Source organism: Galeopterus variegatus, unplaced genomic scaffold (assembly GCF_000696425.1).
Source record: "Galeopterus variegatus unplaced genomic scaffold, G_variegatus-3.0.2 Scaffold3819, whole genome shotgun sequence".
Lineage (NCBI taxonomy): Eukaryota > Metazoa > Chordata > Mammalia > Dermoptera > Cynocephalidae > Galeopterus > Galeopterus variegatus.
The window spans coordinates 40,432-112,520 of NW_007729930.1; the positions used below are offsets into that span (position 1 = coordinate 40,432).

Below are 72,089 nucleotides of genomic sequence, written 5' to 3' on the forward strand. Positions count from 1 at the left end.
TCTACTTTTCACCAAGGCCCCAATTCAGTAAAGCCGAAGTTATTTGTTAACCTGTAGAAGATTGATACGTTGCAAACCTTTTTTTGTCCGGTAGAGATGAAAGTACAGTTGACCCTTGAAATGCAAGTCTCAACTTACGGGTTCTGCATCCACAGATTTAACCAATCATGGAACGAAAATTCAGTATTCATGGGATGTGAAACATGAGTATGTGGATGGCAGACTATCTGTATGTGGGCAGCTATGGGACTTCTGCATCTGTAGATTTGGTATAGGCAGGTGTCCTGGAACCAATCCCCTGCCTATACAGAGGACTGACTGTAACTTATTTTCAGAAGAAAAGATACCCCAAAGTTTGAGATTCATTGCTCCATAGAACATTTATTAACAACACAACATTTTTGCTCTCACACAAATATTAATTTTGATATTCTTAGTGGCAAAACATTAACTAGTTTTATATTTAACTTAGCAATTGATTTTAGCAGTCTTTTTAAAACCTTTCAGTCTCTTGTATCCTCTTTGAACCAGCTTTATTCTCCTGATGGTTCCATCATCAATGACTTAAATACATCTTTCACATGTGCTCATCATATATTTGTATGAGTTATAATTTCAATTTTTTGAAAATTATGTTTTGTCATATTCCCTTTTCCCATCCTAGTGCAAAATAAATTAAGAAACAGCCAAAAGTTTAGGAAAGATGATATACTTAAAGATGATTCCCAACACAAGGAAAAACATTCATATATTTGTATGAGTTATAATTTCAATTTTTTGAAAATTATGTTTTGTCATATTCCCTTTTCCCATCCTAGTGCAAAATAAAGAAACAGCCAAAAGTTTAGGAAAGATGATATACTTAAAGATGATTCCCAACACAAGGAAATGATAAATATTTGAGGTAATGAGGGGAACAAAAAGATGTTGCCTAGGTTTTAGGGGAGGGTGAGGGAGGGGTGAATAGTTGGAGCAGGGAGTACTTTTGGGCCAGTGAAACTATTCTGTGTGATGCTGTAATGGTGGATACATGACATTGCATTTGGCAAAACCCATAGAACTGTATAACCCAAAGGGCAAACCCTAATGTAAACTATAGGGTTCACAATAATGTATCAATATTGGTTCACAATTATAGCAAATTACCACACTAATATAGGATGCTGATAGTGGGAGAGAAGCTTTTCAAGGGGTGTGGGGGCAGGGGGGGTATGTGAACTGTCTCTACTTTCTAAATCTTTCTGTAAACCTAAAACTAGTATGAAAGTAGAGTCTATTACTTTAAAAAAATTAAAGTTAAACTTTTAAAAAGAATATACTCAAAATAGCTACTTTCTTTACTGGAAAATTTGACTAGAGAATGTGGCATTAGAGCTGGAGCCAAATGGTCTTGCCAGTATTTCTCTCTTGAATTAAACTCACTTGCTCACTCGTGTCTGCATAATTGGACATATTTAGCCCTCTCACTGTCCCCACTCCCCATGGGCAGACCCCTTTTTATCATGTGGAAGACTGTAGACAACACTTTCTAAAGGGAGGAAGACCCCAACAGAGGAATGGAAAAAGGAGCTGAGCTGAGCTTACACAATTCCTTCTTCCAAATTCATCCGTCAGTTAAATCACTCCTCCTTCCCTGGGGAAGAGTTCATGAGTAGGAGGAGAGAGGCCAGAAATGAAAATTACATGTCAGGACATTGCTGCCACTGTTGAGCAGATATGATTATCCTACCCCCATGTGGAAATGGAATGACCCTCCAGTCTGAAGAAAAGCATAGGCCAGGTTTTTGCCATAATGTTCTTGTTGTTACCAACATGCTTAGCACCTCAAGTGTACACCAAGAGATAACATGGAGTACTTTTATATCAAGCTGTTAAGAGAGGCCTCAATCTATTCACATAATGCCAAAAGAAGTGTTTTATTCAACTTTAACCTTTAGCAAAGTTCAGAGTAGGTATTCAAGCATATGTTGAATGAATGATTGAATGAACTCACGAATGAGGCATAGGATGAGATTAAAGGAAGTTGAAGCTTTTCTTATGAGTGAAGAGTCTGGTCAGACAACATAGCACCTTTCTGCACTATGGCAGCTAATAAAGTGGTTTCTTGAAAAACCACTCATCCCCAAATCAATCAGAATGAATACATTAAGGTCCTTCAATAAAGGAGATGCTATAAGTTCCCTAGGAAAAGAATTACATGTCCCTCAAACCTTATAGTTAATACTTTTTAAAAGTAAATTTGAAACCCCCTGCTCCAAAATAAACTCAATCCTGTTTTCTCTTCAGAAAGGGAAATAACCCTTGTTAGAAAAACCATCCCTTTCTTTACATATATGTTCTCCTTCCACAATTTCATGTGAAGTCTACTCTAGTTAAACAATCTGAATCCTTTTAAAAAGGAAATTTAAACAATCCCAAGCTAGAAACAACCAAAATATCTATAAATGGAAAAATAAATGTGTATAAATTGTAGTAGATTTATACAGAGGAATATAACTTGAAAATAAAAAAAAAAACTACTGATACATGCAACAACATGGATAAATTTCACAACATTATGTTGAATGGAAGAAGCTAGACACAAAAAACTACATGCTGTGTGATTCTGTATATTTGAAATCCAAGAACAAGCAACACTAATCTATAGTAATAGAAATCAAAGCAGTGGTTGTTTCTAAGGTGAATGTGGGAATTGACGGGAAAGAGGCAAGGAAGAATGCTCTGGGATGATGAAAATGTTCTATATCTTGTTTTGTTTGATAGTTTTATGAATATTTATAATTGCCAAAATGTATTGACCTGAACAGTTAATATCTCTGTGTTCAAATATATGCAAATTAATCCCCCAAAAGAAAACATAGAAAAGGAAATAGAGGTTATCATAAATATTTCCAACAGCCTTGCCAGCGTTTTCCATAAGTCAAGGATCCTGAACTTTCAATTGTGTTCTTGAAAGCTGAGAAGATTGTAGCCAAACAATTGGTTTCTGGTTGGCACATGTTTTTCTCCACTGGAAGTAGTAAGTCATGAAGTCAGTTTCTAAGCAATTCCATTCTCCTAGATGTGGTATGCAGTGTTGGGCAGCAAAGGGGATCAAAGCCAGTAATTAATGAGTCCTGCCCTCCATTAGTCAGGTTGTTTTTCTGATGCACTTCCCAAACACACAGGTCTAGAAGGCAATTGGATATGAACTTTCAGTTATTTCAGTCAAGGCACCATATTAGCAAAAGTGCTCTCCAGTTGATGAGCAAATTAATAGGTCATTTGGTTTGTCTGCACAAGTACAGACCTTCCCCCAAGGAGAAGAAGAGCTTGCCAGGACTAATTAATTTCAGACAGGACACCCAGGCATTTATGGGATGTTCACAAATACTCATTTAGTATTAATGGACAGCACCAGTTTCCTTAAGTGGAATGGGCTTTGGAGACAGAAAGACTGTCTATTACTAACTAGGCAGCAATCTTGCAAAACTACTTCAAACTACTTCACTTCTCTGAAGCAATGGGAGGATTAAATGAGATGATTTATTTGGAGTGAACAAGTGAGGCTGATAAATGTAAATCCTGGGATTTTTTTTCTCAACTTCTTCTTAGAGATCTGTGCGCCCATGGTATACGTGGAAGGACAACTTAGATTTCTTTTTGAGGAAAACACTTCCTCAGAAACATTAATTGAGTCTTCAGGATGTTATTCCACCATTCTGTCAGGCTACTTGCTTCTGTGATATCATAATTTGATAGAAAATATCAAAATCTTTGTAAACATTAGGGAAGAAAAAGAAAGCCAATCATTTGGATGATTCTTTTTTTTTTTTTTTTTAAAGATGACCGGTAAGGGGATCTCAACCCTTGGCTTGGTGTTGTCAGCACCACGCTCAGCCAGTGAGCCAACCGGCCATCCCTATATAGGATCTGAACCCGTGGCCTTGGTGCCATCAGCACCACACTCTACCGAGTGAGCCTGGATGATTCTTAATTACTACTTAATTATTAGTCCCCTTTAACTTTACACATTTATGACCTTTGACTGAATGGCAGTGTTGGGATATAGTTTTTCTGAAGCATGGGATGGGAGAAGGGTAGGGTCAGGGTGAGGAGTGGCTGCTTACCTAGTGGTACAGCAAGAAGGGAGAAATATATTATTTCACTAGGTGGTCGTCAGAGGAGAAAGTTGGATTTCTTAGCAGAATTGAGATAGCTTTTGAATTATAGATTCCCAGACTGCATTATCTTGTAGCTCCTGTCAGAGCTCTAAAACGTGAGAGCTTGAGGTCTCTGATAGAATATGATTGTCCTAGTTTCTTCCACTCTGATATCAATCAATAAAACTGAACATTATTTATTCATTGCCCTGAATGAATTAAATATCTAAAGTAATGCTCAGAGGCTACTGCATCTACACCCAGAAAAGAACTCCCCTGGGCTTAAATTATTTGGCTAATTTGTATGCTGGACTTTTTAAACAGAAAACATATGTGAACTTTGATCAGCTGCACAACTTGAGAGCAATGACTGTCAGAATTGATAAGGGTGAAAGTATTTGTGTCCCATTGTAAGTATCACCAAAGGGCATTCACTGCAGATGAAGCTTTCAATAATCAGTGGACAAGATAACACATTTTGTAGATGTCAGTTGACCTCATTCCCCAGCCACCCTGGTGCTTGCATAAAGTGCCCTTGCACAAAAAGGCTATGGTGGCAAGGATGGAGGTAATGCATATGCTATTAAAAAATACATAGGCTGATCTGGCTATTGCTACTGCTGAACACTTTTCCTGTGCACAGCAGAGACTAATGCTAAACCCCTGATATACCAGTCCTTCCTGGGAGAACCACGCTGTCAGCCAGTGGCAGGTTGATTACACTGGACCTCTTCTGTCATGAAGGGGACAGTAATTTGTCCTCATTAGAATAGACTCATACATATTCTGAATATGTATTTGTGTTCCTTACCTTTAATGCTTCTGCCAGCAGCATCATGTATGAACTCAGTCATCATCATGGTATTCCCACAATATTGTTTCAGATCAGATCAAAAAACTCATGTCATGGCAAAAGGAGTGCGTCAATGGGTTCATGCCCATGTAATGCCTAGGTCTTACCAGGAACCCAATACCACAGAAGCAAGTGGCCTGACAGAATGATGGAATAGCTTACTGAAGACTCAATTATAATGCTAGTTGAGGGACAATACCCTGAAAGGCTGGCCAAGGAAAGCTTCCTGTAAAAGACAAAATAAAAGTCTTGATGATGAGTAGACTTCAGCCTAGTGCAGAAGTAGGAAAAATGCAATCTGGGGAGTGGGAACATCTATTTAGGTGCCTCAAAAGCACTTCGAACTCAGCTACCCTCCACTTCATACTCAACTACCTTTTTCATGGGCATGTGTTCTCTCTCTCAGAATTCCTTGTTAGGGTTAATGACATAATCATCTACTCAGTGCTACAAATAGAAACCCAGGAGTTGACTTTAACAACTTCCTCTCAACCATCACCAAGTCTGCTGCTTCTACCTCCTAAATATCTTCTTAGCTGCATTCCACACCATATTTTTATTATTATTTAGTACAAAATGTTTTTTGATTTTCTATGTTGTATCTGCTGTTAAACCCACCCAGTGAATTCCTAACTTCACATTTTTATTATTCAGCTCTAGAATATCATTTTAGTCATTATCAGGAATTTCAATTTTTCTGTTAAAATTGTCCATCTTTTCACCCAGTTTGTTCATATTTTCTTCAACATCTTCCTAATAGTTTCGGTTCATTTCTGGTTTCAAATGTCTTCAGGGCAAGATCAGTCCTGTGTGGATCACAGGACCCTCCCTCTGGCAAGACTTTGGGATTTATCACCCAGCCTCCAGGTTTCTGGGCCACCATGTGCTCAGCACAAGTATTTTGATGGAGAATTGGTGGGCAGGGAGAAGGAACTTTGCCTTGAAACTTCTCTAGATTCCAGCTGGTCTCACCAGCCCACGCAAAGACATTGAAAACTCCTCTGATTGCACCTTATCTCTCCCTGAGTCAGGGCGATTCTCACCTCCCACGTCTGACTCAGCAGCTGCCCCAGAGGAAGGTAATGGCCACTAATCTTCACTCATCTAGGAAGCACTGTCTCTTTCTGGAATAGAGCTCCTTTAGACTTCTTTCTATCCATAAAGTTTTGGTAGCTTAAAAATATACATGATATATTTTTTCTTATTGTTTTAGTTGTCATAACTGCAAATGCAGGGTGCTCTTGTTGTAACAGGAGCTATGGTCTGTTGTGAACTTCTATAATCTAACCCCTAAATATCCCTTGAATGTATCCAGTTGTCTCCACCTCTGTTCTACCACCCGATCTAAGCCACCTTCGTCTCACCTCACTGGTTTCCCTGTTTCCACTGTCACTCCACGACCCTCTAACCTGTTCTCCATTCTGCAGTCATTGAACTCTCCAAAGTGCAGTTCAGAAGATAACATCCTCTTGCTGAACACTTTTCAATGATGTCCCCTTACTCTGAGGATAGAGATCAAAAACCTTAACATGTGGTATTTGGGTAATAATGATGTGATAATGATGGGTCAATGTAGATTAATCAATTGTAACAAATGTACCACCCTGGTATCCCTGGGAAATATTGATAATGGGAAAGTCTGTGATCTGTGGAGGCAGGTGCTGCAAACCTAAAACTGCTCTAAAAATAAAGTCTATTAAAATATATATACTTGTACATGAGGGATCGTCAAAAAGTTCATGGAAAGATGTGTATTATCTTTTAATTCAATTTTTCCAAGAATTTAAGTACCTGCCTATATCCATACATATATATATTTGTGTGCATGTATGTATTCTTAATATGTTGACAAGGTCTAATCTCGCTTTCCAGCCTCATCTGTACAAAGACCAGAGGGCAGTTGAGTTGCAAGCAATAGTGAGAATAGTTCACATGATTAACCTTGGGGTTGGGCTGTGCAGTGAAATAAGCAGCCAGAAAGGGGTAATAAACTGGGAGGGGGGCTGGCAAGTTAGGGTTAGCTCAGTTGGTTAGCGCTTAGTGTTATAACACCAAGATCAAGGGTTCAGATCCCCATACTGGCCAGCTGCCAAAAATGACTAGGAGGAAATGAAGGGGTCATGAGACTGGAGATAGCTGTGAAATCCAAGAGAAGATGTGATGGGAATGAGTGTGTACAAACATTAAGAGCATAGAACATTTAAGGCTAAAAGTGGACTATTGGAATTCAAAATTTGAGAAGGAATTCTAGATGAATGATCAAGACCTAGGAGAAAATAGAAAATAAGGTCATTGGTGTTGAAGACATCAACGAATTGAAATTTGTTCTCCTTTCCTCTTGCATATATCTAGGTATCTAGGTAATGGCACTGTTTTATACACACGCACACAGTCATACACACACACATACACATCTCCCTCCTTTCCCATTCCAGAACGACAAAGAACAAAAAATCCTCATTTGGTGTAACTCCAGGATGGCGATAGAGTTTGGTTCTCAGGGTTAAGTTTCAATATGTTAGAGAATCCTAAATTTGGGCAAAAAGGAAAATTCATTTTCTACAGATTAAAAAATAAAATATTTCTGATGGTTTTAATGGTTTGTAACTATTGCTTACTTGTATGTGCACTATTTTCCTTGTTCCCCTACCTGTCTTACGTGTCCTCTGGGTCACCAATGGGCCCGAGCACACACCAATTGATTGAAAAGCTTTGCATTATTTTACATGAAAACAAACACATACTTTATGAAGGGTAAAAAATACAGTCTCCAAAAGAGGTCAGCCAGATAATGTCAGACTACGGCACGTGGATGTGGTATTTACTAGGATGTGGATTTACTCTCTCAGCCACGGAGGTACTTCAGCAGAATACCACCTAGGAATGAGGGTCAAACCAACCCACGACAACGTACGGCACAGGAGGGGCCTGGGAGGCGCAGGATGATATGAGGACGGTCGAGAAGAGGCTTTGCCGTGGGGGCGGCATTTTCCATGAGCTCTGATGAGCAGGACTTTTGTCCTTGGAGAACGGCAGGGAGGGCATCCTAGGTGGGGCATAGAGCAGCAGCAGAAGCGTGGAAGAGGGAAAGCTGGGCGCGTGGGGGAAGCGCAAGTAATCCACATAAGTACCTGAAGATTAGTGTGGCTCAAGAAAGGAGTGGCCGGAGGGGAGCTGTATTGCTGAGGGCTTGCATGGCAGAGCGAGGCGTTTGTACTCAGTCCTCTGGCGACTCAGCAACTGGAACGGGACTGGATGGAAGGAAGGAGTTACAGATACACCGTAGCCCAGGGTGGTGCAGCCAGAGCAGGGGGCGGGGGAGGGAAGCCTCCTAAAATGCTGTCTTTTCACCATAGTCTGCTTCTCCTCCTGCTTTGCTTATATCCCTTCACTTAGTCACTTTCGATACACTGGTTTAAGAGGTTTCCTGGGTAGATGCAAGTCCGTGGCCGGAGAGAAGAAGCTTAGACTTGGGAAAACTGTGGCACACAAGCTACTTTTTATGGGATGTTAACTACATTTGGCAATTCAGTTTTCCACAGCCAACAACTTTCTGGTCAGTGGCCGGAGAGAAGAAGCTTAGACTTGGGAAAACTGTGGCACACAAGCTACATTTTATGGGATGTTAACTACATTTGGCAATTCAGTTTTCCACAGCCAACAACTTTCTGGTCACTGGATAGTGCCAAATGATATACAGGTTTTTAGAAAGGCAGTTTGGTGGTTACTGTATTTGAGGAAGGGAGAGAGATATTTTAAATTGCTGTGTTAAATTTAACGTAAAAAACATGGAATACTCTATAGTCCATGTAATCTACATTTGTTTTCTTCAGAATTCATTTAAAAACGCAGCATTAGTTGTCCTTGGAAATTGATGTGACATGCTTTCTCTCCTTAAAATATGTTATTTCTCCTTTTGTTGCTTCTTCTTTAATGGAAAGTGGCATTTATAGATCTCTCTTTTTTTTCTTNTTTTATGGGATGTTAACTACATTTGGCAATTCAGTTTTCCACAGCCAACAACTTTCTGGTCACTGGATAGTGCCAAATGATATACAGGTTTTTAGAAAGGCAGTTTGGTGGTTACTGTATTTGAGGAAGGGAGAGAGATATTTTAAATTGCTGTGTTAAATTTAACGTAAAAAACATGGAATACTCTATAGTCCATGTAATCTACATTTGTTTTCTTCAGAATTCATTTAAAAACGCAGCATTAGTTGTCCTTGGAAATTGATGTGACATGCTTTCTCTCCTTAAAATATGTTATTTCTCCTTTTGTTGCTTCTTCTTTAATGGAAAGTGGCATTTATAGATCTCTCTTTTTTTTCTTTAAGTAAGCATTTTTTCCTCCTAAATTTAGCATGTTTTCATAAAGATAATATCGGAGCAACTTTTAATTTAAAATAAACCTCTGAAAAACGTTCTAACATCTTCTTTCTAATATGAGGTTATTTAATATTTTTAGATGAGAGAAAGAAAGAGATGGAACCAGCTCTGTTTGCCAGCACTTGATTAAAACCTACTCTCACCCTTAATTTTCACAGGCTGTTGCTACTGACAGATGAAGTGTTGAAAAGGTTGACTCATCAGTCCTTTGCCCAGACATCCTGACTGGGCCTGAGATTGACTTTAATTCTTCTTGCTGAATAAAATGGGATCGATAGAGGGCACTCTGTCCCCAAAATCATCATCACATCAAAGCAATCCAAGACTCACTTCTCTTCACATTCTTTTAACAGTGGATTAAGTAGCGATTACGCGGATAAGTCTCCCGCAGGTAGAGTTGGGACCTGTGGGTGGAGGGAGACAGGTGAGAGCAGTGACAACACCTGGTGTCAGTCTTTAAGTCAGAGGAAGCCTGGAATTTGGAAAAAAAAAAAAAAACTCATAGGGCAGAGTCAGGTCCTATCACAAATGTCACCTCCTGGATTCTTTTCTAAGAACCATATTGCTGCAAATTCTAGAAGTACTGTTCATCGCGCACAGCTACTCAGAGATGTGAACCAGCTTTATATGCCAGAGTAAGTCAGACTATTTGGACCATTTTCATCCCTTAATATCCATGCAGTTTCATTTCATACTAAAATGTTTTACCATTAATAATGTATACACCAAATTTCTTTAATTTGAATTATATTCAATGCATAACTCACATAAAAATAATCTTTAGTAGATAATAAATGGTGTAGGAGTTTTGGGCATACGAATGAAAGACAATATCCGTTGCCAGTGTAACAGCAAGCTCTGCCATTTCTTTCCTTCTAACAGAAATCAGACTTTATGTTTAGATAGTGACCAGAGATCTCTTCCTCAGTCCCCCTTGGTTTCCTGCTTGGGAGGGTTTTATGAGGTCTGATGTCCAAAGCTGTGGCAGACATCTTGATACCACCAAATGACATGAGGAAAAAAAGGCTTGTTACTAAAATGAAGCAGAGAAAGTAGGAAAAAAAGAAAAAAGCCTGTATTTTGCAGCATCATTGAATAATTGAGCCAATGTGAACAGTACCTTCCTCCAGACTTCTTGATGTATGAGAAAAATAAACTCCTACTTGTGAACATCAAGGTAAGCTGTTACTCAGGCTCGAATGTATTCTTCCGCCAAAAAGAAAAAAAAAATTAAATAAACTTTGGATCTCTATACCTGTCAGCTGCTAGAAAGAAAGAAACAAACACCTGAATGTATTCTTAACTGATACAGCTGTTACTCAGGCTCGAATGTATTCTTCCGCCAAAAAGAAAAAAAAAATTAAATAAACTTTGGATCCCTATACCTGTCAGCTGCTAGAAAGAAAGAAACAAACACCTGAATGTATTCTTAACTGATACAGAATTGTTTCTTCTTTTAGGGAAAGGGTGAGGTTTTTTTATTTGTACGAAGGATACTATTTTATTACTGCTGCTGTTATTGTTGCCCGTAAGTTTAAGCATGAAAGAAGGGTGTCTGTTGGGTGGCCAAGGGGAGGATAGTCCTACTTTGGATCCCCAATACCATAGAGATATCTATGCTTGGGACTTCCCCACTTAAAATCTCTGCATCCCCAGTATAGAACCTGAAACCTCCCTCTCTCAACCTTGTGTACAGGCACAAGACTTAGACTGTTCCAACTAGGTGTATCAACATGACAATAGGTGTTGTGAGTGTTGTGGAGAAGCAATGCTCTGTGAAATCTATTCCAGTAAGGGTGGGGGCCGAGACCTCCAGCCTTCAGAGGCATCAGGGACAGAGGTTCCAGCACCCAGGGGCAGCACCAGCCAGGAGAGTGAGTTGAGATGATCCAGACCTTGTTTTCAGCCTCATAGGCCACAAAGCATTTGAAAAGATCCTGAATGCTCTTAGTAAGTTTATTTTCTGCTGAAAATAGCTGAAACCGATTCTAAGCACCCAGACTGATATGTTTTATTATATTAACAATTTCAACATTCTTGATTTATCACTTAATTGCTTTATCCAGTTTGCCATTTAGTCCTAACTGTAGACTGCTGATCCCAGCTAAACCTGAGGTTGAATGGGCTCTTAAAACCCGAAATCTGCCCTGGCCCCACTGGCCTTCTCAGAGGATCTAAGACTAGTACTGATCCATATCTTCGGACATCAGATTTAAGGCATTTTCAGAGATGAGCATTGGGTGTTGCACAGTAAATGCTAGCACCTCTTGGTGAGGCCATGCGTTTCCTTAACCAGCCAATTAGGGCAGCGATTCTCAACGTTTTTGGCCTCTGGACCCCTTCACACTCTTAAAAATTAAATAAATACACAAATGGGGCAGGGGAGGGAAGAAGACAACAATTACAATTCCTTGAAGTTGATACGACAAGCAACAAGCGAACAGATATGAGGTTGTTGGGAGGGAGGGGGGAGAGAGAGGAGGGAGGGAGGGAGGTTGCGGTGATGGGCCACAATAATCGACCACATTGTATATTGACAAAATAAAATTAAATTAAAAAAAAATTATTGAGGACCCCACCAAGCTTTGGTTCCATGAATTATATCTATTGATATTTCCTGTACTTGAAATACAAGTACTGAAAATAAAGAGTGTCAAATAACTAAGTCTTATTATAAAATTTTTCATATTTTGCTGACCATATGAAAGGGTTTCAGGGACTCCCAGAAAACACTGAACCACTCTTTGAAAACCACTCAATTACGTATTTATTGAACACCTGTTCGGTGCACAACATTGCAATGGACTCAAGCAAATCTGGAAGTTCAGCTGAGGGAGAGAGCACAAGCAGAGGCAGAGCAGTGGGAATGAGGGTGCCAGGGTGGCACAGAGGAGGAGACCAGCCAGGCGGGGCACATGGGATGTGGGAAAACAAGGAGAGACACCTATGATCTAAGTTTACCCTAAGTGCCTCCGGGCAACGCTGTTTGTCCAGTTTTGCCCCATAAAATATTGTAAGAAAAAAGGCCTTTTGTTTCAAAACAGAGTAATTTTTTTAGGATTAGTAATCTTTAAAGATAAAAGTGGTTTCAAATGATACAAGAGGGTGTATTTGTTGAGTGATTGTCATTTCCCAGTAGTAAGGGGGGCGGTAATTTCCTTCTTCAGGCCCTGGTAAAGGGCAAAGAGATAAGCTAATGTGAGATTTTGTCTCTGCCATTCAGATCATGTGGAAGCAAGTGGATTATTTCTGTTTATTGATGAAGAGTGAAACTCTCCACCCCAGTGTTCCTTCTGCTTTCTGGGAAATCTCAGGCACCTACCACATCACTTTGGTGAGGATCTCTTCTGCCAAGAGCTGTCCTTCCCACCACTTCCTGGAGGAGTTCCACTCAGCCAGTGCCAGATGACTCATGCCACTTCCGCGGGGCTCCTACCTCCAAGGTGCAGAGAGACGGAGACAGGGCTCAGTGCTGACCTGCTCCTCTCAAAGAGCCAATGCCAGGGACTTGCATCCAAGTCAGTGTGGTCAGGTCAATTGGTAGCCTGGGGTTTGGAGGAAGGTCCAATGACTCAGGCAGCAAACACAGCTGTTGCTTCTGGGGGTGACCTTCTAGGAGGAAATAAAAACTGGCCATCCACATAGGAATATATGTAATAGGATGTATGGATGGACGGACAAATGGTTAGATACATATAAATAAATTTTATTTGTAAAACTAAAAAGAGCAGGAAAAAAAAAAAAAGGCAGAAATACTAGAGGCCTAAAATGTATAGATAGCAACACCCAGAATCAACGGTTGTTAACATTTTATCCTATTTTGTTTAATTTAAAATAAAAATACACAGAGCAATGCAGATAACTCTGAAGTGTCCTTTGTACCCAGTTCCAGGCCCATTTGCCTACACACATCCCGGGGTAACAGCGAGTATGCATTCATCACACCAACCTTCCACTGCCTTTCCCATTTGCCTCTGGTCTCTGAATTGTTCTGTCCTGTCTCTCTGCACTACCACACCCCTCCCACCTGCTTTGTTCAGGATCCGTGGAGGTAGAGGTGTGCTGTCTCTCCTCCCGCTTTTCTAAGTTATCAAACCCTTTGCTTTCTGCTGTGGGGTCACTGCCCACCCTATCACAGTGGCCCCACAGCAGGCCTGTTGGCGCTCTACTCCTGGATGCCTCCCTTGTTTCCTCAGGGAGCAGGTGGAAACTTCCAGAGCCCGTCAAATGTCACCCACTGTAGTGGGAAACTGTGTGAGCTGTCACAGGTCTCTCTTTCTGACTAAATGTGTCATCTTCCAATTACCCTTCAACTATGGCCACCTTGTGTCAGGACAGAGCCCCCCCATAAGATAGTCTCCTCCAGAAAAAACAGGACCAAGCCCCACACCTCTGGGATTCCACTTAATGTATCCAGTGATTTCTCAAATTAACCTTCCATCTCCTTCCCCCATTTAGTTCGGGGGGGGGGGATGCGGGGACCAGCCCTTGTCCTTGCTTTCCCTCCTTCAGTTTTCTTCCTAGAACCAGGAGGAATCAAAGGGGACGATCTGATGCCTCACAGCCTTCTTTTAAAGTTCAGATACATTCAAATCACTAACAAAGCTTGTTAAAACACATTGCTGCGCCCCATTCACAGAGTTTTTACTTCAGTAGTTCTGGAGTGGGGCCTGAGAATGTGCATTTGTGACAAGTTCCCAGGTGGTGCTGATGCTGATTGGGGGACCACACGTTGACAGCCACTGACCAATTCTGTGACCTCTGATATCACTGCTTCCTTTCCTTTGCATAAGCATCATGGTTCAGCCATAATGAGGGAAAGGCAGCAAGGTATGTATGCCTTATGTTGTATCAAATCTATATCTCAGACTATGGGATCACTTTTTTGAAAATGATCTTGGCTTGAGACTTTCATTTTCTCAAACTATTCACAGTAGCAAGAGAGTCTGCTGAATTAAGACTAATGATGAAATATGTGTAAGAAAAGTACTTTAAAGACTGATGTGTTCTTTCTTTGCCCTTCCAAGCATACCAGTCACCTTTTCTTGAATTACCTGAGGCAACCGAACCCTTGGAAAGAGATCAGCATTTTTGGCAGGATTGTAAGGTGAAATACTATGCCAATACTCATGTTCTGACATTCAAAGATAGGATTTTTCAGTGAGATGATAGCTTTCTATTGAACAGGGTTATAAGAGAGGTGAAGCCAGGAAGTAGGAGGGGGAAAGCCTTCCCTCTTTTGTCCCTGTAGGATGGTGAGATGACAGAAAGGAAGAAAACAAAGGGATTCCCCTTCTCTGGGCTCTAGAGGGAGAAAAGGAAGTGAGATAAGTGATGGGGAAGCTGAAGACCTGAGAGAGAATTTTGAGTCCTCATTACCCAATCTTGGACTCTAGGAAGAGGTTTCACATCAAGTGGGTTATTGACTGCCTTCAGCAGGCACTGATTGCAGAAGATGTCTGTCCACAGTGAAAGGAATGAAGCAGCATGCAAAGAAAAGCAGAATTCAAAGGTTACTTCTTGAGTTTCCCAGTGTTTCAGTCCCTGGTTACAAAAAATTCCTGACAGCAAACTGACCTATCTTTATGAGATAACCCAGTATTCCTGAATTCTTTAAATAAACCCCCTTCCTGCTTAAACACCAAAGGTTTCTGTAACTTGCAATTGAGAGTCCTAATATATGATAGAAACATCCCCCAAACAATCCAGTTTTTCCTGAAAACAGGAGATTCCAGTCTACCTGAGTCAGCGTAATACGGAAGTCCCCTCTGCTTTAACCCTTACAGAAAAGTAACTTGATGTTAACCAATCAGTTTTTCTCCTATTGCTCCTTTTCCTGGTTCCCATCTTACAAAGACCTCTGTTCTGCTATTGCCCCACAGAAGCTCTCATTCTATTTTGTTTAAAATATATTAACACTGGCCTTGCAGGCAGTCACAAAGTAAAACCTTGTCTCAATGCCCTGACTCTCCGCGTGCACTTCGACTACAATGCCAATTTAGCTTGTTAGAAGACAAAATTGCAACAGATTTAGCTATATATCTAATTGGCTTTTATTTGCAATTCAATGGGGGCAGCCTCCATTCTACAAAATAGAATGAATGCTTCCGTGGGGCAATGGCAGAACAGAGGGATTTGTAGAGTGGGACCAAGGAAAAGGAACAATAGGGGAAAAAAAACTGATTGGTCAACATAAAGTTAGTTTTGTAAGGGTTAAAGCAGAGGAGGCATTCTTATTATGCTGACTCAGGTAGACTGGAATTTCCTGTTTTCAGGAAAAAGCTGGTCTGTTTTGGGATCTATCTGCTTCCTTCAAGTTTCAGTTTATGTGGCATTTAGCATGAGTGACTCCATTTTTGGTTTGGTCTGGTCTGCTGGGGCCTAGTGCAAGGGCTCAGTCCAAACCAATAACCTTCTGAAATTTTTGCTCAACATGCTCCTTAACACAAGAGTATGTATTTCAATCACTCCACATTTTTCCCACCCTTAGCAACTTTAAAACATAAAACTTTCAAGTGCACAAAAATTTTAAAAAATGCTTCTCCAGATCCTGGGTAAGAAACCTATAAAACTGATTCTTCAGGAAGAAGTACCACATTTCTAGACATAAATGTAGTAGATATTTGATGTTTTTGCCTGCCTTCTGCCTTCATCTTATCACAGAGCCCCTCTTTCCTTGGGTGACTACTCTATTTCAATCCATGTGGTTCTGCAGGGTGTCTCCATCCCCTCTTCAGGATTCAACATGTGACCCAAATGTAGCTGATCAAAGCACTAAATCCCTCTGGCCAGTGACTGGCTCAAAGTCTAAGTAGGCTCATTGAAATTCTACTTCAGGACTTGCTTAAAGAGAATCACTTTCTAACTAGTTTAAGAAGAATATGCAAATTCAGAACTGTTGGCAGCTGTATTGCCTGCCTCAAGTTTTGATTACTAATACATTCCCAGCACTAATAAGCAATTCTGGTGCACAACAGGTCCTCAATAAGTATCTGATGAATCAGTGAGTGAGGAGAGATCTTGGCTGAGCAGTTCCAATATGAGATCAAAAAGGGGAAATGGAGAAACTCACCAAGGAACCTGTGGACCTAGCAGTAGGTTATGACAATTTTATTCCTGGACTTTGCAGACACTTTTGTGTATGAGTGGCTTCTGTTGCTTGCAACCAAGCAATTAATAAAAAGGCATCAGCCTACATATAACTTATACTAACACAATTGAAAACCTAGGTTAAACTTTTGATTTTTAAGCAAAATATAATTACCAATATTGGCTTAAGAAGAGAAAGAAAACCCAATTAATTAAATAACCATAGAAGAAATTAAATAGAAAAAGATGGTGTAATAAAGACTCTAGGCAAGATTTTTTCCCCCTTTGATTAAGCAAGTTTTTAAAAAAAAATCAAGGATAGACAATTCCATGAAACAGATAAATGGACCAGTTTCATCTTACTTATAAACAGTCTATACCAGGAATAAAATATGATTTGATATTAAAAATCTTTAATTTAAATTCATTAAATTACACTAATTTAAGATCTTGGTCCTTTAATATAAGCTGAAAAGTCACTTGGTAAAATTTTATATTTACCTCTAGTTTAAATTTTTAAAAAGCATCAAATTAGTAATAAAATAGAATTTAAGAAAAGATATTTACCAGAAACTCAGAGCATGCATCATTCTTAATGGTAAAATAGTAAGAGCATTTCCAACTGAAATCAGCAACAAGACAAAAATTTCTGCTAAGGACTGCTAATATTCTGGGCTAGATCACAGCTAAAGCAATTCCAACAACAAACAACTGAATAAAATATGAATATCCGGTAAGAAATAAAGTCTCGTCAATTTCAGGAGATAAAATTGTCTTGGATTTTCTAGGAAGAATATATTGACAAACTTTTAAAATAAGTAACAGTTCTGAGGTGTTATGATAGATCAGGATATAAAAATCAAATCACTTTTACCATGACAGCAATAGCCAATTATAAAATGTATTAGAGAAAGAGATTTTTCTGTAGCAATAAAAATAAAATCCCCAGAAATAAGTCTATCAAAAAGTGTCTTATATTAAAAAACCAATGAAATCAAGAGAAGCTCACCCACAAAAGATCTGATTTAATAAATACGTATATTGTTCTTGAAGAGAAATACTCAGTATTGTACTTCTCTCCATTCAATCCTATAAATTTAGCGCAACCCAAATCAGAACTTCAGGAAAATATGCTCACCAGTAGCCAAGAAATTTTTGTAAAACATTAGGAAGGCTTTACTCCATCAAATCTGAAAACATACCAAACTATAATGAAAGTAATGCATTATTTATTAAGAATATCAAATGAAAGAATTTAGCACATAATGAAGCAGTATTTCGTATCAGAGATAAAAAAATGGACTCTTCTTTGTTTTCTTCTTTCCTTTTTGTCTTTTTTACTGACCGGTAATGGGATTGCAACCCTCAGTGTCGCGCCCGTACTGGGGACCGGCAATGGGATCGCAACCCTCGGTGTTGCGCCTGCACCGTGCTCAGCCAGTGAGCAGGAACCAGTCTCCACATGGGATCCGAACCCTCGGCAGGAGTGCCCCCGCACTCCCAAGCGGCGCACTCTCCAGTGCGCCACTGGGCTGGCCCGGACTTTTCAATAAATGAATTTTGAACAGGTATTTGAATAAAAGCAGCTTTCTACCTTACACTCTTCACATACTTCAGTTCCAGATAAAGATCTAGACATTAACCGCGCACACAGATGCACATCTTAGAAAAAAATAATCAATGGGAAATGAACACGTGCAAACACAGAAAACAAACATGATAAACATCTTAGAAAATGGGAATTTGCTTTATATCTTCAAATAGAAGTCATGAAAAATTATTTATCAGTTTGACTAAATATAAAATATCTATTAAAAAAAGACACCATAAAGTTAAAGACAAGTGGCCAATTGCGAGAAAATATTGGCAACAGACATAAAAGATTCACATGTAAAATATAAGAAAACTCCTAACAAATCATTGAGATAAAAAGACAAATCATTTAATAGAAAAATGGGTGGTGGAGAGAAAAGATACTTTGAATTAATATAATATTTTTTCACCCATTTGATTAATAAAAACTTAATATCAAATGTTCTTTTTTTTTGTCTTTTTTCGTGTCCGGCAACGGATCGCAACCCTCAGTGTCGCGCCTGTACCGGACCGGGACCGGCAACGGGATTGCAACCCTCGGTGTTGCGCCCGCACCTCGCTCAGCCAGTGAGCGGGAACCGGTCTGTATGTGGGATCCGAACCCTCGGTGGGAGCGCCTCCACGCTCCCAAGCGGCGCACTGTAGCAGTTGTTCTTAATGATATGAGAAAGCAGGTACTCATTTGTAGCTGAGGGGAACTGTAAATTGATACAGCCATTTTGGAAGCCAACTGGAAGTATCTCTTCAAATTAAAAATGCTTATACCCTGGGCCCAGCAATTCAAATCCTACACATATATTACACAGAAATCCTTACATACATATAAGAACTCATATAGGATGATATTCATTTCAGCATTGTTTGTAATTAGAATAAAAACAAAAACAAAAATAAGTTAACTCCCTTGAATGTCCTTTATAGTCAAAATAGATTGTGGGACACTGTGCAAAAGTAAAGACATGAATGTACCAAAATAAAAAATGAGTAGAAAAAACAAGTTGCAGAATGATATACATATACTTATGTAAAAACCAAAACTATACATTTTATTTCCTGTGGCTATATATAATATGTACAGACAATCATTAAAAAAAAAAAAAGATCTAGCAGAGCACTAACAACTATTACTTCTAAGGAGGGTATTGGGATTGAACACAGTGTCAAAAAAGACTTGTCTGATGTTTTTATAAGTAAAATGCAGTCATACATTACATGTGTAACTTAAATTTTAATTTAAAGATATAGCAATATGCACAGACCAATGCATTTTGAGAAAAATATATACACACAAACATACTTTGTATTTCTTTCTCCCTCCCTCCCTTAATAGCAAATGCAGAGAAAAGGTTCTGGAAGACTACATGCCAAAATGATGCTGTAATACTACTGAAAGATATCTTCAATAAAAAAAATATACTTAACTCTGTATTCTCATTTGAAAAAATTAGTTCATGATTTGTATAAGCAATACAATTTCAGTTCATAGCTCATCATTTTGTTTTAGCTATTTACAATCCTTACTAGGTACATGATCGTACAATGGAATTTTGCCATACCTTTAGAATATGGTATTTGGGAAAGAGGGAAATAGTTCTTAAAGTCAGAACTTAAGTCAATATTAACATTTCAGTCAGTAGCTTTAATAATACACATTTCAAAAAGAAAGAACAAAATTGAGTACAAAATCAGATTGGCTTATTTCCTTAGTAATTTACTAATCTACCTTACACCATTAAACAAAAATACTTTATATTAAGGTATCATTGTCAACTCCTTTTGAGGATTGCTCCTTCTGGAAATTATTCTGTAAAGCCCTCTTATCCTAATGTTGAAAAAGAATGTTATTGATGTTCAAATCCAACCAGCTGCATTTCATGAATGATACTACTTTTGAGCATATAAACTAAGAATAGTTCTTAGAGCACTGTGCTTTTAAGAACTGCTTATTTTAAATTCACACCTTGCTAAAGTCTTGAGCCATAAAAAGAAAACGATGATGAGAAAAGAGAAAACTTGCCAGACCTACCTGATTTTGCAATGGTTGTAAAAGAAAAGTATGGTCGGCGGTTTCTTCCCAAATAAAAAGGTCATCAGTGAGGAAGAGAAACCTTTGAAGGACAACCTCCAATGAAATTTGGAATTTCCCTTACCTTTCCTAGGTATCTGTTTAACCTCCTGTAACAATTTGCCTTGGGCAAGTGCCTCCTACATTTCTGATCCAAGAAATATTTCCTTCAGGAAGGCTACAAAGGAGAAAGAACTAGGTGAATGTTGGAAAATCTGGATCTGACACTGAGATCCATTTGAGTAGATTCCTCAGGGCTTAAAAACAAAAGGTAGGTGTAATTTAATTTCAAGAAAGTATTTAACATTTAAAGTGGAGAATTACTGACTAGTAAACAGTGCTAGCATTTATTTTCCTCTCACATTGAAACTTGGAAAATAAATAAGTTAAATTTGAACCCATTTAATATGTGTCTTTGATTTATTTAGTCACTTGAGTTTATTTTTATAACAAAGCACTTTTGACATAATTTAAAACACACATGCTTTGATTGAAGAGTGATTGTAAATGGATCCAGTTTTCTTCCACCTGTGATGATAACTTTGTCATTTCTTCTAGGAGTATTGGCTCTGAAGGAAGCATTTTAAGGTGTAACTGAAAAGAAAAATATGACGGTTAAACATTTAAGAAAATTAGAACTTTATCTAGCCTGGATTCAATTTTTCTACCAAGGAAACCTCAGAAGATACTATTTGAACATTTTTTCCCTTAAATGCAGGTTTATTACTATCTCTCATTTCTCTCTCCTTTATCAAACTTTTTTTTTGATAAAAAAAAAAAAAAGTACTGTATGAGACTGTTACTCCCTTAGTAGGATTAAAGTGGTCATCACTCTCCTCCACCTAAGAACAGGCCTGATACAGATCCAGAAACAAGGTCCTAGCTCTAACACTAAATCCACATTTCTGTGCTTCTATGTTTCTCTTTTCATTACCCATTGGTAATGAATGGCAGATGAGTCCTTTATTTTCTAAAACTTTAAGTAAATTGTATTCAGTGACTAAAACTTGAAAAATTTAGAAAAAGGTAATGGAAACAGTTTGTGTAGTTTCTATTTTTTAATCCTACATGTTACTAGCTAAATATCTCACTTTTAGATAATTTAAAAATAATCAGATCAAGTGAAAACGCATTTTAAGTATTAATGGGATAGTGAAGAGTCATACCTGTTATCACTGAAAATCAGCATCATCTACCACCTTCCTGATATACTTTAGTATATCATTAAAGTAGACCTTCAAACCATGAGGTCCCCATTATGTCAGTCATAAAAGCAGCTCTGTTGTTGCCAAATCACTTGAAACTCTTTCAATCATGACAGAGGTTTTTTATTTCAGCAGTAGGAAAAACAATATAAAACCTGACTTTCTTGTCATGATCACAGAAAAACTTCCAAAATGTAACTATTAAAAAAATGTTAAGGAAACGGTGATATATATACACCACTGAATACTACTCTGCCATAAAAAAGAATGAAAATACTCCCATTTGCAACAACATGGATGAGCCTGGAGAAACTTATGTTGAGTGAAAGAAGCAAACCACAGAAGGATAAATACAGCATGTACCTACTCATAAGTGGGAGCTAAGAGAGAAAGAAGGAAGGAAAGAAAGACCACAGTAGAGCACTGGACTTGCAGAGGGAGAGAACATTCCTTGGGCTACAAAGTGTAGTCGGGGGGAAAGGGGGTGGGGGAGGAAGGTTGGGGATAACTGGGTGGGGGACATGGGGTACAAATGCAATTTGTGGTAATGGGTATACAGCCAGGTGACAATCAGCTTTGTATCTCATGAATACTCATAACCAATTAAAAAAAAAATAGTTAACGGTTCAGCATATTGGATCAAATGGATTACACAAAAATGTCAGGGGGTAGGGACAAAATTGTTGTGCAGTTGAGTTAAAAAAAACCCACAAAAACACAAAAACTACCAAGCTATGTTGTCCAGCTGTCCAATGTGGTAGTCGCTAGACACATGTGGCTATTTAAATTAATTGAAATCCTATAAAATTAAAAATTCAGTCTCAGTCACACTAGCTACATTTCAAGTATTCAACAGCCACATTTGGCAAGTGGCTACCATATTGGCACAGTGTCGATGCAGAATACTACCATGTTCACAAAAAGTTCTATTAGATAACACTGCTATAAAGGAAGGCTAGCTGTAAAGTATTTACTATAGACTTACCTTTAGAAACAATGCAAGGTATGCCTGGGCTAACTCAAAATCACGCTTTCTGTCTAATATCATCCCGATCATTTTCAAGAAGCTCTGCATGACCTCTATAGACCCTCCACAATCAGGAGACAAGCTTCGCAACTCTGTCTCAATCCCTGATGGGCCTAATTCTTTCAGAAGGTTGAGAGCAGCTTCATCTGCATCAAGTGTTAAAAAGAATCCAATTATTACGTACCATCACTTCATTTAGGAAATTAAAGTTTTCCTTTCATACCCCAAACAAGACATATTTAAATGGAACAGGAAATTATTGCTGTGGGTTGAGTGAACCTCAACATAAGTGAAAATCCATAAATGATGAGAGCAATACAATAAAAAGTACTAAAAGTATTAAAAGCACTAAATTTTCTGTATTTTCAGTAATTTAAACTTTTTTCCTATTAAAATCTAATGCCTTACAACACACATGCTAAAATACTCATAAATCAATCAGAACAAAACATAAGAAGGCTATACAAGTGTATATGAAACTATTAATAGTGGTCACCACTGGGAGTAGGATAAGAAAACTTATTTTTCTTTCTTTCTTTTCTTTGTTTGTTTGTTTGTTTTTTGTCTTTTTCGCGACCGGTAAGGGGATCACAACCCTTGGTGTGGTGTCACCCGCACCGCGCTCAGCCAGTGAGCACACCGGCCAGTCCTATATAGGATCCGAACCCGCAGTGGGAGTGTTGTTGCACTCCCAGCGCCACACTCTCCCGAGTGCGCCATGGGGCCAGCCCTCTTTCTTTTTATTGTTATAAAACCATAAAAGTACCACATGATCTCTAAGAAATATTAATAATACAGAAATACACAGAATGAAAGAAGAAATACTTTGTCTCTTATTCTTATCACCCCAAACCTAGTTCCTCTCCCTAGAAGCACTATTGTTTCATACGCATCCTACAAAAATATACTCCATACACGTACAACCATTTTTATATGAATCATTTGATATTAGGGATCATTATTTTGTTCAGGTGCAGCATATCTGGGTACAAGGCCAGGAACCGTTGGAATAAAAAATGGTGCTGATTTGGGTATTTTGGGTGGTTCCTTTGGTTTATTTCTTTTCTGATTAAGAGAACATGAGGAAGAGAAAAAAGCTAATAAGTAATTATTCTGCCAACAATTTCTAGTATTTAATTCCAAATAAATTTTAAAACAAATACCAAAAAATAAAAAAGGAATAAAACTTTTTCAGATTAGAATGTTAATGACCAATACCATAGCTATCCTTAGCTAGGGATTCCCAATGCAGACCTATAGCACCCTTGCTGATAAGGATCAAGGAAAATGACAGCAGGAGAAGCTCTAAGACAAAGGTAGTTCATCTTCCTGAAATATGAATATTGACATGAATATTCAGTTGAAGACATAACAATTAAGTAATTTTGAACTTTAGTATTGAGTACAACCTCTTTCGCAAAATGAGACAGAAAGCAAAATTGACATAAATGCTTAATATAAAACACTTTTCCAAACTACTTTTCTCTTAAAAATTTGGAGCTAGAAGCAGACTCTACCACTAGAAGTAATTTGATGAATTCTTTTGTAAAGTATGTCCCTAATTCTTCTATTTTTTTGTAATTTTTGTTGGTTTTTCCTTAGTACTTTCCTTTTTAAAAAAATTTTAAATGTAATTTTTTATTTTTAAATTATTTCTTAATTGACACGTAGTAATTGTACATATTCATGGGGTACAGGGTAATATTTTGATACACGTATATGATGTATAATAATCAAATCTGGGTAATCAGCATATCCATTACTGCCAATATTTACTACTTCTTTGTGTTGAGAACATCTGAACTCCTCTCTTCCAGCCATTTGAAAATAAACAATAAAGTACTGTTAATTATAGTCACCTAGCACTATCATAGAACACCACAACTTATTTTTCCCACCTAACTATGTTTGTATCTATTAACCAACCTCTCCCTATGTCCCCCTGTCCCCTATCCTTCCCAGCTTCTAGTAACCACCATCTTACTCTCTACTTCTATGAGCTTAATTTTTTTAGCTCCCACATATAAGTGAGAACATGAGGTATTTATCTTTCTGTGCCTGGCTTATTTCATTTAACATGTCTTCCAGATTCATCCCGTGTTGCCACACATGACAGGATTTAATTCTTTTCTATGGCTGAGTAGTATTCCATTATGTATACCACATTTTTTTTTTATCCATTTATATGCTTATGGACACTTAGGTTGATTCCATATCTTGGCTATTGTGAACAGTGCTGCAATAAACGAGGGTGTGCAGTATATCTCTTTCATATACTGATTTTCTTTCCTTTGGATAAATATACAGTAGAGGGACTGCTGGATCATATGGTAGTTCTACTTTTAGTTTTCTGAAGAATCTCCATTTTGTTTTTCCATAATAGTTGTACTAATTTACATTCCTACTATAAGCAGAAGAATGAAACTAGACCCCATATCTCACCATGTACAAAAATCAACTCAAAATGGGTTACTTAAATGTCAGACCCCAGACTATAAAACTACTGAAGAAAATATAGGTGAAATGCTTCAACTCATTAGTCTTGGCAAAGATTTTATGGAGAAGACTTCAAAAGCATAGGCAATGAAAGCAAAAACAGACAAATGGGATTATACCAAATCAAAAAGCTTCTGTATAGCAAAGGAGACAATCAACAGAGTGAAGAGGCACCTGCAGAATGGGAAAAAATATATGCAAACTATTCATCCAACGAGGGATTAATATCCAGAATATACAAGGAACTTAAACAACTCAACAGCAAAAAATAAACAAAACACGTCCAATTAAAAAATGGGCAATGACCTAAATGGACATTTCTCAAAAGAAGACATGGCCAACAGGTATATGATAAATGCTCAACATCACTAATCATCAAGGAATGCACATCAAAACCACAATGAGATATCATCTCACGCCAGTTAGGATGGTTGTTACCAAAAGATAAAAACCAACAAATGCTGTTGAGGATGTGAAGAAAAGGGAACTCTTTTCTTAGTACTTTCCTTGTGCTTTTATATAGCAAGAGAACATGATTGCTGGTTAATAAAATATTTCAAGTGTTAGTAAAATTCTATTAGGAAAAACTCCATCAAAATCCCCACTGATAGAATTTTGTTTTGGTGAATACACTACTACATATCACTATCTCAGGAGCATCTGATGAAAGAGACTTTCTATGGTAAAGTGCCTAATAAAGGAGTCTTACGATTTTACCTTATACTATTCTTCCATTCTTCAAGGGCTCTGTAACCCTCGGGAGATTTTTTATTTGAAAGAAAGTGTGGGATACCTGTGGCCTTATGGAGCCACAGTATAAAAGAAAATTATTACACAAAAGCAGGACAAAGCACTGCCAATTGCAGAGGAAGCACAGCACTTCTTTGGGATGTGGAGACTATAATGAGAGTCACAGCTACTCTTCTGCCTGGCCATTCTTGAGTTAGAAGGGGGATAGTCACTGATTTGTAAAAAACAAAGGGTCTTGGGGACCTCCATAGGGCTATGGAAATTACCTAATCTCACAAAGAAAAGCAAAAGTAGGAAAGTTATTCACAGGACAAATGTAAAACATAGTCTTGGTCCATTATCTTCTTTTATTCAGCCAGAAATAAAAACAGAGGTTTTAACATATTTTTCTCATAAAGATAACTCAAGTTTCTACATAAAATTTTATGCAGTACCAACTATCTTACTGAGGTACAGAGTAGTCAAAAACTTTGCTCAATTAGTTGGACATTATGTTGATTGCTCCTCTCACACTCATCTATTTGTACTTTTTAATGCCTTGCTCTTAAAGCTGTTCCATAAAGAAATAGAGATGACAGACTAGACAACATGATGGAGAAATTTCACAACTATGCTAGACAGCATACCTTTATCCTGATGCCCAATCTCTCAAAGAGTTAGTAAAAAGAAGCACTTTTAACTTCTGTAAGGAAATTTAATATGTGAAAGCTTCTCTTTCCTAACGCAAGACACAAATATCTTCTCTGGTGCTATGTTATTGGTTATAAGAATAATGAGTGCATCTTATTATAGTTATCTATGTCAGTGTTCCTTAAACTTTTTACCACAGCCCACACTGTGACAGTATACACATAAGCTCTAGTGAATATGTGTATGTGGATATCTAACCAAGTCAAGTTTCATAAAACAATACTTACTCTTATCTTCAGAAGATAACCTAAAAATTTCTACTCTATTTCTTTCAAATGCTTTCGCTACTCACAAATGGGGGTTAGGAAACACACTTTGAAAAACACTAATCTATATCACAGTTGTCAATTTTTTATGTTAAATTGTAAATTCCTCAAGGATAAAATAAGCTAGGTTTTTTTTCACCACCATAGTCTTGGCACATTATTTAGCACTTAGTTCATATTATACATGCCTGACCCTGACACAGCAAGCTCTAAAAATCTTTTTGTAGTTAACAGTGTATGGAATGGGATGATAAAAAGATTAATTGCAGCTTAATAAAAATCAAAGCCTAGTGAAATTTTCCTGGTCCTCAAATGCCGAGCAGTAGAAATACACACTTTATGGTAGCAATTTTCTTCCTCTTGTTTTAGAAGCTCAAAAAGTAACTTATTAGGTTGGATTTTAAAATATCCTATTTCTCATAGCTCTGTAGTTTTTGCAGGTTGTATTTTTGCCACATCCAAATGTCTGCTGAGTGCTCTCAAAGTTGACATAGAGAGAGAATGTTGTGATAATCACACCATATTAAACAGCATTTCATAAAAAGGCATGGTCTTTGCTATCTTATACATTAATGGCTCATCCTAATGCCCTCAAAGTAGAGGAAGCTAACTCTGCTAACAACAACAAAAAATGCTTCTGGAATGTGTGCTTAGGGCAATATTAAATGTACTATAGTATTACCTTAATTACATCGAGATTAAGAAGGTTCTTCCACCGTGATTCAGGGAGAAGTGAAAGAGTCACCAATTGCTCATTCAGTTGTTCTGGCGAATCATACTCTATCATTTCATCACTTGGTTCTATTGTTTCTTCTGATACTTCTACATCTTAAAAAATAATTTTAAGTGAAACAAATTAGTGCAAAATGAGATTTTTTACTATACAAATAAACCTAACTCATTTCAAACCCATTCGTATTTCATAATATGTTCACTAAATAACACCATAAACTCTTTCCATTTATTTCATTTCCTTACCCCCCCCACCCTTTCTTTTTCTTATATTAACTACAACTCCCAACAACATACTGAAAACACCTTTTCACTGATAAACTATTTGGTATTTTATCAATACCACCATATCAATTATATTTTTGCATAAATTCATGAAGTCATTCAAAATATTTCATATCACTTAAAAAACACTTTAATTGGGGCCGGCCCCGTGGCTCACTCAGGAGAGTGTGGCACTGGTAGAGCCAAGCCTGTGGGTTCGGATCCTATATAGGGATGGCCAGTGCGCTCACTGGCTGAGCGTGGTGCATACCACACCGTGTGGAAGGTTGCGATCCCCTTACCGGTCAAAAAAAAAAAACAAAAAAAACCACTTTAATTGAATGCATTCAACTTTGCCTTCAGGAGCAATATTCCCTGTATTAGTTTTATTATATTATACCTCAAAAATTATTTTGCAATTTTGTGATTACCTTGGGTTTGACAAGTACCAGGAAGCATCACGACTGAAGGGACATAATCTGTAGGAAGTGGCCGTAATGAAACAACTGAATACAGGGAAATATTGGACCTAAGGAATTAAAACATAAGTAATATTTTAAAAGTTATAAGAACAACTTCTTTAGAGAAACTTTAATTACTGGTAATAATCTCTATAATCTTGAATTTGGCTAAACACTATAATCACTTATTAGTGAAGAAAAGGCCTCAAAGATAGATTGTATTAATTTGAAAATGCTTTGATTTACTGTCATAGATGCCATCACAAAAAAAGTTGTGTAAAAACATTGAGTCTCTATTTCTAATATAGTAGAAAAACATGTTTACTTAAGAGAGACCAGTAATGGTCTCTTTTATAAACTAAAATAACCTCCATATATTGTTTTGACAAATACCAATCATCATTTAAGGAAATTATAACAGAAGGAAAGATGGAGTCAGAGAGTAAATCAGAGAGTGAATATGCTGATCATATTCTTGGGGCTGCTGAATGTAATGAGTTTCCATTCTCAGAATGGCCCTCTCTAAGCGGCTCTGTTTTCGCTACTTGACCCTGCATCTTGGCTATGGATGACTAATCAAGATGTAGATACCTGTCCTTTGGGGACAGATTCTTTCCCCCACACATTATGAATCTAAAAAGGAAAATAAAAATTAGGAATCTCAGGTTCTGAGTTATATTAATAGCAGTACGACAAAGAGAAGATCCATATTTCTGCTGCTGGGTCCCATAGCTACTATTCTAGTTTTCATTGTTGAAGACTCTTAGACTCCAGGAGATACACCATTTTGCTTATTAAGGTGGCCAGCATCTATTTCTATTATATATTGAATTTATGTTTGTATCTTAAAAATGTATAACATTTTATAATTAGAATCAGAAAGCAAATCATTTTTTTTCTCATGCTCAACAATAAGAGTTAAAAGAATTAGATGTATAAACTCAGGAAATAGACAAAAATTTTTCTAGACCCAGGTGATTCACCATTTATTTTGAGTGATCATAGTCCTTTACAGGTTTGTTACAGTGGGATTTGAAGGATCACACAAATATATTTACATAATTATAAAGAGTCATGCAACTAGAATAAATCTTATAAAGTACTTTGCACACATTTATGCCTTATTTTATAGATAAAGTGTGAAGTTCAGAAGTGACTGGCCAAGATGATAAAGCAGTAGTGGGGTAGTGGCAAGAAGGCCAGGGCCTGACTAGGAAGTTTCTTTTGCTAACCTTTTTGAATTCACGTACCCTTTCTGCAAATAAAAGCCAAACATGATAACACATAGAAACCAGTTATGTGGTTTAGAACACCCACTTGAACAAAGCTGTCTAAATTATCAAGCGGATGTTGAATCTGTCAGAGACTTATGGTGAATTAACCATTATTAACACCAGTTAAAAATGGTGTATTAACTGTGTTAGATAAAGGAAAAAAAACTAAATGGCAATTTTAGCAACTATGATTCTCTGACAGTATCATCTTCCTCTTCCTCTTCTTCCTCCTCTGACCAAAATAGGAGAACTGTATGAAAGAACTTACCATAGATATATTCCAAGGTGGTCCACATGGGAAGTTGCCAGAAAATCTCCAGTAGGCGACATAGTAACATTGAGAGGAGCTGAGTCCAACAAAAAGCAGTCTATAAGGCTATAAAAAGAATTAAGCATTAAACTATTTGAATTCTACCAAAAAGGACATAATCCACAAAAAAATATTTTTGCTAAAACAGTACGGGAAAGAGATGCAAAATAAATAAATAAATAAATAAATATATTTTTAAAATTGCCAAAACCAGAAAGTCACCACTAATAAACAGCTTTGTCAACTAAGTTACCGTATGAAAATAATCTCTCTTAATGAGAAAGACCTAGAACACCAAATAGACCAATTAACTGGAGAAGCAGTTTCAACAACAGGGAGAATACAAAAGAAAATGCTCTATTTTTCTGGAATGGCAAATTTAGGTAGACTGACTTGGGGATAATTCTGAAGACATCCCACATTTAAAATAAATCTAATTATCAGTACTCTCCTATGTTTTTGTTATTCCAGTGAAAATAATAAAAGACTTAGGCAACAGAAGAAAGTAACAAAACAAGACGGCTGTAAATAAGAATAACAGAATGGTAACAGAAAAAACTTTTGAACAATTGTACCTGTTTTTCAAATAGGTAACCATGTTATACATGAGACATGTGAAAATTCAGTCTACAAAGCATAACTGTAAAGCAGCTTATGGAAACTAGTCCCACAGCTTTAAAATGCTGAAGGGACCAGGAAGAAGATGCAGAACAGGCTTCACAAAACATGATATTTGAAATAAGCCTTACAAATGGCCAAGATTTTATGGATATTGATGGTAAAGAAAGCATTTCCTGGCTGAAGAAAATGTGGAGGATGGGGTGAGGAAAGATACAATCGGGTATAGTGAGAAGTATGGTTTGGTGGGACCATTAAGGAGACACATAAGGCTGTGTACAAAGTCTTGAATAACAAACAGCTGAGTTTTTTATCTTATGATCAATGGAAAGTCATTAACTGCTTTAGAGCAAATAATGGTATAATCGTCATTTTCATAAGTGAAAATTTGCCATCAGAATATGGAATACATTTGAACAGGAAAAACAGTGAGATTATGGTAGTAATCATCTGACAATCAATGAAGATCTGAACTAGTATGGTAGCAACAGAAGAGAAAAGAGGAGGATTTTAAGGAGCAAAGAGAAAGGCCTACACTCATCTGCATTCTACTGGAAAGACTCCTTAGACTGGCTAAAAGTGGGAATACCTTTAAGAGGAGTATACTGGTTTTAATCACAGCTGTTTTAAAAACCACTTTATTATTGAAACCAGTACACTATCCATGGGAAGGCACACCAAATGACTAAAGTTCAGGATCTACGTTAAATAACACATATTATTCATAAAACAAAATAACAGCAGTTAACACGTTTTTAGTGCTCTGTGCTAGGAAGCATCCAGAGCACTTGAGTGTACTAATAATCTAATCCTCATAACGCTATGATGCACATCCATCCTTACTACACAAACCAGAAAACTGAAGCATAGTAAGATTTAAAAATATGCTCAAAGTAAAAAGCAAGTGAGTCAGGATTTTCACCCAAGCAGTCTGCACTCTTAACCACTCTAAACTAGTAAAACCACTACTGAAACTAAAAGATCAACAGTGTGTGCAATAGCATATATACACCCAGGCATGCCTACATTGATGATTCATGGAACACACTGTAAGCAGCTCACATATAAATGAAGATTCTCCACTGCAGACATTAAGTAACTTGCCTATGGTAAAATATCTCTCAATTTGCTGAAAGAGCCATTAAAAATGTAAACCTTAAGTAAGAATGCAAGATAAGAAGAAAAGACTATAATTAGGAGAACAGAAACAGACACATACATACCAAAGTGTGTTCAGGACAATGGCTGCTGTTTAATTCTCAGTTATGGAGGAAAAAAGGAAGCAATAACCTGCATAATTTCTGCTCAAGCCTACTTTGTAAGCTCACAAGAATGGTTTCTCTTGGGGATCATGGGAATAGGAGAAAAGAAAACATTTGCTAAACACATATTATTATTCCAGAGACTGTAAAATTATTTATGTTAACCTATTTAATCCAAATAACCCAAAGAAGAAGATATTATCCCAGTATGTATAGATAAGAATGAAATCTAAAGCAGCAATTTCAGATCTTACAATTTCTCCTTTGTCTTGATCAATATTGCTCATCAAAAGTTTAAGTATGTGAGGGGTGAAACTTCCTAAGATCTTTAGAATCTATCTGTTGAGAAGAAAATTTACTGCTTGAGCAAACTTATTTTACTTGGTACTATAATTACTTTGTCAATTTTACTGTGCAACTTCATTTTCACAGCTGTGGTGTGTAGGTAGACCGGCCTTCTTTTATATAAAAACACCAAATTGAGGAAGGTGTTTTCCACATACACAGCATATTCTACATTGCCAGATTAGTGCCACATAAGTGTGCAGGCCCCCAAACTATCATGCAGTCTCCTGCTAATCCTATAAAATGAAAAGTCCCAGGTGTGTTATAATTTTTTTCTTAAAGAATATTATTAAAATTCCCAATCTAAGGAATCAGACTTATAAGATTAGAGGCCTGTATATACAGATAACATTCAGTAAGTTGTTTCTGATTATTATTTCTGAACAAATGAGATAGTGTCTAGATGTCCCATCTCCAACGTGATGGTATCACCTTCCACAGGAATCTTTAAGGAGTAGAACAAAGGGATGGTTTTGCCTCAGTGAAAAACGCAAAACAATGTTCTATTCCAATTCTTCTCATATGATTTTCCTCAGAAAGTGGGGGTGGTGTCAAACAGAATAAAATGCAAAATTCTATTAAAACTATTTAATTTTATATATTTCTCATCCCACAAAGAGTTCAACCTGAACTTCCAATAGATCAAAAACCACCAGAAATAAAAGATGGTAGTGGTGGTAGAGGAACAACAGATAATTGCACAAATTAATGTTCTATTCCAATTCTTCTCATATGATTTTCCTCAGAAAGTGGGGGTGGTGTCAAACAGAATAAAATGCAAAATTGTATTAAAACTATTTAATTTTATATATTTCTCATCCCACAAAGAGTTCAACCTGAACTTCCAATAGATCAAAAAACCACCAGAAATAAAAGATGGTAGTGGTGGTAGAGGAACAACAGATAATTGCACAAATAAAAATTCTTAACTCTGCTTCTCTGAGTATTCTACAAACAAAACATTTTTCAGCATTTTAGAAAAGCTTTATAGGAAACAGTTCAGTACCCATGAAATCTGTTTTAGACAGGTGCAACTACAGATGGATATACCTGTTTGTTACTTCACTCAAAGGTTTACTCATAGATAGCTTCAATTTTTAGGCTATGTAATAAATATATTCACTCTTTAAATATTTAACATGCACAAATGATGAAACCGATTATCAAATAAGAAGTAAGAATCTCCAAAGGTTGCCATACTAGTTATTTTTATAAAAAGAGGGGAATCAAAAAAACCCCAACAGTTACTTATGGTTGTATGATGAAATACTAATCCTTGATATCCACCCTTAGAACATACGACACAACCTGAGCAAGGCTGAATCACATGTGATGAGAAGCCTATTTCTTTCTCCTATACTTATTTTATGCTCTGCCATTTACAAAACAAGTCACTTTAGGCAAATCACTTTCTTTCAGAGCTTCCATTTCCTCATTTGTGAAATGGGACTAATAACAGTAATAGTACCTACATCTAATGAGATATGAAACATAAAAGCATACGAAGTGCCTAGCAGCACATGGTAAGCGCTAACTTAGTTGCAATTAAGCAGCAGCAGTTGTTTGATACTGCTTTTCAAGCTCTCTCATTTGCTCCCTTTCCAAAGAGCTTATTTTTTTTCTTTTCAAAAGTATACTTTTGTCCAATCTGTGCAGATTTTATTACATTTCCTATGTGGCTCATTTCTTGCTCTTGTATTGCAGGCAGCTTCACCCCCCTCTATTCACTTAAAAATGCTTGTGTTCACCTAAAAATAAGATGCTAGAGTTGAAAACCTATCAGATTTAAATCTATTCAAAGTTTTACTGAAATAAAGAAATGCAGCAAAAAGGCTAATGCTGAGTCAAGGGCCAGTGGCTTTGAATGCTACTTTCAGATCCTAATTTTTCCATTGCAAAGACAAATTTACAACTTTTAAAAGAGAACATTAACTTATCTCTCCCACCTACTGTGAACTAAAACAGCTAAAAAGGAAAATGAAAAGAACATTATGTCAACTCTATCACTTTTACAGCTTTCTTAAAGCAATTCAAATGATACAATGTTTATTTTTAGAAAATAGCAAAAGAAAGTCCAAGAAGCAACAGTCCACCAATATTTCTACGAGTATCTTTTTAAAAAGTTTTTTAAATTAAAGAAATACAGGTTGAGTATCCCTAATTTGAAAAGCCAAAATCCAAAATACTCCAAAATCCAAATCTTTTTGAGTACTGACATGACGCTCAAAGGAAATGCTCATTAGATAATTTCGGATTTGGGACACTCATATATGCAAGTATCCTGAAATCCAAAAAAATATGAAATCTGAAACACCCAAGCATTTCTGGTAAGGGATACTCAACCTGTACCAACTTCAGGTGAACTTTTTGAAGCCAAAAGAGGGCAAAGCTAACCAATTAGATTTTGCTTAAAAAAAGACACAGCTATGGTTAAAAGCCTCTAGTTATTAGAGCTGGGCCCCACTAGCAACACTCTTTAGCTGTGCTTATTTCAAATCTGGTGTATATGCTGGATAGAAAGAAGTGCCTCAGGCCTTTAACAAACGAGGGGAAATGAGGACATCAGGGTTTTTTCTTTCTAAAGGTCAAACCACTTTCATGTATGAGCTTATCCAATTCCTGAGAAAGAAGAGAAAATAGAATTGGATAGTGCTTAGTTTAGGGTTATTTCAGAGGACTAAAAAGTACTATCGTCTTTCTAATTTATCTTAACTATCTCTTTTCTTATAGTATTTTCTTGCTAAATTAGATGCTTTGCTATTCTCATCACTCTTCCTTTTTTCATCCTCAATCCAAGCAATTCTAGGTTAAATTATGTGGTTTTAATGGCATCTATATCTACACAAGTTTTAACAATAAAGCACACACAAACACAGACACTCTAGGTCTCCACTGTTCATATTATCTAACAGAATTAGGTGTTTTCTCTTCAAGAGCTGTATTAGTAGCAAGTTTCAATCTATGAAACAGATTTCTGAACACCGCTGGGTTTTGCCCAAATCCTAAAACACACATTTTCACTACTTTAAGGTATTCAGAATGTCTCTTTCAAGAATTATGTTAGAGACAGAGAAGATATACAAAAAAGAAAGTTCAGGTTTTTGACCTTTGGACTAAATTCAATGTCAACTAAAAGAAATAAAAAATAAAAAATAAAATTTGCAGTAGTAAAATCTGAGCTTTATTTTTGAGTATCAAAAAGGCCAAATGAGCTTTCTTAAGGTTTATCCAACTCACTTCTATGTCTCGATTTTGCAGGAACAGAAAACCTGAGAGATTGCATTTTCTCACTATTATCTTTCATGATACTACTCCCTGCTGTTTACAGACCAAAACCACTGCAAGGACAAAATATAGTCATGTTAAAAAAATCTCCGAATACATTCATATTCAAAAAGCATTAAATCCATTAACAAGTCATTTAACAAGGTAAAAGTCACGTTAAGACAATGAAAGAAATCTTCTCATTGAGATTAGGGATTTAAAAATAAACTCACCACCCAGATGGAAGGTCCCAAGTCCTAACAGAGCAATCCATTGCAGCACTTATTAACCAACGACCATCAGGACTGAAAGCCTTTAAATTAAAAAAAAAAGTATGTGTGTGTGTGTGTGTGTGTATATATATATATATAATATATATGGATATTTGTATGTATGTGTGCATGAATATACATTTAACATCTTAAAGAATGCAAGAAATAAAATGATGCAAGCTCAGTCAAAAAATAAAATTTAGTAAATTCAGACTGCCTTATTTAATATATTAAAAAAAAATCCTATGTCCTATATACCACTGATTCAGAATCTGGATAAAGATTAGGCTTTTACATGAATTACAACTTTAAAAAATTAAGAATATCACCCCAATTTTCAACTTTTATACCATCATCTCCTACTTACTTATAGACAATTAATAGACTATGTGTGACTACAAATAATTTTTAATATTCAAGATGCTGTTCTAAGAACACTCAATTAGAAATATTTTGTTAGCCTAGTTTCAGTTACAAAGTATTTGTGAAAGCAACAAAAGCTACATTTCTTTGCAAAAAATCTCTATATTAGACTGGCTTTCTAAGAATTAATCCAAACCAGTATGATTTTGAAGACAGAGAATGCAACCTTCTCATAATGTATTAAAGTTGCTAAATAAGAATTCCTTCTGCTTTTATTTGCAGGTTCAGTTAAAAATCTCCTTATCTCCCCTAATGATGCTTTACTTCCAAAATATAATTTGAAACTAAAATCATCAGAAACATTTTCAAAATAAATTTAAATAATGAATTATTTATGCCACGTTAAAGAAGTTATCTTTTCTAGATATAAAAATGGATAAATAATAGCTCTCTGTTTCTGCAGCAGATAAGTGTTATGAGGCTTAAGTTAGATCAGATGTGGAAAAGACCCAAAAGGAAAAACTTTAAGGTTTATAGTGGTAGTAGATTATTCATCTAGGAGTCTAAACACATCAAAGGGATCATGACCATTCACATTAGCAAATGACCGGAATAAGTTAAATGCTAATTTGTTCATTGGGCTGTGGTATAGGTAGCTCAGTTTACAGATGGGTGGTACAGATAGTAAAGGATGGGAAAAAATGACTGAGAGGTAAGACCATGTTACAAATGCTCTTAGATTTAATGGAACAGAAGTCACTTATTACTGAGCAGGAGAAACTCCAGACACACAAGTTGAAAGTATAGTTTAAAAAGGAAGGAAAGAGGAAGACTAAGTTGATACTGACAGATGTTTTCAAAAAATGCCATTTCATCACAATTACCCCACTCTCACCCTCATTTCTACAGATGCTGTCAAAACAAATTCTGTTGATGGATAATTTTGCCAGCCTCCTATCTGTGGAATACAATTTCCTGATCAAATTTTTTCTTCTATTTTTAAGAAAATGGGTAAGTATTGAAAGTTCTGATTTTTGGCATGAGAACTGATAAGTAAATATAGCTGTTGGGTTTGTCACTAAGTAGTTAGGATTTTATTTTTATTTATTTCTGTCTCCTAGGAAATCAAGGTATCTACAATGAGAAAAAATGACAACATATACTGAAGACAGATTCTCAACTGACAAATTTATTTTAAAAGTTCCTTTTCATGAAATATATTTTTTAAACTAGTTTACTTATCACATCACTATAAGAACATAAGAGTAAACTCAAACACATTTTTATTATTAAACTCTTTCAGAGTTGGATATATAAACTCTAGAAGTAACACTAAACTGGAATAAACCAGATATCAGATATTCCAGGCAAATGGTCTCTTACTATTATTTCCTTACAAATATAGAAAAACAAATGAGTTCTCTTTGACTTTAATATTAAGTCAAAAATGATACACTTATGAACCAAAGATCATTCATCCTCTAAAGTACATGTTGGCAATGTCTGAAGATAAAAAGATGAACTCTGGAATTTATACTTCAGCTCCCTGAAAAATATTAAACTTCTTTTAATTTAAAATTTTCTTTGAAAATTACCCTCCAAGTTATTATTTATTTTGAAAATCTCCTCACATAAGTTTAATTCTATTAAAGGATAACATGTTCAATTATTTGGACATTTTTAACCCAAACAAAAGTAGAAATGAGTAACATTTTGTTAAATAGCTGAAGTTTGTTTTACCATGTCATTTATTTGGCCTTGGTGTCCAGAAAACTCTCTGACAATCTTCCTAGTTTCTATGTCCAGAACACTAATGGAGAAGTCATCCAAGGCGAGTCCCAGAATGCCACTAGCAAGATAAATGCACTGGTTTTAATAAATAAATAAATAAATAAATAAATAAATAAATAAATAAATAAATAAATAAACCTTGAAAACTTTAATTTTGTGAATCAAATACACCTTTGGGGAAATTAAGCCAAAAGTGGTTCTTTATGAAAACAGTCTGATTTTTCCCACTTGGAATATTATGTACTTTACTTAAGAACTTTTACCAAAAACATCAAAAAGAAAATTCATTATCATTACAAGAAAAAGTTTACAAACAAATAAATAAATAAATAAATAAATAAACCTTGAAAACTTTAATTTTGTGAATCAAATACACATAAATAAATAAATAAATAAATAAATAAATAAATAAATAAATAAATAAACCTTGAAAACTTTAATTTTGTGAATCAAATACACACTCACTCATAACTTTGGGGAAATTAAGCCAAAAGTGGTTCTTTATGAAAACAGTCTGATTTTTCCCACTTGGAATATTATGTACTTTACTTAAGAACTTTTACCAAAAACATCAAAAAGAAAATTCATTATCATTACAAGAAAAAGTTTACCTGTCTCTATGTAGCAGCATCATATTTGGAGATGAATTAAGGTTCATAGAATGGATTAAAGTTTTGTTTTTAAAGTTCCAGAATTTGAGTAATCCTTCACTACCAGTTGTAATTGTCAACTGGTTTAATCCGTCCACTGCAACACCTCTAACAGATCCTTTATGAGCTTTAAAGTACACATCAAAAGAAAAAAAAAAAAAATTAGAATTGCCAGTGCCTCTCTGAACAATAAAGTGATTCCTCATTTGAATATCTAAAGTCCCACTCTTTATATATTGTAATACTCAGATAAAAAACAGAAATCTGATTAATGCCACAAAAAAGTTTAAAAAAACATAGTTAAGATTTTCTGCTTAAACCAGAGAAGATAAAAATTCTAATTTGTATAATACCCCCTTACCTATAATGTATCTATGACTTTATTTTCTTAGAATATGTTAACATGTGCTTACAATAGATATAATGGTAGTTATATTAACATGTGCTTACAATAGATATAATGGTAGTATCTGCCATATAAAGTTGACAATAACCCACCTAAAACTTCAGCAAAGTGGCAATTAAAGATTTAATAAGAGTTAGCTATCATTATTAGTTTTACATCTATCTGTTTTATTTTAAGAGAATAAGAAGAAAAAAATTCAATACCTTGACCCTCACCAAAACTTCCTCGATGTATACCAGATTGCATGTTATATACATCTACAGTTCCTGATGAGAGGCCAATTACAGCAAAATTTCCACAAGAGGTTATGTCCGCTGCCTTTAGGAAAAAGCACAAAACAAAAAACCCCACAAATAACACAGAAAATAACTAACGTTTTTATTGCACCTTATGGTTTCCAAAGTATTTTTTTATTTGCTACTTGTTTCATTTTTTAAAAAAGAGCATAAGAAATTGTTTTTAAAAACATGGAGAATATGTTTCCTTAAACATAATTATACTTGGGTGTATAAGAAATAGGTGTTTAATTCTATCTCTACTCATTAAGAAGTATAAAAAAATTATTATCTAAGATAAAACATAACTAAAATTAACTCAATGGAAATTTATAAAGTCAGGAGAATTGTATATTGGGTTGGCCTTCAATTTTTAATTTATTAACAACAGTGCTAAAGTGAAAGCATTCCATTGCCTAATTTCTCTTAACCTTATCTAACTTTTGTAATTGCCTGTACAGGCTTATATTAAACTGAAAACATATAATTAGTTAGAATGCCCAATGAAAAAAGCCCAAAATAATTATGACATATTAGGAAGGAAATATATAAGACAGTGTATAGAAAACATTTGGTTTATATGCATTTTTTATAAAATAAATTCATTTTAATACTTAAAATATCAATATTATATCAACAAGATATCTTTTTTCTGTGTTGAAAACATAAGACTGGCTATGTATTGGGTTATGACCAGAGAAATCAATGATTGCCAATGTGTGTCAGATGTCACCCACCCAAAAGATAATTCAAAAAAACTACTGAATTTACACCTAAATAAATAAATGACTTCTAAGACCTAAATAGAAAATATTTAATGGTGCAAAGCAACATAAAGTTGATATACCACTCTGTGAGTCAGGACATTTTTACATAGCATTACATAAGTATGTTTCATGTACATACATTTTTCTAGATAATTAAAGCATATTACTTAAATAAAAATAAAGTATTTTAGCTAAGAAATTATGCACTATGCTTAAAAAGCATTCTGTCTTCCTAAATGGAACATAAACATAATCTTACCTATTCTGAAAAACTCATAAATGTTTATGCTATGTTGTGTATAGTTAGGCCCTCAGGAACCAACAGAGGTACTAGGTTATAACCTATAAGCAATACAAGCCCCTGATGGTCCTGTTATATACTTTATATTTTTGAAATAGGATTTGTTGTTGTTAGTGAGCTTGCTTCTGTCAATCTCCTCTCCTAATTCATTCATTCTTATGTATTATCTAAGATAGCACAAGCAAAGTAAAAATAAATCAACTGTGCGGGTTACCTTTACGTAACAAATTGTACTTTATTGCATGGGCCCTCTAACAATTACTTTTGTTTATTATAGATTACTGGTTTTGTTCCAAGTAGTTGAGGCTGCCAGACAAATGACCGAGCACTGGTTAAGGATCACTATATATACATACACTAAATATTCTATGAATGATCACTCTGAGTTAAGAATGTAGTTTTCACAATGAGTTGTCTTAGATTCAAATCCCAGCCCTGCCCCTTACTAGCTTTACTGACCTTAGCATGCTACTCATTACATTAAGCCTCAGTTTTATCGTCCATAAAAAGAGGCTAACAACAGACCATATTGTAGGACTATTGTGAGGATAATATGAAATAATACATGCTAGGCAAAGAGCCTGTAACAAAGTAAGCATATAAAAGATGTTAGCTATATATCATTGCTACTCAAAACTATGGAGGTAAACTTCCTAAAGAACTCTAAGATAGAATCTACATGGTTTAGAAAACTATATAAACGCTTAAGACTTGATTTTCATACTATGGAAAGTAGAGCATACATACTTACGAAATAATTTGTACAAAATAGAGTAAAATGTTGAATTATACCTTTAATAAGCATTTTCAAAAGCAGAGGCATCCACTAAAAAACTATTAGAACTAATAAACGAGTTCAGCAAGACTGTAAAATACAAGATCAATATACAAAAAAAAATTATATTTTGATATACTAGCCATGAGCAATGCAAAATAAAATTAAGAAAACCAATCCACTTACAATAGTATTGAAAAAAATAAAATACTAAGAACAATTTAACCAAAGAAATAAGAGACTAATATACTGACAAGTACAATATGTTGTTAGCAGAAATTACAGAAGATCTAAATAAATGGAAAGACATCCCATGTTCATGCATCTGAAATGGCAACACTCAAATCAACACAGTCCCTGCCAAAATCCTAAATAACTTTTTTTCAGCAATGGACATGCTGATCTAAAATTTATATGGAAATGCAAGGGACCAGAATAGACAAAACAATCTTGTAAGAAGAAGAACAAACTTAAAGGAATCATAGTTTCTGATTTCAAAACTTACTACGAAACTACCATAATCAAGACAGTGTGGTCCTGGTATAAGGAGAGACATACAGACCAATGGAACAAAATTTAAAGTCCAGAAATAAACCCTTACATGCATGGTCAAATGATTTTTGGCAAAGGTGCCAAGACCATTCAATGGAGAAAGAACAGTCTTTTGAACAAATGATGCTGACACAACTAGATATCCACATTCAAACAAATGAAGTTGGACCCCTACATCATATGACGCACAAATATTAATTCAGAAAAAATAATAGACCTAAACGTAAGAGCTAAAACTATAAAACTCTAAGAAGAAATCACAAGAGCCAATCATTGTGGCCTTGGGTTAGGCAATGATTTCAAAAAAGCACAAGCAATATAACAAAAAAATAGATAAACTGAACTTCATCAAAATTAAAAACCCTTCTGTTGAAAATAATACAAACAAGAAAACGAAATGACAGCCCAAAGAATGGGGGAAAATATTAGCAAATCATGTATCTGATAAAGCACTTGTATCAAGAATATAAAGAGCTATTACAAGTCAATTATAAAAAGATAAACAGCCCCATTAAAAAATGGGCAAAGGATCTGATAGACATTTCCCCAAAGAAGATAAACAAATGGTGCATAACCACATTAAAAATGCTCAGCATCATAAGTCACTAGGGAAACACAAATCAAAACCACAGTGAGATACGATCTCACACCCAATCTCAAATAAGTAAATAAATAAACCTCTGCATGTTGAAAAACATCACTACTGGGGAATAACTTCAAAATGTTAAACTATGCTTTTTCAACCAATATTATCATTAGTAAACTTAACCAAGTTATCATTGGACAGTTTTAAAGGAGAAAATATCCTTACAAATAAGTTCACTTACTGTTGCAGTTACATCATCACTCTTCAACTCTTTTGGCTTGAGAAAGTAAGCACCTATTGTGGATCTTTGATAATTCCAGGTTGAGCAAGATAGCTTACCTTGATGGCAAGCAATGATACCATCCCAGTCACTCTCACGAGCTTCCTCTAAAAAATAATTAAAATCATAATTCAAATTGATTTTCATTCTCTCATTCATTCATCTATAATTTATTAAGCATTGAATATTCCATGTTATCATCAGGCACTAGAGACACAATGGTAAAACAGATAACCCCTGATAGCAACAAGCTTCCCATCTAACAAGAGATTATTATTTTTTTTTTATTGACAAATAACAATTATATATATTTACAATGTACATGATGTTTTGAGATTTTATATATACATATACATACATACATACATACATACATATATATATATATAATGGAATGCCTAAATCAAGCTAATTAACATATCTAAAAAAAGATTCTGACATACATACATACATATATATATATAATGGAATGCCTAAATCAAGCTAATTAACATATCTAAAAAAAGATTCTGATTAGAAGAAATAACAATAAAGTATGATAGTGTCTCATAAGAGCACTCAGGAAGAGTTTTACTAACAGATTTTGGAAGAATAAAATGGCTCCCTGGAAGGAGTGGTAAAACAAGTAGAAATTACCTGAGGGGAGAGAAAGGAAACAATATGCCCAAGAGTAACTGAACACAGTTGAGGAAAGTAAGTAAATATTTTCTTGGCAGGGATGGGAGGAGTGCAAGGCAACTGGACCACATTACAAAGGGTCTTAAAAGTCATGTTAAGGAGACAAGTTTCCACTCTAAACATAATAAGGAGCCACTAAAAAATTTAAGCAAATGAGTGACACGATTCAGATGTACATTTTAGAAAGATCACTCAAGCTCTAAGAAAACAGAAAAGAGAGTAGCCTAACAAAAAACAGTGATCAGGTTGTTATAATAATCTTGAAATAAAAATGGTGCCTACAGTTATTTCCTATGATAGTTTTCACTCCACAATCCCGTTATCTATCTACATTTTTCTTAAAATCACTTCTCTGAATGAAGCACTGCTCAAATGTCATAGAATAATAAGACCTCAGTCTAGTACTTAGGTCTTGATTAGTCAGAGCTCTATGTTCTCACACTTTGCTGTACTGGCTCTTATCTTTTTACATTAGTGATTTTCATTACACCAGGCATTTGATAGTATAAAAAGACAGGGTATACAATCAAACATTACTTATTAATGGCTGTTACAAAGAAGAGCAAAACCTGAGATTAATAGATAATAAATTTGCTAAAAATAACTCATTTTCATCTTCACACAAGATTAGCATGCACTTGGGGTTACCTTCTGAATACCTATTAACATGTGCAAAAACATTTATTAAAATGGAGAAAATAAAGAAGTTTACAGTAGGAAATAAATGACAAAGCAGAACTCAAAACACAGTCTGAAGTTACTTACCTGCTGCAAATTTTGTGATGGGTGGAAGTCTCACTGACATGGTATTCTGAAGTCCTTTACGTTTGACTCTCTTTTTATTTATTAATCCTGGGGTTGGGGAAGAGAGGAACATAGCTGTAAATCCTTAATAAAAAACATATATAAAAGAAAAGCTATTCATTGTCACATAACTATAAAGTTTAAGATATTCCCACTTAAGTCAGGAGCAAAACAAAGATGCTATTCACCACTGTTATTTAACTGTTTCTTAAGTTTAGTCAGCATAATTACACATGAAAATAAATCACAAGGTATGAATAATCAAAAAAAGGTGGTAAAAATACCATTATTTGCAGATGAGATGATGGTCACATAGTCAAGAAGGAAACAACCAAATAATTACTAGAAGAAATAACAGGTTCACTGAGGCCAGATATAGAACCAACACAAAAAAAGTTCAGTGAGTTGCCTACACTGCAGCAATAACCAGATAAAAATGTAATGAACAAAGATTGCATCCATAATATTAGCAAAAACATATAAAATGCCGCTAAATAATCTTATACATATAGGACCAACATGAGGAAAATTTTTTAAAAACTTCACTGAGGAACATAAAAGACAATTTCAATGATATAGCATATTCCTAGTTGAGAAGATTCTTAAAGATATCAATTCTCTCCAATTTAAATTCAAGAAGAATTATTTTAGATATTGATTTAAAAATTATCCTAAAATTCATCTGGAAACATGTATGTGTGCAAATAGCCAGAATATTCACTTTAAAAGATGAGTAATTATTAATAAAACTGAAAAACATTTTTGTTTAATAAACAAAATGTTTCAAAGGCTGGAAAACACATAAAATGGAAAGAGAATGAGTAAATAAAATAAGTTATTTAAAGCAAAAAGATGGCAACTGCTTACTCTGATGCTTTGTCTAAGCTCCCTTCCGTCTTTGTAACTCTATATTCTACAGATGGCTCAAGTTAGGTCATCAATATCTCAAGAGGCAAAAGTATGTTTTCACCAACCAAGGTGTCTAACCTTTTTCAATAACCTCACAGCAGCGCACCTCAACCATCTTTTTTTGTTTTGGTGGCTAGTTGGTGTATGGATCCGAACCCTTGATCTTGGTGTTACAACTCCATACTCTAACCAACTGAGCTAACCAGCCAGCCCCTCAACTACTTTTATAGCAACTTCAATCTTAAGAATCCTACTACTCCTTCCTCCATACATATTTTTTTTATATCATCTAAGAGGAAATTTATTGATGAAACCTCCTCCAGTTGTCTCACAAATCTTGAAATGTTTCTTTCGTGACCAGCAGCTTCTTTTCTTATCTTGCAAATGACCTACCATGTCCCAAGCTCTTGTTGAATTTTTCATGTATTGTAGAAAATGACTGAAGAGTTCCATCTTGGCCTGTTGACATATACAGAAAGTTACTGATCAAGTTTCATCAAAACAATGGACTCTGTCGGTCACATATCATAAAATTAGAGTCTATAAAAGCTTGAAGTTATAGCTTGAGACAATTTAAAGGGAGAGCCAGATTGCAACTACTTCATTATAATATTCATCTGTGCATAGAATGTCATTTAGGAAGAACAAAGAATAAAATAAAAATGAGGTACTAATAATTTTCAGTAGATTAGAATAGGCAATGGTCACATTTTCAGTGACCATTTTGTTTCTGAGGATTAGTACACAGAATGACACACCAAGTAAAGATAACATCATCTACAATGCTTCCTGAAGTAGCCAAAAAGAACTGTCTTAGTTTTACCCAGACTTCTAAAGCACTCAGACATATGAGTCTAAAAATGTGTAAATACCAAACCTAATAAACACTGAGCACCCAGCTCTCAATATCTGCTGAAAAAAACTAATAGTCCAAAGTGGAAACTCACTTGCACTTAGAATTTGTTGTCCATTTTGTCCGTAATATCTGATACTGGTAAGAGGAGCACTATGTCCCATTCTGAATCTCAGAAGTCGGCCTTCGCCTGTAGGACCATCAAATATCCATATCTGTCAAGAAATAAAAAGGTCAGATTCTTCCACAATGTGCTATCTGATCTCTAGGTAGTCAAATCACCTCCTGCATAAATCAAATGGCATTGGGTAGTGCTTGCTAGGCCACGGATCCTGGAGCTATAAGGGCAGGAGTGGGGATTAGAAGAAATAAGCTGTAAATGTTTCTCACTTCATTGCAACCATGTCCCCTGCTGTGTTTTTCATTTTATCAATACTAATAGCTCATCTGATATTTCTTTCATCTTCTAGGTTCAAGGCTGATACATTAAAGCAGACCTGTAATAACCCAAAGGGTAGGTCAGATGAGCCAGGAAGATGATAACAACAATAATCATAATACCCGGAGAGCATTGTCAGCGCCATTTGTGACAAGAAGTGGCTCTCTATGGAGAAATGTCATCCCGGCAATTGCTGTAGAGTGTGCATTTCTCATTTGATTGATTAGTTTTTTGTCTTCTAGATCCCAGAGTCCAATATGTCCACATGGGCTTCCAGCTGCCATTATTGGATGACCATCTGTTATTAAAATAAACTACATTAAGGAAAACACTTATAGACCTCCCCAAACAACTAAACTTCACCACTCTTCTCTCGACCCTTTTATCCCATACACGCAAAGTTAAAAGAACTATACACCAGTCATCTATCCATATTCCTTTGCCTCCTTTTACTATAGGATTTTATTCTTTTCTATTAAACTAAACCACAAGAAGACAATTTCCATGACCTTTAAAGTAATGTATTTTAAGTGTTCTTAGTTCATATCAATAAATAAGTTAAAAGTTACCTGTGCGAAATGATATTGAAGTAATGGGTCCCCAGTCTTGACGAAACTTCATTAACGTTTCATTGAATTTAATGTTGTGAATGATAACCTGGCCCGACATAAGACCAATGGCAACAACATCCACAGCTGGTGCCTGAAAATGAAATTACTCAATCTTTTATTTTCTTAAATAAAATAGATTCAATGATCCTTTGATGATATGCATTATTTCTTATGTATTATCAAAAGGAATAATGGAATATCTTCCTAAAGGTGGCAAAAAAACCTAACAAGTATTACCATTCTGGCATACTTAAATTGCTATTCAGCATGGAAGTAATTAGCAATGATTTTTCCAAACTACTTCCCACCTTCAATTCTGCCAGTCAGCATCCCCCCTCCCAACCTGCAAAACATAGCTGACTTGGTAAGAAAACAGCAAAACAGAGAAGGAAGCTGATATGTAAAATCACTACAGATCACTGATTGGAGGGAAACAAAAAGGAGACAATGGCTAAAAAACATATTAAGGCTTGCCATATGCATGGCAACATAAGTGGCCAACTACAATTACGTTACATAATCCAAGGAAAAGAGGAAAAACCTACAAAACATGCTAAAAGGCAAAAAAGTTTTACAATTAGTCTATTCTATCTTTAAAATTCTATGATTACAATCATCTTATAATGGTCTATAATACAATGGAATCAGGCTTAACATTTTACTAATATGCCATTAAGAGCCTACTAGACATGAGACCCTGTGTAGAAGCTGGCGATACTAAAACAAATATGATCCCTTACCCTCAAGTGACCTAATCATCTGATACCATTGGGGTCTTCTGAATAGGTAAAAGTGGAGCAAGATTGATGTCAGCGAGACAGGATGAGAAAAATGCATATAAATTGGGCAGGTATAGACCACAGATATTTAGAAAGATGTTATACTGGCTATGCGACCAAAAGACATACCAGATTCTCTGCAGACATACATTCATTCTTTTATAGATGTTTTGCAAACTCATAAAAACAAAAAGCAGTCATTTCTGGAAGAGTCCACCACTGAATCAAACATTTGGATTTTGCCCCCAATTATTTTAAATTACTCATCTCAACATCCTGATAAATTTCACTGTATGACCTACAATCTCCCTTTTATCAATGAACATGTCATTTTCATTCTGCACAAGGCACTGAAATACACACTTGCAAAATGATTAGCCAACAAGGTTCCACAGAAAGCACAGGTTTAAAGCCTAATTCCAAGCACAAAGGATTCCACAGACATTTATAGGCACATATTACTATGTTTCCAAAGCTCTATTTCCTCAAGGTAACAGTTATAAAGATAAAATAGGCTCTATACAGTATTATTTTGTCTTTAGGTCTAAAAATATGGTTGATTCCTGAAACTAAAAGATCCCACTACTAACTTTGGTTTTTTTTTCGACTTAGAAAGATACTCGGGGCCGGCCCGGTGGCGTAGCAGTGCGCCACTTGGGAGCGCGGCGGCGCTCCCGCTGAGGGGTCGGATCCCACATACAGACCGGTTCCCGCTCACTGGCTGAGCGAGGGGCGGGCGCAGCACCAAGGGTTGTGACCCGTTGCCGGTCCCGGTCCAGTACGGGCACAACACTGAGGGTTGCGGTCCGTTGCCGGACACGAAAAAAAAAAAAAAAGAAAGATACTAACCTGCTGAAGAGCTGTCACTCCAACTTTCCATCCTGGAAATGTATACAGAAGTTTACTACAAAAAGAAAATAGTTGAAAGCTATTTTTTGAGGGGTGAGGAAGAAAACAAAATTGACTAAATACTAAAAAGTGAAATAACAGGTGATATTTATTAAGTTCTTTCTCTGCCACACACTATTCTAAATACATATATTACCTTATTTCATACTCAAAATAATTCCATGAGGTAAATATTATTATTTTCCAAATAAAGAAACTGAGAATCTTAATTACGTGAAATAATTAAGCTAAGTTCACATGGTTAGCAAGTAATGATGTGCAGATTCTAAATTCCGAGCTAACTACTACTTCACCTCTTTAAGAAACTAAATGTCCAAGTATGGGGAAAAATATGAGTAAAAAACATTTTACATCATAGAATACCATTAAAAAATATCTAAGAATAAGAGTGCAGGCAGATCTTGTTTTCCACTGCAACGTGTTTCTAGAAACATCATCACTAAAGGGAATATATATTTTAACTACAATATTACTTGCATGTTATATGACTGTTACAATTTCAGAATCAAGTCATAAATGATAAAAAATAAGTCCACAAAGCAGAGATATCTGAAATCACAAAAATTATCATTGAAGTATTAAATCATGTATTAAATTCTGTAAATGGACACAGATTATTTAACTCAATAATTATATAACAATACTTATAGTAAAGAATGTAAGCATCACATGAAGAACCTAAGAAAAATAACCTTAAGGGCAAAGACAATATAGCTCAGCCATTATGCCTGAGCCTAGCACAGAGAAGGCAGTCAATGGTCTTTGTTAAATTGAACTGAAACAGTGATTCAAAACTAAGGACTAGGATAAACATTAAACCTCTGATAATCTTATTTTCCATTTTGAATTTATAAGGGCTATGGAAAACACAATTTGAATGGTTGAATATTTTTGTTTGCTCTTTTAAATGCTATACAAAGAAGCCTGAGCTGGAACCCTTTTCTCTGGATAAATGTTCAAATAACAAGCAGAAGTACTCAATATCATTTATCTAGCCCTCCTGTTATACCAATAATATTATAGTAGATATTTATTTGTGGTTGATGATGGAAGTACGTTTACCTTGAAAACCATTTCTAAATGCTAGCTCTAAATTAACACACATTTGCTTTGCCTCATCTTCCCTCTTAGTTTATCAAAAACTAGAAGCTATCCCATGACGATCTCATAATTATCATTTTCTGATGGATCTTATATCACTTTACTAGAGCCTTCTCTACAGCTTTATGGAACCTTTAGTTACTGGGCTATTAGTATATAGCTTTCAATGAGCATTTATGAAGCTTCCTGCTATGTATCAGGACCACATGCCAGCTTTCACATATGCAATGCCATGACTAACAACTCCAAACCCAGGCATATTTATTGACAGCCCTCCAAATAAACATATAAAGACAGGGAGAATTGAGAGACTTAAGTATGCATTAAGAAGTAGTAGATAAGGATAAGATGAGAACTATGTTATTTTCAAAATAAAGTGCTTACTTGGATTTTACATTCCATAACTGCAGGCTTCCTTGTTCACTGCCCAGAAGTATTTTATTCAAGTAGGTACTTGGATGCAAAATTGCAGAAATTTTAAATACTGACTTATCAAAAGTCAATTGCAGATATTCTTCTATAAAAGTGAAAGTTATAAATAATATATAATTATTTTTTACAAAATAGTTTGAAATAGTCATGTATCCATATACTTATCACTTAAATTAAGGTTATCATATCAAAAATTTATATGCTAATATGAATCAAAGACTTACATACTAACCTATAAAAATTCCTAGAGAAATAAAATAAATGTGATCAGGGGCAACTTGTAATTTAGACTGTGACAATTTTTCCATAAATTCTGATATATAAATACTACTAGAAGTTTATTAACTCACTGCTAAATTGGTTTAAGGAAAGAAAAATAAAAAATTTTTAAAAAGTGACCCTTGGAAAGAGCATTAATATTTTTATAATTTGATCAGGAGGCAGGGGTAAACATTCTAAGTGAGGTGCTTGTACTGAGCTCTTTCAGGGAGTATAGAGCCAAATATCTGGGAAGCTAGATGAGCCACTCAAAAGATGTAAAAAGTAAGAGGCAAACTTCAGTGAAACTAAGAAAAGTGCTTCTCACGCATTTCCACAAAAGAACCTCTAATAGAGGGGAAAAAAAGAACTTACAACCCTATGGAGTGGGGAATGGTATAGCCAGTAGTTACTTGCTGCAAGATAAAAAAATTCTTTGAAATCTTAGGTTATGTTAAAATTTCCTGTGTTCTAAATTTGTTTTTTATTTCACAGTTCATCCATGACAAAAACAATTTTCCACTAAATTTTCCAATAAATTTGAGTATCAAAGAAGGTATACTTCATTTAATCTTTAGGTTCACATACTATTTGGCACACTGCTGCATACTCCCAGGGGTGTGTATATCCCAGTTTTGGAAGCATAGATAAAAGTGAAAATCACACAAACTTTACTTTGAATGCTATTTTAAAAGATCTTTGCCTCTATTTATAACCAGCAGTTTTACTTAAAGTCACTATAAACAGCTCCCTGAAGACACTGATTCAATGTGCTGCTGTTAACAGCAACAAAAAAGCTGAGCATTAGCATCATGAGAGAGCCTGCTGGACTTTAAGAACCAGATTCTGGAATCTTATAAAAGGCCTTTTAACAACCATCTACGCAGGGAATACTTTTTGAATTCTATTCCTTATCTACTTAAGCAACTACAAAACAAAGACAAAGGTTACTAATTTGAACAGGAATTGGAATAACTCCGAGGAGGGCAACCTCCAGGATATATATTAAAAATAAACATACTGCATCTAACAGTGAGATAATCAAGAGGTAATATAAGCTAAAATTCTAAACCCATTAAATAATTTAAAAGATTTTATTCACAATGGACCCGATCCAGTCTTTTAGGACACTAACTTGTATCTATAGGAAAAGTATGTATATTTTCCTTCAGCTTACAGGATCTTCAGGTTTATTATTATAATCTCCCTTACTAAAAAAGTTGAAAATACAAACTAAGCATTCCTCAGGTATGTATATCAAAATTCATTTCAGAGAAAAAACAATATAAATCATTAAACTTGGAGAATTGCAATGGAAATTTATTAGTTGAGATAAGCACATTAAATAGGTTATAAGGCTGACTAAAATTGCTTATCTCTTTCTTACTTAGAACGTTTTTTCTTATTCATGTTAAAGATACTATCTTAAAAAAATTCCTTTTTTTACTGTTTACATGTGAAACCCCTGGTATAGAAGTTATGTTTACATAGACTTTTAATTTAATTACGCACATACTATTCCAAGATAAAGCAAATAAATTAGTTCTTACCTTCTGAATATATGTGCCAAATAATAACAATACTGTCAGTATCAACAGAGACAACGTGATCCCCAAAGGGTTGCAAAAGATGGATTTCTGCTTTATGACCCTTAAAGGTATGTACTACCTACAATATCAAAGTTTAAAAGAATTTCATATTATTATTCATTCATCACACAATATTATTCATGTTATCCAAAAACTATGATAATCCTCAATATGCTTGTGGTAAGAAATATAGTCCAATTGTTGATTATCCAAGGAGAGATGAATAGATAAATAGCAAGCAACCAGGCATGTGCATCTGCTCCCTAAGCCAGTTCAGCAATAAGGAAGTAAAGTCTGGACTAAAAACACAGAAATGAGAGCTTTGAGGTTCAGCTTCCCAGCTAAGGTTAGGAGGAGGTACACACATACCTAAGACACTCACCCAGTTTAACCAGTGCTACTACATGCATCCTAGAGAAGTGGTATATTCTGTAAGGCTCATTCAACAGGCTGCATTACCAACTATCTTTCAGATGAAATGGGGGAGGGGGACGTAGGGACAAGGGACATAGAGACCCTTGCCGTTAACAGGAAGTGATCTCTCCATAAGTATAACTCCTCCTCCATGGTGTCAGTTCTCACCATGCTCCAGCAACAGTACTTCTTCTCCCTGACCCTTAGACCTAGGAGTGGTAAAAGCTTCTCACAGTTGATGGTCTCTGATGCCTTCCACCCCTACTTTTTTTCCCTAAAGCTGACCAAACCTGTGCATATACTTTCTTCAATTAAAGTCTTCATCAGGGGCCGGCCCGTGGCTCACTCGGGAGAGTGCGGTGCTGATAACACCAAGGCCCCGGGTTCGGATCCCACATAGGGATGGCCGGTTCGCTCACTGGCTGAGCGTGGTGCTGACAACACCAAGTCAAGGGTTAAGATCCCCTTACCGGTCATCTTTTAAAAAAAAAAAAGTCTTCATCAGAACTACATACAGTGTGTGTGTGTAAGTACCACACACACACATATCTCTCAGAGAAAATCACAAATTACAATACAAAAAACAAACAATATTTTTCCTGCTCCCTAAAAATCCAAACTATCCATTAAAGAACTCCACAGGTAAGTTACTTGCCTCTGTTACAGGTAGTGATGATGATGGAGGACTGTGAGAACAAACCTCACACCAAGTCAAACTCTGATAAGTACAGTGAGGCTATCATGTGGCTCTCTAGACATCCTCACTGCCACTTTCCCTTTTATTCTGGACCACCAGAGCCACATCATTTCTCAAGTTAGTTGTCCCAGAAGAAACTTAGAAACCAACTGGTAGAGTTAGATCAGAAAAGATCTTTCCTTAGCAGTAGAGAAAACATAGAATCTAGCTTTCTCTACATAGGGAACAAGCACCTAGTTTTTAGAAAAGGAGTTGTGGCCTAAGTTGTGCATAATGAAGAAGCCAATCCACATAAAGCAGTGGTGCAAATGCAAATATGAACCTTACAGGAAAGCATTTTCAAAATACACACAACTAAGTCCTGTTTCACCAAATACAAAGTAGAAAGCTCCAGAGACAGGACCTCACTAGGCGTAAAAATTTTGAAGAAGATGCCCAAGTAATTCTGACATTCACCTCTAGTAAAAAAAAAAAAACAAAAACAACTGATGTAAAGCACCAGTTTTAACTAAGCCTTTTGACAATTTGGTGGGATCAATTTTCTCTTCCTCTAGAAAACTGAATATATATTTGGGAAAAAAAAAAAAAAACTGATGTAAAGCACCAGTTTTAACTAAGCCTTTTGACAATTTGGTGGGATCAATTTTCTCTGCCTCTAGAAAACTGAATATATATTTGGGAAAAAAAAAAAAAACTAAAAAACTGTACATTTCCAGAGTGTCCCAGATAAAGAATGGCAACATTAAAGTTCCCCACACTATCATGACAACCACATATTGACTGCAGAAGACAAACAAGTTAAGACAGCTCAGTGACACAAACCTCTTTATTACGGGCAAATGCAGAGAAAACATTCCCATAAGCAGCAAAGACAAGTCTCCCATCAGCTGCCATACAGCAGATATCCTGTGGAACAGAGTTACCTAGGAGAAAATACAAATAAAAGAAATAAGGATTTTTAAGATCTTGGAACAAACAGAAACTTCAAGTATATAACATTTTTCATGGCTATAATTTTAAAATATATGTATATATATTTAAATAAAAGTGAAAGCTGAGAATCAGAGTATAAAATTTTGACTTCAATGTTATTTTAGATATCTAATAACTATCAGACTGAGAACATGAAATCACCTTGACCTTCCCTAACAGAACAAATATCTAGGATTTGCAGATATATGTACATAATCCTAAAGAAATGAAAAGCTTTATGAGGTTATTTGAAAAACCTATCATTTAATACACAGAACTCTGGCAGATGGTCATCAAGCGTTCATGTGAGTGCCTGAGAACATCAAATTCACTAATAACTCCAGGAAAAATTTTAAAGTAAATCAAAATCTAAATCTGTCTAACTCTTTGGACTAACCCTAAAAAACTCTCTGTGGTGTTCTATATGTCCACCCTCAGTACAATTAAAGATAGCATGGTTTCCACTCAATCTTCTCCAAGGTAAAAATACCTTTCACCTCTAGCTATTTCTCACATGACACGATTTCTTGATTCCTCTCTCACTATCATAGTCACACTGCTCTTTCCTTTTTATTTCCTCTTTGGGGGGCAGGAGGGTTAGTAGACAGAAAATCGTCTTAAGTATTTTTCACACTGCATATTCCATTTTGGGTTTGTTTCTATAAAACTATTTTTATAGGTTTATCATTCACTACTGTATTCAAATTAGGTTACAGTGCCTTTCTTCTGCCTTCTAATTTTTTTTTTTAAAGTAAGTTTATCAGATATATGCACTGGATCCCTTATAGGTCTCCTCTGTTTCTCTCACAAGGATCATATTTGATGGTGAAACTAGTACCTCTCAGCCCTGACAAGCCCTTCATTCTACTAAACAGTTTTCAAAAAAACAAATATCCCTTCCATTGGGAAAAAAAATACCAAAATGTGAGAAAAGGGAAAACTCTTCCTTACAGTAGAAGGAATGATGGAAAAGGAAATCACTATTTGGCAACCATCATACTAATAACTGATTCAGGCAAGTATTATCAATAAATGCTAAAAGCAAGGGGTGAAACTTTGAAGAGTACTGGGATATTTACAGTCTTAATGCATTTTACTACAAGATACCCATTATCTACAAAGAGCAAAACAGAAACTTTAAAATGGAGCTTCCTGACAGATGTTATCTTAACCAATGATCAAAGTTATCACTGCCAGAAATAGGACTAACCAACAGCATGTGTCTCCTAATATAAATTCACTGAAAATTCAGCATCATTTCTTTCTTATTCCTGCCAAAGTGCATAACCTGAGTCTAATCCTGAGGAAATATCAGAAAAACTCAAATTGAAGGACATTCTAAAGAACTAACCTGTACTCCTCAAAAATGTCAATGTTGTGAAACACAAAGTCTGAAGAACTATTTCCAGATTAAAGAAAAGACATGACAAAAAGCAAAACATGATCCTGTCCCACACTTTTTTTTTTTGCTGTGTAAATTTATCAGACACACACTAGATTCCTTATATATTCCATATGTTCTGCATGTCTTAAATTTATGCTAAACAATATTGTTTTTAAGATACTAAACATGCATAAATTCAAAATAAAGTCCACACTTACTTACTGCAACCAGGCTAAGTTTCTGAACCTATTTAAAAAAAAGAAAAAATGATTAAATAAATTTTCATTAACAAGTATAATTATAATAACCTAACACCTCAACATTAAGATATAACCTCATACATAAATTTGCTATGTTGTCCTTCCTAAAAAGGACACTTATTAACCCTAATTTTCATTATTAGGAAAGCTTATATTTCCAACTATGTCACCATGAGTGGTGATAGAATGGATAGGCAAACCTTTTCTGTAATGAGTCAAATAGTTAAAAATGTTAGGCTTTGCTGGCCATATATCTCTGTTGTAACTACTCAACTCTGCCATTATAGCATGAAAGCAGCCACATATGATACATAAACAAATGTACATGGTTGTATTCCAAGAAATTTTTACCTATGAATACTGAAATTTGGTTTTCATACGTCATGAAATAATATTCTTCTTTTGATTTTTTTCCTAACCATTTAAAAATGCCAAAACCATTCATAACTCCTGGATCATACAAAAAACAAACAGTGGGCTGTTTAATGGCTTGCAGATTGTAATTTGCTGACCCCAATCTATGGTTACTTATCCTGCTGTGTGACCTTGGGAAAGTTACTTAACCTTCCAGTGCCTCAAATTCCTCATCTGTAAAATAGGGATTAAAATAGTACCTACTTTATAGGATTGTTATGAGGACTCAATGAGTAAATTTGTATAAAACAGAATGAAGCCAATCACATGGTAAATGATCAATAAATGTTACCTGCTATCACCACATCTATCCATAACTTGCCTAGTTTCGCCTTAGAAAAAGCTAATTTATAGGAAGTCTGACTGGAGCATTAATATAGCCATGGCCATAAGATAGAATACTTGCAGACCAAATTAGTGACTTCGGCTCATTAGTGCCAAGTTATGTTCAGTTTCAGAGGAAATAGCCCAATGCCCTGGTTAGTATGAAAAGTGTACAGAGTCCTCGGGTAATAGCTATTTACATGCCATAATGCTATGATTAAATTAAATATATGCATAACCGGTGTTAAAACTAAAGGAGACCTTAAAAATCATTTTTTTATGACTAAATGCCAATGCACAGATAAGTAAATTGTTAAATTTTTATAAAATGTACAAATATGTTACTTTCCTAACCACAGGTTTTCTTTGGAAATAGTGCATAGAGAAAAATGCATGTTTGTGCATAACACAGTGTCAGGAAAGACAGTGTATCAAAGATATAATTTCAAGAGCTCTTTCAAAGGTGAGAAACTTAGAAAAGTTATATCTCAGGAGGAAACTTTAACTAGCAAAACCAAAAGTTAGCAAGCAAGGAACAAGAGCGGAGAATGTAACAATAAACACGCCCACATGATTTGACAATATCATTCTATTCCACCCACTCCCCATTACCAACCCAGGTTTGGAGAAATCCAATCATTCTTCACCCCAGCCTCTGCCCTGCCCTTTTCTCCTGCACTAACCCAACTGGTTCCCAATTCTTAGCTCTTCTTGCTAATGACCAATTTGATTTGCACAATCCCTCAAGGAAGACAACTCTACATGTGTTCCAGAAAAGGTGTTTAATGAACACTGGCTCTTATCATCCTCATCATCAAGGTTCCTTCTCTCACAGAGCTTACATGCTTTTGGAGAAGACAAAGAAACAAATGAACAACAAAATACTTTCTCAATGACTGATGAGCTATTAAAAGAGAAAAATCATCACTAACAAGCAGGAGGTGCTTGGTAAGTAACTTAATTTTCCTGAGATTTACTTTCCCAATTTATATAACGGTGCAACAGAATAATGAAACCTACCTTGCAAAGAAAGTGCTGCAAGGCTTGGAGTTAGTGACATGTACCAGACACTCAATGTTGCTTGAAAATAGACGCTCGGGGGAAGTTTAGGGATATTGGATTGCTATCAAATGAAGAGTCCCCTAAATCATAATTAATCTCACTCTCTCCCGTACTCCCGGTGTATCTCAGTCTGAATTTCTAATCCAGCTTGTGTCACAAATTACACAATAAAATGGCTTACAAGTCTTTCTATTGCAAGAAATTAAGAATAGGGGTCGGGGGGTAAGGGTTTGTCTTAATCATGCTAACTTCAAGGGAAGGTCAACAAATATCTACTGAACAAATATATCGCCACAGAACTGAGAGGTTCTCCATTGCTCTCCGTTTAGACAAGCTGCCTCCGAAACTCGCTTCACATGGAACGCAATGGCTAAATCAGCACGTGGATGTGATGGGGATGGCGAAATACAACAGGGAGGGGATAAGGAAGAGAAGGGCAGAAAGGGAAGCCCTTAGTAGGTGGGAGGAGAAAGCGGGATTGCCCCAGGACAAGGTTGGAGGCCCGGGAGGGTGGTTCCCGGGAAGCTGATGAAGGAAGTCACTCACGTCATAGGTGTGGAAGCTCTTGCCCACGCAGGTCGTCACATAGAACCGGCGCTTCAGCGCACTGAACCGCACCACGTGTGCAATGTCGTTGCTAAAGAGCCCCAAGGCCCGGAACCCCGCAAACAGCGCGCTAGCCGTGCGGCACTCTGAACCCGCTTCCATGGTCGCCGTGGTCAATCCCAGCTCCTCTCCGCTCCAGTCCTAATGGGAACCGCGCACGCAGCCTTTCAGCGCCTCTCGTGGTACAATCCCTTGCCGGAGCTGGAGACTCAGGAGCGCTTCCGCTTCCCGTTGCCAATCGCGTCTGCACAGATCGCCCTCAGTGCACCAGAACAAGAGCTCCCGCCAGAGCTCGCAGGGGAGGCGCGATTTCGGTTCCGCGGGCCCCAGTCTCCAGCGTGTTGTCTTACGGTGCTCTGCAGCTCTGTTGTTGCTGGGGGACGCTCTAGGCGCTTTCAGGTGCTACTGTAGGGGTGCGAGCAAGGAGGCAAGCGCGACACCCAGGAGGGTGGAGGGAACACCAACGTCTTAAAATAGATGGAAAAGGGCGAAACGTGTGGTTATTTAAAAAAATGTATAAAAACATGAGACTGTGGAGAAAATTTGAACACTGACTGGACATCATGATATTAAGAAATAAATTATGGTTAATTTTTATATGTGATACTAATATTGTGATTTTGTTTTTAAAGTTCCTTATCTATTGCAGAAACATATTGACATATGTTTCATGTTTGCAGATGAAATGATGTGATGTTTGGGGATTTGCTTCAAAATAATTGGGGATGGCAGTTGGGGTTTAGATGAGACAAAGTTAATAATTGTTGAAGCTGGGGAATGGGTATCTGAGAGTTCATAATACTATACTTATGCTTTCGTGTAAGATTGAAACTTTCCGTAATTAAATGTTTTTGTTCTTTGCTGAGTTAGTTTATACTAAAAAAAAAAAATTGGAATATTAATGGTTATTAATTTTTTACCTCTGAGTTATGGAAAATTGTAAATGTTTTTGTTCTTTGCTGAGTTAGTTTATACTAAAAAAAAAAATTGGAATATTAATGGTTATTAATTTTTTACCTCTGAGTTATGGAAAATTGTACAAATGATTTTAATTACTAAATGTACTTTTTAAGAGTTTTCTAAATTGTATATAGTGAAGATGTTGCTTTTATAGTCAGAAACAAGCACTTCGGGGGAAAATCAAAACAGTTTTCTGACCAAGACTTTAAAGTTTACAGAGCCATTGACCCATTATTTTAATATAATCCTCAAAATAAGGTTGTGAGGTATTTAAAGCAAAAACTACATTGCTATTTTATAAATGAAAAAAAAAATGGTTCATTGAAGTTATTTGTCCAAAGTTCCAAAATTATTTAGTGCCAAAATTCAGACCAGCAAAAGGTTTAAAAAGGGGGAAGGGCTGGCCAGTTAGGTCACTTGGGAGAACAAGGTGTCTGATAACACCAATGTCAAGGGTTCAGAACCCCCTACTGGCCAGCAGCCAGAAAAAAAACAATAAAGCAGGCAGGGAGAGGGGGATGTCACTGAAGGGCACCTGGAGGATGGGAGAAACATGTATAATTCAGCAATCATATTTTCAAGACCAAACACTGGGCCACATGATGGCTGCATATTCACATTACATAAGGAACTTGACGTTCCCACAGGTTACCTAACTTGTCCAGGGTCACTTAAATAACAGTAATGTAGCAATTTGAATTTGGGCCCATTTGACAACCAGATCTATGTTCTTTTACCTACAGTTGGACAGTGAGAAAAAAGTTTAAAAATTAGAATTGTCACTGAAAATCTAGTAGTGTGGTAGCAGTAGATAGACATGTTAGTTATTGTATGTGATCTTTTGAAGGGAGGGTGTTATGGGCTGGTTTTGAGATTTCCATTTTTAGCAGTTGGCCAGAATTCATTTCCCCCACCAATTGCCTCCCTCAATTACTGCCTATTCAGCTGCCAGCAAAGTGTGTGAATGTGTGGTGGGAGGAAGAGAACTAGCTAATACCCTTTCACTTAGAGATGCCCCCAAAGACAGTAACATCAAGTTACAATTTTAAAAAGGGAGGTCTAGGCTCTAGGCTTCAGAGGGGAGTGTTGTACATCATAGACAAATGATCATTTTCAATTCAATTCAATGCATTGGGACTTCACAATATTCAGATAAATAAAATATATAGTTCTGTCATGTCATTTTGAACTTTTCTTAAACAAAAGGTGAAATATGGCTTTTTATGAGTACGTTGACAAATGATCATTTTCAATTCAATTCAATGCATTGGGACTTCACAATATTCAGATAAATAAAATATATAGTTGTGTCATGTCATTTTGAACTTTTCTTAAACAAAAGGTGAAATATGGCTTTTTATGAGTACGTTATAAAATAAAGACCATTTCTTTTGTTTTACTGACTTCAAGTGCTCTGATAGCCTTTCTCCAAGATGGCCCTTAGTGATTCTTGCCTCCTGGTATTGATGACTTTGTGTAGTTCTCTCTCACACTAAATAGGGTTGACCTACTGTGATGGTTAATTTTAGGTGTCAACTTGAATGGATTAAAGAATAACAAGAAACCTGGCAAAGTATTGTTTTGGAGTGTGTCTGTGAAGATATTTCCAGAGGAGATTAGCATGTGAGCCTAAGGGAATTAGATAAGGAAGGTCTACCCTCAATGTGGGTGGACCCCATCCAATCTGCTGGGGGCTTGGAGAGAACAAAAACAGGAAAAGGTGAATGTCTCTCTCTATACGCTGGAGCTGAGATACACTCTTCTCTCCTATCCATGGACGTCAGAACTCCAGACTCTTCAGCCTTCAAGTTCCCGGACTTGCACCAGTGGAATCTCTGGGTTTTCAGGCCTTTGGCCTCAGACTCCCAATACATTGAATTGAATTGAAAATGATCATTTGTCTGTGATGTACTATATCTCCCTCTGAAGCCTAGAACTTAAGAGAATTACACTATCAGCTTCCCTGGTTCTGAGACTTTTGGACTTGCAGTCAACCATGCTACCGGCATCCCATTGTACAGACAGCCTATTGTGAGACTTCTTAGCTTTCATGATCAAGTGATGTCATAAAAGACATCGAAGCTTCTGACTTGCTCCCTCTTGGGTCACTTGTTCTGAGGGAAATCAAATGCCATGTTGTGATGACACTCAAGCAGTCTTATGAAATGGTTCACATAGCAAGGAACTCTGGCCACCTGCCAACCGCCAGCACTACCTTGCCACCATGTGGGTGACCACCTTGGAAGCAGATCCTTCAGCCCTTGACAAGCCTTCAGATGACTGCAGCCTTGGATGACATCATGATTATAATTTCACAAAATAATCTGAGCCAGAGCTACCCTACTGTAAGCCACTCCTGAGTTCCCAAGTCTCAAACTGTATACCCTAGTAAGGGTTTATTGCTGTTGTAGGCCACTAAGTTTTGGGGTAATTTGTTATACATTAATACATGATCAATATATTTATGTTTATCTTTTTCATCAAATTTAGAAATGCTTATACTTCATCTCATTGTATTAACAGAAGCATGTTAGAAATCCAAGGAAGTTTCAAGATCATTCTAGTCTACCCCCTCATTTTATAGATTAATGAACAACTCTGGACTACAACTGTGTAAGTAGTAGAAAAGCAGGTACTCCATATCAATTCTCCGTATTCTCGGTCCAAGACTCTTCTACCAAGGGAATTGTTCATTCTGGACAATGGGAGCCCCATTTCCCCTCTGGTGGTGGAAGATATAGGAGAACATCTGTCTGTTACTGGTTCAGTAGTTCCACTATAGTATACATTGCACCAGGATGTTTACTGTTAAACAGAGAAGAAATAAGAGATTTGCTGAATAAGTCAGATCCATATTTTCCACAAATAAGCATGACACATTTCACTAAAATGCAATGACAATTTCAATCTGGAGACTACAGGAAATGCTTGTTTTAGCCAGCCTCTTTGAGAAATGTCACTTAAATATAGCAGCACAGAGAAATTTCCTGAGCAGCAAACAATTTATTTCAACTCTTTTTATGGAAATCTTTTCAAATATGTCAAACACTACTCTCTGCTTTAATAAAGAACTTAAGTTAATCTCATTCGTGGTTGTGCTTGTGGCCAGACCTAGATTGGCTGCTTCTCTAATCAGCTATTAGAGAGGGTACACTAGCTACAGAACCAGCGCTGAGAATTATTAACGTTGCTGCCTTTACAGAAGTTTAACGTGGAAATGGACAGTAGATACCTTTCCCAAAATAAACTTTATCTTATTAAATAACAGCAAATGAAACAGTTCTTCAATAGTACTTATGCTAGCACTTAGCCTGAAAGAACAATCAGCTCCCTGGAAAAAGCATGCTTAGGGTTTGCTACCACTAGAGGCATCTGTGTAACATTATGCTCTCCCGTAGTTAGGCTGGAGCAATTCTCTTTGTTTTAAAGATCCTTGTTTTACATTCTTTTCCAATGATACTGGGAACTTACAGCTGAGTACTCCACAGCAAGGAGCTGGAATAATAGACATGTGGGCTGACAGTATAAGATGACAGTGTTGTAGAGATGACCTCCAATGTCCTACTGTTCTCTTGAGGACTTCTCTGACTTGAGTGTCAGAAATCCAGGCTTTATAGCTTCCCTCTGGTTAAAAAAATTCTTTTCATTCCCAACACAGTTCAAGTTCTACCTCCTCTGAGAACTCTTCTCTGACTTTTTCAGCTCACAAGGAGCTCTCTTTTTTTTTTCTGAACTCCTAAGTATCACTTGACTTAGTGCTTGGTTCCTGTGACAGATATATACTCTTTTCATTCTTAACTAACAGAATTCCCATTATGTTTATGTAGCAGATTGTCTCATGCTTCAGAAGGGGCTAACCCCCTGTTCAACTCCAGTGGGTGAATAGTATTCAGTCTAAGCTAGTCAATTTTAGCTAATCAATCTAAGCTAGTTAATATTGTTCTTACCAGTGGTTAGTTTAAGAAACGGCTTTAGATCCAATTCCGGCCAATGAGATTTTTAAGGGATGTCATTTGGGAGGAATCCGTTAAAAAGAGATATATAATTGGAAATGGATATCTTCTGCTTGAAGTTGTATCTGCATGTAACACCTAAAAATGCTACAGACAACTTTCCACCATGGGGAGAAAATCCTGAGGAAAAAACAATGTACTGAAAAAGCAGGGCAAAAAAACAAAAAGAATGTTGGTCTTTGATGATGCCTCTGAGCTACTGAATTGCCAAACCCTGAAAACGAAAAATAATTAAATCTTTTCTCTCGTATTATCATGTAAGATGGTATATTTTTATTATTATTTAAGTGAACTAAATGGAGTTTCTCTGTTACATGCAGGGATGGATTCTATTTTCTGCTGAAAGTACTAGAATACCCGTCAAATGTGGCTTAAACAATAGAGATATTTATTATGTCATGTTTCAAGAAGTTCGAAGGTGGTGCGGTTCCAGAATTGGTTCACTTGCTCGACAGTGTCATCGCAGACCCAGATGCTTTCCAACTTTCTACTCTGCCATTGTTAGAGGTGATATCTTCTCCTTGTGCTTGCAGATGTGGTGATGTCAAGGTGATATCTTCTCCTTGTGGTTGCAAGATGGATGTAGCCATTCCAAGCACAATCTACAGAAATGGAGAAAGAGTTCAATATAATTTCTCTTTTCTCTTTTTAGTAGTAGTAATGCTAATACTACTTATGGGAAAATGAAAAATACCTTTGCAGTGGGGATCCTTTTCACACCAAACACTTTAGTTGAGAATAGAACATTATTTTATCTTGCAGATGTGGTGTTGAGTTCTGACTAATAGTACCAGTGAACATCATTACCTACTAAAGCAAAAGTATTCATATCCCCCAAATTTCAATTGCAATGTTAGCCTTATACACTGGCAACTAATTGGTTATTAAATCAATGTTAACTGTAGGTTTGGAGAAACTTCAAGGGGAATGTTAAGCATTGTTAGCTGTATATATTAATTTAAATAAGAATATATCTCTATTGAAGCACGAACATTGCATTTTTAAAGCCCTTCATACAATGGCTACCTAAACAACTTTCTGTTTATTTTTCTATAACATGATAACTAAAATGGAGGGTAGGGTATAGTCCCAAAATTTGGAGGTAATTGTAATAATCACTTAAAGTAATTAAATTAGAATTTGGAGTGTCATAATTTCTCAATTCTGAGTTGCTCATTTTTCTGTGTTTTAATTTTTTGGAGCTTGGGATATATCATACAACTGATGTGCTTAATGTAGATTTACATTATTGTATTTAAGGTGACAGTCTTTTTAAACTTACTTGAAAAGCTGTAAATGAATATTGCATTTTGCAAGAAATTGAGAAAAAGCATGTGTCAAATAATAATTACTCACTCAAGTTTGGCACTTGCTATTTTTGACACATCCATTCTACCTTTTGACTTAGTAAGTAGTTTCAGTAAAATGCCTTGGTTCTGAATTCAAAGATATTTTATATGAAATTCGCAGTAAAAGATAAAGAAATGAGATGTGTTATTCTTCTAGTTTCCTTCTTCTTTGGGAATAGAAAAGAATAAACATGCAAGAAGACATTAATAGACCAAACATGTTTTTATGACAGTTATTGTGAATGTTTTAAACTCTGCACTTAAAAGACGATAATAACAAAAATAATAGACTTCATTTGAATCAAGGGTCAAACCCCAACTTTTTACAATATTCTGTAAACAGACTATATATACCAGGACCATAGGCAAACCCAAATTAAAATTTAAGGCAGAAAATAGCAAGACAAAGAAAAACGTATGAATTTTATGTTCATCAAAGCCACAGTTTAAAGTGAATATTTAATCTGTATAAACCTTTATGTGCTCAATGACAGCACAAAAACAAAGAAAAAGCCCATAGGAATTCATGAAGACACTGGTGAACATGATCATAAAGAAAAATTTTAACATTTAATTTTGAATTTTAAAGAAGATAAACAAGAATTTAGAGAAATTAAATATTGACTTAAAATAGTTACCTTATTCTATACACAGAATGCATATTTGTTAAATGCCCTTTAACATTTACAAAAATTAATTAAATAGAAGGCGATAAGGAAAACCTTAATATATTTCAAAAGATTTCAGGAAATTAAAAGCAAAAATCATACACTGGTTTCATGATCAAGATGAGAATTAAAGTCTTCTGGAGGAAGGACTTTTAGATGTCCTTCTCCATTATCTTCTATGATGAGCATTGAGGCTAGTACTTGTTGCCATGGTTTGTCTTCTTCCCACGTCTTTGGGTATTTGTCTAGGTCTTTTGAACATTGGGAAGAACTTGATCACTCCATCATTTGTGTGCTTAATCTTTCTAACAGGCCACCCCACTATACGGTCAGAAAGCATGGATGGCTTAATACAGTGCTATACAAATACTGGTGGAGGGGATGAGATTGGCAAGGAAATCATGCTGACAACTTTTGCCCAGAAGTATTCTTAGTTATAAAAGCAAAGGAATAAACATAATACCATTTTATTACATAGAGTACTCACATTGCTACTCTACTTTATTCCAGGACATTTTAAAGGAGATTTATAAAGATACACACAATGAAACATGATAGCAAAATTTAAAGTAGGGTCAACACAAAGGAAGACTAAAAAACGAGATGTCAGAGGAATAAAATAGAGACAGATTGAGAGTAAAAGAGTATTCAGGCTCCCTCTTTACTGAAAACAAAGACAGGAAACACCCACTGAATTCAATTTTGAGAGCAAGATTTTGCTAGTATGACTTGACCTAAGTTGGCTGTCTTTACAAGGAGTCACCTTGAATATGGTGTTAAATCTACATATTAGATCTTGTCTGGAAATCAATTTCTTGATCCTAAACAGGTTGTCTCAGAAAAAGCAAGAGAAAATCACCCAAAACAATATCCTAACAATATAACTCTAGTTTAGGGAATGCTTGGCTACTTCAGAACACTTGTCTAGAAGAAGGGTTATTATATTTCCATATATTCTTTGGAATATATTAAAACACTGTGAGCCAACTCTATTCTAGTCAATCAGTTTCTACTCCTTCTCTTCCATTTCCAGAAATGTGTTTCTATGTAAAAACTAATTATTTTTGCTCAATAAAATTATACATTAAAGGCAAAAAATTACCATAATGTTTCTTCTACCTTACCACATAAGGTTTAATAGTCTTGCTTTTTGTTCAAATTTGTTTCTGAATTATAAAAACCAGTGATGTGGTATCATGGTCATTTAAATATCTTTCAGCTTTGGTCTAGAATATATAATTGATACTTCTATTTTTTTGAGGTGACTTAGTATGTGCATAGGAAGCAAACTTAAACAGTCTCAGAAGCTTTAGTCATAAGGAGTAGGAAAGAGTATGTGAGAGGTGCAAATAACTTGCATTATGCCTGCATTTATGGACACTCCCATTTACAGTGTATCAGCATGGCCCAAGTGTGTGTCAGAGATGTTGATGTGGTAGTGAGTCTCCATGAGGGCAGGCAGGGAGAACACTAGGGACTAGCTTTGCCTCATCCCAAGCAATATGGGAAATCCTCAGAAACACAGAGTGGTTATAAAAAGATGGGCACCAGAATCCAACAAGAAAGGCAGAGTAGTATAATAGAGAGAATACTGTACCAAACTGGGTGTTGTCTTTTATCTGCCATTTGACCCAGTACCTATCATTTAACTTGTCTAGGCCTGGGTTTCATCTGTAACTGGTGCTTGTGGCTTGGCTCTATACAGAAGACAGTAGGTATCCTTGGAGCAGTTTTTCATCATTACTATTTTAAAAAAAGAAAAAACAAGAATGAACTAGATCAGTAACGTAGTGGGGGAGGCCAGTATATTTTATTGTCCTGGGTGAAAGCTACAATGGGACATTTCAAAGTATATGGGGGAGAGCACTTATAGACTTCCTGGGAGTAGATCTGATTACTTGGGGGAGAGAACTGGTTACTCGGGCTACTTGAATGGATGCAGATGCCTCCTGGGAAGAAAAAGATTAATGTTAAATGTTATTAGGAACCCTGGATTAAGTTATTATTCTTTGAGATCTTCTGTCAAAAGCAGGCATTAAAGATTGAAGAAAAGCTCATCATAATGGAAAGGGGAATCTTGGTGAATGATTGGAGCTAAGTACCTTCGAATGCTGGAGAAGAATGATTATGGCAAAGTGGGTGTTGGAGGCTCCACCCCTCAGGTGCCAGCTGCCTTAACAAGATATAGGTGTAGGGAACACTCTGAGCATGTGAACATGAACTAAAACAGTGGTGACCTTAGAACCCAGTACCAAAGTTCAACATATAGAATAAACTCTTATCTTATTGTTTTATTTCCATGTGCCTTTCATTTATGGAAAAAACTTTTTTGGCATCCTAACAAGGTTTGGATCAAGTGATTAATGTGATCATATTTGTACTTGATGGTAATAAAGAGGGTCTTACCAATTATATCTAATTAACAGGTCTGAGCAGATAATCTCTTAGATTTCTTCTAGTTGTAAAGTGTTACTATTTTATTATGGAATGAGAGTAACTTGTCGCTAATTTTAAATCAAAGCCATACATTCCTGAACAATAAAATTTTGATTTATTTTATAGTACTTGTCACAAAAAGTCTTGAACACTTGGGATGTTCAGATAATTAAAGAGCAAATGCTAACAAAATGATAGCTTGTTATTTGATCCTTGACATGTTGTACTTGTACTTTCATTTTCACCCTGGATTTCTCAGCGCACATTTCTAGCCATGCTTGAGGTATGCCTTGAAAAAGGCAAAGACACTAAGTGTATGTAAATATTTATTCAAATTCAAAGAGAGAGAGAGAAAGAGCATCTTACTGTACTATTAACTTATTTATTAGGTTTATCTTAATATTTTACAGGGTAAGCTCCATGAAGGCAGAGATTTTTTGTTTTTATTTTTGTTTTGTTCATTAACATATAACAAGCACTCAGAACAGTGACTAGAACAAAAGAGGTGCTCAAAAAATACTTGTTTAACAAAAAAGCTACATTTAAATTACAAAATGCTACAAAAAAACTCTTAGAGTTGATAAATGATTTCAGCAAAGTTGCAGGATATAAAATCAGCACATAAAAATCAGGAGCAGTTCTATACTCCAGCAGTGAACATGCAGAAAAAGAAATCAAGAAAGCTAGCCCATTTACAATAGCAACCAAAAAAATAAAATACTTAGGAATAATGTTAATCAAGGATGTGAAATATCTCTACAAAGAGAAATAAAAACCAGTGTTGAGAGAAATTAAAGAGGATATAAGAAGATGGAAAGATATCCCATGCTCTTGGATCAAAAGAATTAACATTGTGAAAATGTCCATATTACCCAAAATGATCTACAGATTCAGTGCAATCCCCATCAAAATTCCAACGACAATTTTCTCAGAATCCAGACATTTATATGGAATGACAAAAGACCATACATAACCAAAGCAATACTGAGCAAAAAAAATAAAGCTGGAGGTACAACACTACCTGACTTTAAACTATATTACAAAGCTATAATAACCAAAACAGCATGGTACCGGCATAAAAACAGACACATGGATCAAAGGAATAGAATAGAGAATCCAAAAATCAACCCATACACCTACAGCCATCTGATCTTTGACAAAGGCACCAAGTCTACACACTGGGGAAGACACTGCCTCTGCAGCAAGTGGTGCTGGGAAAACTGGATATTCATATATAGGAAAATGAAACTAGACCCATACCTCTCACCATATACCAAAATCAACTCAAAATGGATTAAAGAATTAAATATACATCCTAAAACAATAAACTCCTTAAAGAAAACATAGGGGAAACACTCCAGGAAGTAGGACTGGGTACAGACTTCATGAATATGACCTCAAAAGCATAGGCAACCAAAGGAAAAATAAGCAAATGGGATTATACCAAACTAAAAAGCTTCTGCACAGCAAAAGAAACAATTATCGTAGTTAAAAGACAACCAACAGAGTGGAAGAAAATATTTGTAAAATATACATCTGACAAAGGATTAATATCCAGAATATAAAAGGAACTGAAACAACTTCACAGCCAAAAAACAAGTAACCCAATTAAAAAATAGACATTTCTCAAAGGAATATATATGAATGGCCAACTGACACATGAAAAAATGCTCAACATCACTCAGCATTCAGGAAAAGCAAATCAAAACCACACTGAGATACCATCTCACTCCAGTTAGGATGGCTAATATCCAAAAGACTGTGAATGATAAATGCCGGTGAGGTCGTGGAGAAAAAGGAACCCTCCTACACTCTTGGTGGGACTGCAAAATGGTGCAGCCTTTATGGGAAATGGTATGGAGGTTCCTCAAACAATTACAGATAGATCTGCCATATGATCCAGCTATTGCACTGCTGGGAATATCCCCAGAGGAATGGAAATCATCAAGTTGAAGGGATACCTGTTCCCCAATGTTCATTGTAGCACTATTTACAATAGCCAAGAGTTGGAACCAGCCCAAATGTCCATCATCAGATGAGTGGATATAGAAAATGTGGTATTTCCACACAATGGAATACTACTCTGCTATAAAAAAGAATGAAATACTACCATTCGCAGCAACATGGAGGACTTAGAAAAAATTATATTAAGTGAAATAAGACAGGCACAGAAAGAGAAATACTTCATGTTCCCACTTATTTGTGGGAGCTAAAAATAAATAGATAGATAGATAGATAGATAGATAGATAGATAGATAGATAGATAGATAAATACACAAACAAACGGTGGAGGTGGGAGGTGGGGAAGAAGACACAACAATCACAACTCCTTGAACTTGTTAAGACAAATACACAAACAAATGGTGGAGGTGGGAGGTGGGGAAGAAGACACAACAATCACAACTCCTTGAACTTGTTAAGACAAGTGAACAGATATGATGTTGATGAGTTGGGGGGAGAGAGAGGGGGAAGGGGAATCAGTAAAGGGACACAAAAATCAACTACATTGTATACGATAAAAAAATTCAATTGTGCAAAGTCATTTTTAAACAACATATGTAGAACTAAATTAAATAATATATGTAAAACAGCACTGTGTTTGGCACATAGAACTAAAATAAAATAATATTGTTAATGATAAAAAAATTGGAAATTTACACTCTTTGTTCCATATTTTTTTCTATACTTCATTCTTTAAGAGACTCCTATTATGTGTATATAAGGCACTGGCAGTTGTTTCACAGCTGACGGAAATTTGGATTTCCCACCTCCCTCCCCTCCAAACCTCTTTCTCCACCACACACACTAAAACGATGTGCTGTATACAAGAGACATCTAAAGCAAAGGGTTCCAGAAGGAGTAACATAGTGGGCATATATTACTTGGCAAGTACAATGTGGACATATTGTAATGGGAATAGGTACAAGGCTCAATAAATAGCTCTCATGAATTTTTAAGCTTTAAATAAAAATAGTACTAGCAATCAGAAAGCAAAACTTTAGGGATACAGGGAAATAAAGAACAATAACGGCAGTAGGAGACTTTAACAGCTCTCCCAGCCTGTGACTGAAGGAGATAAAGGTAAAGATATAGATTATGTAAACAGCATAATTAACAAGGTAGTCCCAATAGGTATATAAGTATATCCAACTTTACATGTTTCGACCAGAATTTGCAAATTTCTTTTCATTGGCCATGGAACATAGATAAAACTGACCATATACTAGTCCACCATGAAAAGCTCAAAATATTACAAAAACCCAGAAATGTATAATCCATATTTTTTCAACATTTAGGAAAGTTTTTACTAGATTAATACGGTATATCTTCTTGCACATTATTTTTACTTGAGGGTATAAGTGATTTAAATAATTCTTTTTGTATTAAAATACCTATCAGATATATAGAAGAATAAAATATATGTTACAAAAAATTTTAAAGGTAAAGCAGAAGACTCGAAGACACTGCGTTTAATAGGATGACTTTGCTCTGTCTCATCTCCCCCCAACCCTTCATTCCTCTCTGTTGTTAGGGTAATTGGGCCCAAAACTTTGATAAAAATTATGAAGATATTTCTTTTCACAGTTTAGTGAAATCTACAGTCAGTGAATTAAATAACTAAGATGGAGTTAATAGGCTTAAAGCATCATCCCCCCTTCCCACCTTTTGCATGGGAAATTAATAACTACTGGCCTATTCTAGACCCAAAGGAATTTCTCCTGTGATGGTATTTAAGGCCCTGGGACAGGTCTTTAGGGAAAGATTTTTGGAAAGTGGGCATGCCCTCATTTTTTTCAGGGCAAAGGAAACTGCCTGTTCAGCTACACTCTGAGCTTCTCTGGGTAAGTGCTGTGTCTTACTTTTGTGTCCTCACTACTGGGCTGAAGGCTTGATCCACAGTAGGTGCTCCTTAAGTACATATTGGATACAGAATATAAACTTCCTCTTACCTGCAGCCAGGTAAGACAGATTTAGGGACATTGAAATTCCTCTCTTCTATCAAGACTCAGCTCTGACCCTTAGGGCAGTGGTCAGTGGAATATTTCTACTCACTGAAAAAATTCAGTGTATTCTCATGTGCTCTATTTTGGCCTGGGCTCTATGGCTAGGGTTGCCCCTCCTTCTGGTGTTCAGAAGATTCTATGTGGAGGGTGAATGAGAGGGTGCCAGTGGCTCTAGCATGCAGCAGGCATTCAGGAATGGATTTGACACCTGCTGTTCATCTTTGCTTCCTTTGTCTTTTTTCTTGTTTGAGGAAAGTTCAACAGGAGAAAGAAGGAAGGAATAGTGACATAATTTCAGAAAAGGATCTTTGGAATGTATCCTGAAGCTGCACATCTCCAGATATTCTCTCCTATGGGCAGGGCCAACAGGCACAATGAAAGGGCGGAGTGGTCAGTGTGCTCCAAGGATGAGTGGAGGTAAAGACCTGAAGAAAAGTGATGTCCCTTAGAAAAACATGGGTGAAAACTGTCTACTGACTCAATTTAAAAGATCATTCATAAGAAACTTATTTGAGAATTATTTTATTAAGAAATATATAGTGTCAATTTCAAAGGACCATGTACATTTTCAAAAGTGATCAGAAAATAAATTAAAGATACATTCTATAAATTTAATATACATATATATATATATATATATAGTAGCTGTAATAAAGGCACTTCTTCAGAATCTACTTGCATGTCAGATAATTTTTAAAACTTGGCTTAGAATACTTTCACAATATTTTGCTTGAAAATTCTTTCAAATTGCTTCACGATACATACAACTATTTGTGCACTCTCTTTTGCTTTCATTTCCTTCTTTTGTAAATATTTAATATGAGAACACACGCAGTGTCATTACATGTAAAAGAAATGCCTGCCTTGTAAACAGAGGTTTAGATGCTATCACTGAGTTCAACTTTTTCTCCTTTTTCAAGGAAGTTCTTCTTTCTTACTTCCATGAAGCCAGTCATCGATATTATAGAAGTGTCTCCTGACATTTGAGGGATAGTACTTCCTCCACATTAAAAACATACATTAAACAATTAAAATTTACAAAAATAAGTTAAGA

The 72,089-nt window shown here is 35.8% G+C and overlaps 3 protein-coding genes across 3 annotated transcripts in view; all 3 read right to left on the bottom strand.

The window, feature by feature from the left end:
• Positions 1 to 19,271: 19,271 nt before the first annotated feature.
• Positions 19,272 to 27,349, bottom strand: WDR36 (WD repeat domain 36). Its single transcript, XM_008586073.1, has 3 exons — positions 27,245 to 27,349; positions 22,319 to 22,546; positions 19,272 to 20,722 (listed from the first exon to the last, which is right to left on the bottom strand). Exons 1-3 carry the CDS (start codon positions 27,347 to 27,349, stop codon positions 20,573 to 20,575), a joined length of 483 nt encoding a protein of 160 aa, XP_008584295.1. The 3' UTR covers positions 19,272 to 20,572.
• On the bottom strand, positions 27,262 to 57,786 carry LOC103601649 (WD repeat-containing protein 36-like). The gene is made up of 18 exons (XM_008586072.1): positions 57,546 to 57,786; positions 55,158 to 55,185; positions 53,406 to 53,506; positions 51,434 to 51,551; positions 49,578 to 49,710; positions 48,033 to 48,087; positions 46,363 to 46,495; positions 45,916 to 46,091; positions 45,449 to 45,569; positions 44,895 to 44,960; positions 43,554 to 43,640; positions 42,072 to 42,217; positions 38,778 to 38,892; positions 38,130 to 38,295; positions 37,468 to 37,576; positions 29,562 to 29,669; positions 27,990 to 28,087; positions 27,262 to 27,390 (listed from the first exon to the last, which is right to left on the bottom strand). The coding sequence occupies exons 1-18, from the start codon at positions 57,705 to 57,707 to the stop codon at positions 27,354 to 27,356; spliced, it is 1,959 nt and encodes a 652-aa protein (XP_008584294.1). The 5' UTR covers positions 57,708 to 57,786; the 3' UTR covers positions 27,262 to 27,353.
• A 13,755-nt stretch (positions 57,787 to 71,541) lies between these two features.
• Positions 71,542 to 72,089, bottom strand: part of TSLP (thymic stromal lymphopoietin) — a 6,103-nt gene continuing 5,555 nt past the window's right edge. Inside the window, exon 5 of the mRNA XM_008586074.1 lies at positions 71,542 to 72,089. This exon is cut by the window's right edge and continues 252 nt beyond it. The gene's annotated coding sequence lies outside the window, so the exon portion shown is untranslated.

Excerpts from the sequence above, each read along its gene's own strand:
- LOC103601649 (XM_008586072.1), bottom strand. The coding sequence starts at position 57,707 with ATGGAAGCGGGTTCAGAGTGCCGCACGGCTAGCGCGCTGTTTGCGGGG. Across the intron at positions 48,088-49,577 it reads TTATGGAATGTAAAATCCAA|TAAACTTCTGTATACATTTC; the intron begins GTAAGCACTTTA and ends TTCTTTTTGTAG. Across the intron at positions 44,961-45,448 it reads ACAACAAATTCTAAGTGCAA|GCCAAGATGGAACTCTTCAG; the intron begins GTGAGTTTCCAC and ends ATATGTCAACAG.
- WDR36 (XM_008586073.1), bottom strand. The coding sequence starts at position 27,349 with ATGATAGAGTATGATTCGCCAGAACAACTGAATGAGCAATTGGTGACT. Across the intron at positions 22,547-27,244 it reads TTAATCTCGATGTAATTAAG|TGGTACGTAATAATTGGATT; the intron begins GTAATACTATAG and ends TAAATGAAGTGA. Across the intron at positions 20,723-22,318 it reads ACCTTGCATTGTTTCTAAAG|TTACACCTTAAAATGCTTCC; the intron begins GTAAGTCTATAG and ends TTTTCTTTTCAG.